The 72,089-nt window shown below is 42.3% G+C and overlaps 1 long non-coding RNA gene across 3 annotated transcripts; it reads right to left on the bottom strand.

Annotated features, from left to right (window-relative positions):
- Nucleotides 1-18,291: 18,291 nt before the first annotated feature.
- LOC308474230 lies at nt 18,292-65,790 on the bottom strand. Of its 3 annotated transcripts, XR_013984589.1 has the most exons (6): nt 65,549-65,790; nt 22,650-22,769; nt 19,990-21,074; nt 19,560-19,685; nt 18,407-18,508; nt 18,292-18,315 (listed from the first exon to the last, which is right to left on the bottom strand). It is a non-coding gene; the product is annotated as an uncharacterized lncRNA (long non-coding RNA). The 3 variants fall into 3 exon arrangements; XR_013984588.1 differs by having other exon boundaries at nt 19,560-21,074; XR_013984590.1 differs by having other exon boundaries at nt 19,560-21,074; nt 65,583-65,790.
- Between the last annotated feature and the right edge of the window lie 6,299 nt (nt 65,791-72,089).

The raw sequence follows: 72,089 nt of genomic DNA, 5'->3' as shown, positions 1-72,089 counted from the left end.
TGCTACTACAGCAAACTGTAGAAGACTTACATGAACTTCCTCATAATTTGGAGTAGATGTTCCATACCATTAATCCTGATATGTTTCTCTAACCATGGGAAATGGAGTTGTGTGCTGGTATCAGCATATAACAAGTTAAATGCAAACGTTCCCTTGCACATAGAATACATGCTTGCAAAGGGACATACAGGAAGGTAAGTTATGGGGCACATCCCTCAGTTAGACAGGTGGGCTTAGCGGCTAAACTTATGTGTGGCATTCTTTTTGAGTTTTAGTAACCATGCGTTCAATCCTCAGTGGGGGCTTAACTTCTGTCCTTTATCTTTCAAAGACAGATAAATTTGACTTTATTGAGTTGCACCATGTGTGTTGGGCTTTCCGGGGGGGGGGGGGGGGCTGAAATGAACAGAGGTTTTGCCTACTCCATATGGACATTAAAGATCCCATGACACTTTTTGTAAGAGTGAAGTTGGTCCTTGGCCAACATTTCTCTCTTCCACTCACTAAGTTACCATTCTGGGAGCCAGACAGGCTTGCATTGCAGTGGGGCTGTATAGCATATTGCCTGTGAAAGTACTTGGAGGTAAAAATAAATAAATAAAGCCTCCCAGTTGTATAGCACAGAGACAAAGAGCCTTACTTGACTACTGGTGTCAACAATTTGACACAATAGCTCAAAGGACTGCCTCTCTTCATATAAAGCAAGCCAGACTCTGCATTCATCACCTGAGGCCCTTCTTTCTGTGCCTCCTCCATGTGATGTCCAGAGGGTAGCAACACAAGTGGGCCTTTTCTGCAGTGGCTCCACGTTTGTGGAATGCTCTCCCCAGGGAGGTGCCTTCACTAAATATATTTAGGTGCCAGACGAAAATGTTCCTCTTCAACCATTCTTCAGCCTTTTAAATGTGTTTGTGGGAGGGGGGTTAATGTTTTGTTGTTAACTATTTATTTGCGATTTTATCTTGTATTTTTATCTTGTGAACCACCCTTAGAACTGAGATTTTGTGATGAAGGGTGGTACTGTATATCAATCCAAATTATTATTATTATTATTATTATTATTATTATTATTATATCAGCAACCAGTGAGGTAGTGCCATTAGCGTTGAGAGGTGGACAAGGACAGATGATACACACACACACACACACACACACACACACACACACACACGTAAAGGGACCCCTGACCATTAAGTCCAGTCGTGGACGACTCTGGGGTTGTGACGCTGTCATCTCTGTCATCTTGCTTTGCTGGCTAAGGGAGCCAGCGTTTGTCCGCAGACAGCTTCCAGGTCATGTGGCCAGCATGACTAAGCCACTTCTGGTGAACCAGAGCAGTGCACGGAAACACCGTTTACCTTCAAGCCGGAGCAGTAACTATTTATCTACTTGCACTTTGATGTGCTTTCGAACTGCTAATTTGGCAGGAGCAGGGACCAAGCAACGGGAGCTCACCCCGTTGTGGGGATTCAAACCACTGACCTTCTGATCGGCAAGCCCTAGGCTCTGTGGTTTAGACCCAATATATCTATCTATCATCTATCTATCTATCTATCTATCTATCTATCTATCTATCATCTATCTATCTATCTCTATATAATTTTTATTAAATTTTCTGTTTTACAATATTGAATACTCATTTAAATGTCCTTAAAATATCAATGACTCCCCTTCTTCTCTTTCCATGGTTCATTTTGCATACCATAAATCCCTGCATATTTTACGTAAACTAAACCATTCAGTATTCAATTATTACATCCATCAAAACTTATTTACACTGTTGAATTTATCTTAATGCTGCCAAGGTTTTAAAGTGTACACAATTCCCCCCCCCCCCCCCATATATTCAATAAACATTTTCCAATCTTCTCTAAACGTAAGTTCTTCTTCTTCTCTTATCCTATATGTTAAGTCTGCAAGCTGCGCATATTCCACCAACAAGGACATAGGGGACTGATGAGTATTGCAAGGTATTTAGAGATGGCACAGGGACTGGTAGATGACCATTGTTCAGATATGGACTGCTGATGGTCCAGCAATGCTCTTTGTAGACCATGACTTCTATGCCTATGCTGGATGACTTGACAGCCAGCAGTCCCATATCTGGGCCATGATGGCCTGTCAGCCATGTCTCTGTGCTGCCATCTTGCCATGTCCTAGTATGAGTGCTGGGCTCCTCTCCCATTTGGTTGCCAGTAGCCTCTCAACTCCACAGTGGTTGCAGCCACTTGAAATGGGCTCAGTTAAACACAAAAAGGAAATATTTGATTATGTAAAATCTGAAGGTGCATTTTGAGCAAGCCCTCCAGTTTAGCTACACATTGCTCTCATTGGGTGAAGACATCAATTTCGGTTTCTCATTTTTTTCAATCTGAAATTTAGCTCTCTACATCAGTTTGCATTTTTTTAAAAATCTGCATGAAAATTCACCAGCATTTTAGTGTCAGTTTCTTCCAACACGCACACACTTTTGTATGCTTAATTGACACATTATTGCAAAGCAGCATTCCATAACAGAATGCATTTTTGCATGACATTTCACTAATATATGCACATATGCACACTTAACCCTAGTATATGCATTTTTGTACACATTACTTGCCAGAAGAACTATGTTGCAATATTCAGAGAAGTGCAAATTTCAAATGCCGGCTTTGTTTTGGTTCACATAAAGCTTTATGCGGCAGCTAGACTGGTGACTGGGAGTGGCCGCCGAGACCACATAACACCGGTCTTGAAAGACCTGCATTGGCTCCCAGTACGTTTCCGAGCACAATTCAAAGTGTTGGTACTCACCTTTAAAGCCCTAAATGGCCTCGGTCCAGTATACCTGAAGGAGCATCTCCACCCCCATTGTTCTGCCCAGACACTGAGATCCAGTGCCGAGGGCCTTCTGGCAGTTCCCTCGTTATGAGAAGCCAAGTTACAGGGAACCAGGCAGAGGGCCTTCTTGGTAGTGGCACCCGCCCTGTGGAACGCCCTCCCATCAAATGTCAACGAGAAAAACAACTACCAGACTTTTAGAAGACATCTGAAGGCAGCCCTGTTTAGGGAAGCTTTTAATGTTTAATAGAATATTTTATTTTAATATTTTGTTGGAAGCCACCCAGAGTGGCTGGGGAAACCCAGCCAGATGGGTGGGATATAAATAATAAATAATAAATTATTGTTATTATTATTATTATTATTATTATTATTATTAAAAAGTGTGAATTCAGTAAGTTTGTGTTTAAATGCAAACTGAATTGAATTTCTCTCCCATCTCAAGGAAGCAGATGGACTGGGCTTCCCATTTCTTGTCTGAATATGGGCAGAGGAAGTGTCTACAGCAAGAACAGTATTTATTCGCTGCAGCTGTAAATCCAGTGTCACTCTTTGAAAAGCAATGTATTCACTGAATTGGTCCTCAGGAAAATTGACTAGACCCACCACCTTAAAAATTTTCAGAACTGGCACCCAACTTTTTTCACTTCAGCCTGCATTTTCATTTGTTACTGTTTGTGTTTGTGCTGGCATTTTCCTTTCTATGTCTGGGATGACAACACTGTCAAAGAGGAGAGGATGCCTGACCTTTTCAGAGTTATGAAGGAGGAGGTCTGACATATCCCACTGATCACGTAGGCAAGGGTTAGAAATATGGCATGTATTGAAATTCCTTCTTCTAATTCAGAAATGAAAGGTGAAGGAGATTTGACCCTCTTTGTAACGGCAACAAAGTTGGCTCTCTTCCCAAAAGGAAGAAATAAAATACTGCAAAGCAGGAGTGATAGGCCTGGAGTGACTCACTTTAGGAAAGGTCATAAACCACATATGAATTCTGACCCCATTATGAACATAGGAAGATGACTTATACCCAGTCAAGTTATTTGTCTGTCTCACCCATTATTATTCTCACTGGCATTTTTAATTGGAAAGATCAGGGACTAAACTTCTGTATGGAAAGTGGGTGCTCTGTCAGTGAGCTATAGTCCCTTCCCTTCCCATGTCTGAAGACCAATCCATCAGGCAACTGATTTCTTAAAATTGCTTTAAAGTTTTCTTTGAAAAATTGGAAAAGTTGAGCCTTCATCTCTACTATGGTACTATGGTAAAGTTCCATTAAGCTGCTAAACCATATTATAAGGTGTGGCCTTATATGAGGAAATATTCCTCCATATAAATAAATAAAATAAAAATAAAATAAAAACCCATCCATGTAGAAAGCTAGATGTAAGGAAGAAAAGTTCTACTACTGATGTGCTCATTTTCTATATGTGAGTGTGCTCCTTCCTTCCTTCCTTCCTTCAAAAAATGGGCTGCTGACTTGAACATACCGGGAAAATATGGCACCCTTTTCCAGGTACCCCCACTGAGGGAGATTTGGAGGGTGGCAACAAGGGAGAGAGAGCCTCCTATGAGGCCAGCTTGAAACTGATGTTGACATCCTTTCTGCACCAGGTTAAGAAGTAACTCTTATCCCAGTCTGTTTCCCCCTCTTCCCCTCTCTCTTCCTCTGTTTTTGTTTTCTTCGTAGCGGCACCCACCCTGTGGAATGCCCTCCCATCGGATGTCAAAGAAATAAATGACTATATGACATTTAGAAGACATCTGAAGGAAGCCCTGTTTAGGGAAGTTTTTAATGACTGATGTTTTAACGTATTTTTAATCTTCTGTTGGAAGCTGCCTAGAGTGTCTGGGGAGGCCCAGCCAGATGGGTGGGGTAGAAATAATAAATTATTATTATTATTATTATTATTATTATTATTATTATTATTAATGGTTTTTTTTAATTGTATATGCAAATTACTTAGAGCAGTGGTTCTCAACCTGTTTTTGGCCATGCCCCGCCTAAGCATCTCTAAAATCCTGACACCCTCCCCGTGACATATATAATTCTTATTATTCAAAAAGTATACTCCTGTTAATGTGGAGGAAGCCTAAAAGGCCATTAACTTGGTTTAACTCATTATCGAATTGCCCCCCTTAAAAATCAAATTGCCCCCCTGTGGTGCGTGTGCCCCATGTTGGGAACCACGGACTTAGATGCATTCTGTATTAGGTGACCAATGGATAGAATAGAGGTCATGGCATGTGGGAAGGAGTTTTTAACCCTTTCACCCTCCTTGGCAGAAAGCAGTATAAGAAGAGCTGCCTCTTCAAGTCTAGCTTTTCTCAGCCAAGGTCTTCCTGAACTCTGGTGTGTCCCGATATCATTGATTGGCTTTTGGTTCTGTCTTGTTCCATGACGTTCCCTCGTGGTTCAGACCTGACTTCCTCTTTGGTTCTTGCGACTGGCTTGTCTCACAGTTCCTGGCTCACTTTGGACGGCTGCCCAATGCCCAGTCCTGTCACAAGTTAAAAATCAATTTGGAGAGGGTGGGAATTCCACCAGGACTGCAGGACTGAAGAAAGGATTAGCTCCCTCCTTCATATACTCTGCAGTCTCAGCTCTGATTGCCTCCCCCATACTAGTCTCCTGTTGATTATTTCTTTTCAAAAAGCAAGACACATGAAATGTGAAGTTTCTCACATCATTAGTTTGGCTGCAAGAGCTAGCCTTATATTATCGCATGGTATATATACTGTAGCAGATACCACAGCATTTTTGGGACATGCTGAATTAATCCCCGTGATCTTTATGGTGGGGGGAAGGTGTGTGCACTGGAAATGTCTCTCAGGTTTCTGACCTGATGATCCTAGACCTCCCAAGGAAGTTTAAACATATGCCTCACTGAGCTATGTGGGTATGAATAATTGCTCATTAACCACATGATACGTAAAGATAGTAAGTGGAACTGCATTATTATCTGTAATATGATTTGAGAGTTCCGCAGTGCTTGGAAGTAGGTTACAGATGTTCACCAAATTCCCCATAACATTAGGCTGGTGTTCTAAGCACCTTCATAGGGGTGCTGGAGGAATGCCATCTTTGTGAATTCTGATTTGAACCAATCCCAATCTGTACCTGCTGGAGGAATGTGGGGATCGGAATTTAGCTATCCACCTAGGCCAGTGGTGTCCAAACTTTTTTCAAAGAGGGCCAGATTTGATGAAGTGAAGGGCTGTGAGGGCCGACCAAAGTTGTTGACCTTTTTTAGGATTGAAGTTGGATTTTACCCCAGGAAATAAACTGCCACAGGGGCCAGATTAAACCAACCGGCAGGCTGGATTAGGCCCCCGAGGCAGACTTTGGACATGACTGACCTAGGCCATATTCACACCATACATTTCAATTTAAGTAGGGATGGCTGTTTCCCAAAAAATCTGGGAACTGTAGTTTGCTAAAGATGCTGAGAGTTGTAAGAAGATTCCTGTTCCCCACTCAGAGCTACAATTTACACAATAAATTCACCTTCTCAGGCTATCACTGATGTTCCTTAATGCAGCCCCTAATCAAAGAGGAAGCTCTTCCCTATGTACCACTGTCGAGGAATATGCATTATGTGCTGATGTGAGAAGGGTAATACCTGTGGTGGCATCCCAGCTATGCGATGCCATCCATTCAGGAGTGTACTTCATCAAAAGAGAACCGATATGGACTGCCAATGTTTTAAGACCATCTAAAATGGCATTTGCTTGGCACCTGCTTCATATAATACAGGCAGGTGGTTAAAAATCTATCCCCCCCCCCTCAGGTTATAATCAACACATTGCTGCTGATTTCCTGAGCTGCTTTGGAACTGCTATTGTTACGCTATGCATTGCTTTGTGCTGGATTCTCTCTTTTACTGAATTTGTATGTAGCCGTTTTACTACATTTTTAATTAAAAGTTTAAAAAAGAAGTGTACTTGATGCCAATGCTTATATCATTTTGACGCCAAATAATGACATATCTGTTTGCCCAGGCATTTTCAGGGTTGTACAGTGCAATGCTATGTCTACGCAGAAATAATCCCTCTTGAATTCAGTGGGACTTACAACTACAGGATTGCAGTCTCTATGTGTTAATGGCTTAGGGTGAGTAGCCTGCCCTGTGGTTTGAACTGCTCTTGCTGTTTAAATTGGTTTTATGCTTTAGGATTGTTTTTATTCCTGTGCGATTTAATGTAATTTGTGCGCTGTACTCAGCCCTGGGATCCACTGTGATGAAGAGCAGGGTATAAATGCTCTTTAAAAATATCGAACAAACAAACAGAGCTATTTTAGCATCTCAGTTATAGCATAACAGCAGGTCAGCTCTCTTGAAAAGAGGGTAATGTTTCCGCTATCGCGGCGAATGTTGATTAATTTACTTTCATTCAAGTGGAACCTAAGAATCCAACTTAAACTTTAGTTTGGGTCATAGGAAATATCATGCTGTTTGACCTTCGCGTTTTGCTCGGTGGAGCAGGCTGGAGAGGAGGAGGAGCCATGTAGCAAATAGCAAAGCCAGATTTTTCAAAGCATAAAAGAAAGGGGAAGAAAAAAAAAGCAAAACCAAGAACAAAGGAAACAGCTGTTACAACTGCAAGAAGCTGCACTTACACTTTGAGAAAGTGAATGAAACCAATTACCTGCAGGAGTCTTCAAGTTGTAAACTGGTGTAATGTTTTCTCGGAACACATGTTCCTTCCAAACCACAGGATGATTCCAATTCAGTGACAGGCTTCCTGAAGAGAGCCTGTTTTTCTCAGAGGTGTTCTTTAGAAGTCCTTAAAGATGTCTCCTGTAGGTTGCTCTTTCCATGCAAGTGAGTCACATTTTGCACTCTTCCCCCCTTCAAATCCATCTGATCGGAAAATACCCATCAGTCCCCACAACCCAATTTTTGGGGCCAATTCTTACATCATAGAGATGACTAGAACCTCAGAAGGCTTGTTTTCTACTGCAAACTATTGAAGCCTCCAATTATTTTACAGTGGTGCCTCGCAAGACGAAATTAATTCGTTCCGCGAGTTTTGTCGCCTTGCGATTTTTTTCGTCTTGCGAAGCACGGTGTCAGGAAAGTTTTAGAAAAGCTTCAAAAATCACCAAAGTCTTTAAAAACCTCAAAAAAGGCTACCACACCGCATTCTATGAGTTGCTCCTCGAAGTCAAGTCGCAACTGTATTAACGGTGTTAAGAGAAAGGAAACAAACTTGCAAGACGTTTCCGTCTTGCGAAGCAAGCCCATAGGGAAAATCGTCTTGCGAAGCAGCTCAAAAAACAAAAAACCCTTTCGTCTAGCGAGTTTTTTTGTCTTGCGAGGCATTCGTATTGCGAGGTACCACTGTACTTTATTGGTTGTATAGATCGCACCAGCCCAAGGGATTAGGGGGCATAATAATTTGCTAATTATTCGACCTAATCCCTCCCTATCAGTGTCTTCCAAAAAATAATAATGATTTGAATAAATAATACAGTCGTACCTTGGATCTCAAACGTCTTGGCTCCAAACAAATCTGCTCCCGAATGATCGAAACCTAGAAGTGAGTGTCCCTTTTTTCAAACCAGAAGCCAAGCATCTGGCGTGGCTTCCGATTGGCTGCAGGAGCTTCCTGCAACCAATCAGAAGCTGCACTTTGGTTTCCTAATGTTTTGGAAGTTGAACGGGCTTCCGGAACAGATTCCACTCAACTTCCAAGGTACAACTGCACTTGAAACTGAACCAAAAATGCTAGTCACATTAGCTCTTCTAGTCAATTAGGATCATTGCATTGAGGAAGCAACACTCATCAAGATACATGAATTCTAGAGAAACAGGTGGATTGGAGCCACACTCAGTCAAACTTAAAAGGCAGGGCTTTTGATCAAGTGTGGTGCAATGCTGAGCATGTCAAGCTAGGACCTGGGTGATCAGGATTTCAATCCTCACTCAACCATGAAGCTCACTGGGGATCTTGGGCAAGTCATGATCACTCGGCCTAACCCACCTCACAGGGTTGCTGTGAGGATAAAATGGGGAGGGGGGAACTCTCAAAGGTTCCTCCTTGGTGGCGGGGGAAAGGTGATATGTAAATCTAATTAAGTTAATAAATAATACAGACCCGTTGAAATAAATGGGCCTTAAGTTAGTCGTGGAGTATGACTCCACTCTTTATTCAATCTGGTGTGTGTTGCGGGGGAACAGCATGAACATTTATGCATTCTTAGAAATGTGGACAGGTTGTAAATTTGGTACTATTTTATATCTATCATCTATCTATCTATCTATCTATCTATCTATCTATCTATCATCTATCTATCTATCATCTATCATCATCTGTCTATCTATGTGAATATTAAGAAACATTTGTTGCAGTTGTTGTTTGGCAGTGGAGGGAAAGAGAGAGGAATGTATATATTTCCTGCAACGCTTTGCCATCCCAGCATCATGAAGACAATGCACAGAACCATTTGTCTTGCTGAATCAGTGGGGATTAAACACACCAAACTGTGTTGATGAATGCATTCGCTAGCTATTATGATTCCTCGATGAGTTGCACAATATAAGAAGCAACATGAGGTTTGCAAGACAGCCAGAGAAGTAATTAATCCAGGCTGCTTTATTGTTTCCATAAAACAATATGAAAGCAATATAAACCGTTGCTTTATATAACGCAATAGCATAAACAAACTCAGAGTAAAATGAGAAGAATGCGAATTGACAAGGTCCAGCGAGCTCATTGCTGGCTGTGAAACTGGATGCTTTTTCTACCGTTCTGATGAAGCTTGTATTTGTTTGTTTATTATTGATGTGTGCGGGACGAGGAGGGGAAAGTCCTGTTCAGAAATCCTTGTTAGAAGATTTGTTAGTAGAACACTGCCCATTGTTGAGACTGACTGGCAGCGACTCTTTGGGATTTCAGATGGGGGTCTCTCCCAACCCAACCTGGAGATGCTGGGGATGAAACTGGGATGCTTCCCCACTGAGCTATAGTCCCCTTCCTGATAGTAGTCCCTTCCAGGGTGAATAATAACTTCAGGAGGGGTATTTTTTTGTTCGGGGGCACAGCACAAGTGGAAAAGGTTAAACTGGTACCCTCCCTGTGTACTGTGGTCCCAATCCCTTCCACCCCTGCTACTTAGAAAACAGCACATGAGAACACTTGAGAAATGTGATGATGCTCTTCAAGTCTTGTCTGGTTTGGACCTGAGTCAGCTGGTGTCTGGCCACACATCTCACATCTTGAAACTATGTCTGATGAGAAAGAAAATATAATGTAGTGCTATATAATTTCTATCACCATCAATACGCTCCATGGATGCTGAATCTGGAAACCTTCCCAGGTTTCTTCTGCAACAGGTGCTGAAACAGCCCCACCCTAGTGGCACTACTAATTTGGATGAGGGAGTTTCCAGGAATCTGGACATCACACAGAAACTTGGTTCTAAAGCAGTCTTGGGTTTCCAGATGTTGTCGGACTACTACTCCCATCATCCTTGAATGCTGCCCCTGCCGGCTATGGATGATGGGAGTTGTAGTCCAACAAAATCTGGGGACCCAAGGTTGGGAAAGGCTCTCCTCCTATAGCAGGGAGTAGGAACATTTCTCAGCCCAAAAGCCACATGCCTGGGTGACTTTCTGGGGGACCGAAGGTCAAACAGGCAGAGCAGCAAGTTTGCATTTTGCCTTTTTACAGGAGACTAGTTTCTAGTCTCTCTCATGCACCTATCCCTCTCTAACCTCCATCCAGGCAAGAAAGAAGCACAGACCCCCTCAAGATTAAATGGGGACATCTCGAATTGACAGAAGCTGTGCCGGCTTCTGATCCCAATCTGGGATGTCCCAATTTTCCAGGAGGCCGCTGCAGGCTGTGTTGCATCTGGAGAGGCATGGTGCCATTAGCAGGAGGCCAAGTATAGCAAAAGTAAGAGAGGGGAGGGAAAGAAGCAGGGAGGGGAGGGGTGAGCAATGGAGATGGAGCTGGTGCCCCAAACTTTTGTCACAAAATGCTGGAGGGTATGGAAGCATGTTTGGAGTTCAAAGGCATATTCCAGCCAGGCAAAAACACTCAAGGAGGGTGCAGAGCAGGACTGACGATGAAGGATGTAACTCAGGAGGGGACTTGGCCTGGATAAAGCCCTGAAGGCCAGAAAGAGAAGCCAAGGCTTGACATTCCCCACCGGTCCTGACAACCCTTTCAGGTTTCTCTCTCGCTAGCTAATCTGCAGGTAGCCTCTTGAGACAGTTCAGGCCAGGAAGTCATTTTCATGTAGCAGGATTATGCAGGTGGTGTGAGTTGAAAAGGACCATTATTATTGTCCGGTCCTTTGTGTAGCTCCCTATTCTTGGTCCGTCCATTCCCGCCCTACCCCCCCCTGCTCCCATGACACCCTGCATATTTGAGATGTCATCACTCAGCCAGATGTTGGAAGCCCCAGCCATCTAAATCCAATTGGCCATTTGGAACTAAATCTGGGTTCTAAGGGTCGCAACTCACGATGCGGAGGTTACCAGAATTAGGGATTATTCGTTCCGAATTGTGCGTTTTTCTATTAATAGGTGTGCCTTGTTAATGTCGCAGGTGTTGGTGGGAAGTGTCCTTTGAAGCATTACCTAATCACCCTCTTTGCAAATCCCTGTAATCCGGCCCTCATAAAACGTACATGGATTATTGATTGAGAGGCCCTCGGGGATCGCTAAAACAAGGTTCAGCTCAAATGCCTGTGTGGAGCAGGAGGTGCGCTGCAGATTCGCTCCCTGGAATGTCTGCCAGGTGTTTGCCGTTTCGACTCCAAAGGAAAGGATAGCGGGAGGGAGGGGTGTGAGGGGGGTCGTTCCCATCCAGGAGGACCAGACTGCCACAGAGGAGGGAGGCAAAAGACTTCAGGAACACGAGCATGAGCTCAAGGCACCGAATGTGGAAAGGTTATAGGGCTGGCTTCTTTCTCTCCATGGGATCGTTTCACGCGCAGCCATAAAATGAAAGAACAGGAAGATAGATAGATAGATATCCCTCTCCCAATTACACCACATGACATGCATTTATGTCTCTGGCACATTTATGAGGAGCGAGGCTTCGCTGTGAGAGCAACTGCGTAGGCATGTTGGGATCAATGGAGGGGCGGCAGAGGTAGGAAGCAGCTGAATTCACTGGATACCATAAAACTCTACGAGATACATGCACGATAGGCAAAGGAAAGGAGGCTTAAGTTTAGCAGGACACTCATGACTGCAGCTGCAAGATATTATGCTAATAACAGGAGGAGACTAAGGCTCCCCAAGTCATAAATGTCTATAATTTGTATAGTCAAGACAGTGCGATGAGTGCCCTCCAGGGTAGAGCACATGGCGGAGAAAATAGCTCCCGAGTGAGTGAATGTGAAACAGTAGATATCCTCTAAATTAGTTGCTTCTATTTTTATTTTTGCAATGGGAACATTTTTGTACAGAAAAATATGATACAGTGGAACCTCGGTTGTCAAACATAATCCATTCTGGAAGACCGTTCGACTTCCAAAACGTTTGACAACTGAGGCGCAATTGCCGGTTGGCAAAATCCATTGAAAAAAATGGAGAAACACACCTCAGAAGCCATTCGACTTCAGACGCGCGTTTGAAAACGGAAGCATTCACTTCTGAGTTGTTGGCATTCGAAAGCTGAAACATTTGACTTCCTAAGCATTCACAACTGAGGTTCTACTGTACATGGCATCATAGCAGCCAACTCCTAGGGGCCACTGCCATTCAAATGATGTGCACGCACTACTTCATGTGATTGATTATGTGTGGTGGGGCTAACCTGCCCCCCATATTTTATTCAAGTTGGCACCCCTGCATAGCATTCTCTTTTGCAGCAGCCGCATTGCTCTTAGTATTCCTTGTATAGTATTCTGTATATGGTTTTTCAAAGGCCAATAAGCAAAATACTAGACATGTATCTTCAGAAGTAAGTCCAATTGAATTCAGTGGGAATTGAATACCTCATGTTCATCATCTTACTACAGCACTCAAATTTTAAGAGCTTTCTGAGTTGTTCTAAGGGAAAACAGAGGCATGACAGGGTTAAGGGTTTTTTCCCCAGGTCAGAGACAGAGCTGCCAGATGGAGAGTTATGAGCTTCAAAACCACTGAGGCAGCCACCAAGGTGTGTAAGCATAGCAGAAGGGACATTCCTCTGTGTCCACTGAGCAGCCATCAAGGGGGAGGAGGGGGCTACACACTTTGCCCAGGGGGAGATGTGCAGCTGCGACTGAAGAAGGCTTGGAGAGAGATAGTCTGCAGTGGCTGGGGAAGAAATGCGACTTTCTGAACTGTAAATTCAGAAATGCCAGCAGATTCGCATGGTAAGCTGATGGGGCTGGAAGTCAGGAATGCAACAGGGGCCAAATTTGGAGTGAGGGAATCTTGGGGGCAGGGGGTGAAACTCACTACCAGCACCGGAGCTGGCTTGAATAACCCACATTTCCCACAAGGCCCCAGAACGATTTTACCTAATAATGCACTGACAGTCTTGAAAAAATGGGACCACTGCTTTTCCCCCAGTAGCCCCTGCCAGAACAATAATGCATCACCACATTATGCTGCTGTAATGGCTTTTAAGGGAAGGGGTGGCACCAGTGTGGCTGCTATGAAAAGCTCCTGCAATTTGGAATGCAAGTGAGCACCATCACCTCTCTTGTGCTGCCTCACTGACTTCTACTGACAAATCCAATTTCTTTCATGATACCTTTGTCATTACACATCCAATCATTTTTTCCTGGCTGCCAACATCTGCTTTGTGTTGCCCCGAATAAGCATCATAATCACCGTCATTATTTATAGTAATGTGCTAAACCGTAAGAATAACCCATAAAGTATTGAAAGGGTTACCAAACACCTTCTGTAGTTTGAACAAATCCTTAGCTTAATATAGGCAGATGTTTAATAATGTACCTGTATCATGATTATTAGAAAGAATTTGTCCAAAGGGCCTCCAGAAAGATGCATTTGCGAGTCAGGCCATAAAGTTGAAGATTTGAACTATAAAGGATCGTTTTCAAGTGTATCATTGACTCTGCATGCAGATTTGTGTCCTTAATCCTTGTGTTTCATAATACTTCAGTTGGCCCAATAAAATGGTGTCACATTAATATCCAGAACACCTCATTATCCTATTTTTTTCTCATGAGAACCCCATAAAACCAAGCAAGCAGTTTCCCCATGACCAAGCACCACAATTGAAGCACTGTAAATATATAGGGGCACTTGGCTTGAAGGGAAATATAAAGGATATGAAAGTGTTTGATCTGCTCACACTTTTCGTTATTGTAATTCTCTAGAGAAGCCAAACAAGTTGCCATAAAGTGTGCAAAAGTTGTTAAGGCTGAGCTGAAAATTCTTAGAGGAAGAAATTTGGCTCAGTGTTTGTGTGTCTGCATGTGAGTTCTGCCCCCAGATCACCATGGGGGGACAATGACTGCTATCTCCCCCACCCAAAGCCCCCTGACAGCAACTCTAAGTGATCATAGAATCATAGAATGCAGGAATCTCAGCTTAAACATCCATGACAGATGGCCATCCAACCTCTTTCTAAAAACCTCCAAGGAAGGAGAGTCCAACCCCTCTTGTGGGAGTCTGTTCCACTGCTGAACAGCTCTTACTGTAAGAAAGTTTTTCAGAATGTTTAGTTGGAATCTCTTTTCTTGCAAATTGACAGAGCCGTCTTTCCCATAGGGCTTAGTGGTGCGTCGCGCCAGGGTGCCAGCCTCTCAGGGATGCCCCAGCAAGTGGGGGAGCTGCGCAGTTTTGCTGGTGGCCTCCCCTTTCCCGGCACACCCCCCCAGCTGTGCCCCACCAACCATAAGGCTGGCAGGCGCGCAGCTTCCCTCCCAAGCCTCTGTGGGGATCGTTCTCCTCCTGGGGAGGCTTGGGAGGGGTGCAACTTCACTCCCAACCCTCTGCGGGGATTGCTCTCCTGCAGCAGCATGGGGGAGAGTTGTGGGCCCCCCGTATAGCTGGCAGTGCGCAGCTACGGCCACCCCAACATTATCCGTGGTAATTGGGGGGTGCTGGGTGGATATTTGCACCCTGGTGCTGCATCTGCTAAAGATGGCCCTGCAACTTGAAACCATTGCCTCAAGTCCTACCCTCCAGAGCAGGAGAAAACAACCATGCTCCCTCCTCCATGTGACAGCCCTTAAGATATTTGAAGATGGCTATCATATCTCCTCTGAGTCTCCTCTAATCCAGGCTAAACATACCCAGCTCCTTCAAGTGCTTCTCATAAGGCTTAGTTTCCAGACCCTGGATCATCTTGGTTGCCCTCCTCTGCACACGTTCCAGCTGGTCAACATCCTTCCTAAATTGTGGTGCCCAGAACTGGACACAGTATTCCATTTGTGGTCTGACTAAGGCAGAATACAGTAGAACTATTACTTCCCTAGATCTGGACACTATACTTCTGTTGATGCAGCCTAGAATAGCATTAGCTTTTTTTGCTGCTGCATCATACTGTTGACTCATGTTAAACTTGTGGTTCACCAAGACACCTTTTCACATGTACTGCTACATGTGTTCCCCATGCTATATTTGTGCACCTGGTTCTTCCTGCCTAAGTGCAGAACCTTACATTTGTCCCTATTGAAAATCATTTTGTTAGCTTGCACCCAACTCTCCAATCTGTTAAGGCCATTATGAATTCTGATTCTGTCTTCTGCAGCATTAGCTACCCTTCCCAGTTTGTTGTCATCTGCAAATTTGATGAGCTTCCCCTCAATTCCTTTATCCAAGTCATTTATAAAGACGTTGAACAACAACAGACCCAGGACAGAACCCCGAGGCACCCCACTTGTCATTTTATTCCAGGATAACAAGGAACCATTAATGAGTGGGTATGGTCAACCAGCTACAAATCCATCTAACAGTTTCCTCATTCAACTGAGACTGAGATGGTGCAGTCTTAAGATGCCAACCACGTCTTCTAAATTAAGGGGGTCCACGGAAGCCACCTCCCACCCCAAACATCTAGAGCTAGAATTGCCAAATACATAAATATTCTGGTGCTGCAGTTGCCCATTCTAAAGTTTATTTTGTCCTTTCCCCAGTATTCATTGGATCTTTACTGGATACAGCTGGATGTTATTAGAGTAGGATGGAGAATACCCAGGTTCAAAATCCCCATTCAGACTGTATTGCTGGTTGTTTTATTTTTATAATGGATTTTAGGTTAAGGCTTTAATTCTGTTTTTAACATTGAGAGCAGCCCTGGAATCTCCACGAAAGGCTGGATGCCAGGGTGGGAGGAAGAAGGAGGATGAGGAGGACAACAACAACAACAGCAGCAGCAGCAGCAGCAGCAATAACAAAACAACATCACTGGGTAACTTTTGGCCAGTCGCCATTGCTCACCGTTACCTAATTTACGTGGTTGTAGTTAGGATAGACTAGGATCAGATACACTTCCCAGAGGAAACTCTTTCTTCTTTTATCTTTTCACTAGGAGGAAAGGAATGATTTTTTATTTCTTTTGCCAAATTTATACGCTTCTGTTCCATTTAGAGAGATTTTACTTGTTTTATAATTGCGATGGTTTCATCTGTTTTTAAAATAGTATTTTCCCTTGCTGTAACCCGCTATGGGATCTTATGGTGAAAGGTGGGGTGAGCAATCTTAAAAATAAATAAATAAATACTATAAACAAATAGGCGGGGAGCAGCCACAGTTCCTCACCTCGTTTCCTGATGCCATCTCAGAAGGCTTCACTTGATGCTTCCAACATCCTAATTAAGGGCATATCGGTGTCCCTCTGGGAGTAAGTCAGTTAACACATACCATACGGCATGTCACTCGCAAACCATTCGCCCCGAGAATGAGAAGAGGCTGGTGAATTCCCTAGGAAAGACTCAAATGTACCTGTTAATGGGCAAAGCATTAAGATGAGTGGGGACCCCTCAGTTAATGATCTTAAGCTTCCAGGAAATGTCAGAACCAAAGACCTGTTTATTTATCTAATGCCCTTTCCGGTATCACATTAAGACTCCCTTCCCATTTGAAAGCGCTCATAAGCAACAGAAAGTAGTTGCAACTAAATGACTTAGCTCTCAACAACAATCTTATAAGCATTTGGGAGGGGGCTCAGAGGGAAGGGAGGAAAGCGGAAAGGAAACGTAGTAAAATTAAAAGGTGCCACCAGCTTTCTGTGAATACTGTGTTCATTGATCTTTAGATCTGGGTTGAATGAAAATGGCCTCCAAAAGTTCTCCACATTATTTATGGGCCGTGAGATGTTTGGGGTTGTGGGGCTCTTAATTTTGGAGGGACTTTGAAACATGTTCTTAAATACCACATGGAGCTTAGTCTGGACTATGGAAAAGGGGCTGATTTGTCGAGATGGGTCAAAAGCATTGTCAAGCTGGAGTTCCCAAGAGTGAAAGGAGCAGGAGATAAAGGAAAATACAGCTATAAATATGAAGAAGAGCTGCGGAAGGGACATGGAAGGGACTTAAGGGCCTCGGACATAAGATTGCCAGGTTAATGCGCTAGATTGATGAGATAGAAAGGACTGACAAAACCCGGGACCAGGAGGAAGAGACGCTGGATGAAGATTGGATTGTTTCTTTTTTGTTACTTTTTTATTAGGATTGTTTTATAAAATTGATGAATGTTAGAAAAATGTTGGAACGAAATTATTTGGCTTTAGCAAAAATGTTTAAGGAATTATGTAAGAATATTATGGTTATGAGAAATTGGTAAAAATAAGATTTAAGTTTTAAGCTTTAAGGTTTTTATAGTAAGATAAGATTAAAATAGAGTAAGGTAAAGTAATGACAGAATATTATGAAGTATGGAAAGGATTTGCTGCGACAATTAATAACCAGGATACAAAAAAAGGGAGGAGGAGGAGGTCAAAGAAAGAAGGTAATGACAGTTAAGGATTTGAGAATATTGGATTTGTTTTTAAATGTTTGTGGTATATTTTTATTTTTTGAGCGTGTTGTGTTATTTTTTGATTTTGATTTTTATTAATCTGTATTGTTTGACTGTGGTTTGTTTTTTCTTTCTCTTTTTCTTCTTTGTTTTCTTCTGTAATTCAAAAATTTTCAATAAATATCATTTAAAAAACAACAACAAAAGTTCTCCACATTATTTGAAGCATTCAAGGTGGGGCGGGTGGAATTTTGTCAGATATTCTGGTGATATGAAACAGGGAGAGACTCTCAGACATTTCCCCCTGGAAAATTCTCCTCTGAGAAATTCAGGCTCATGTATTGTTGGATTAAGCTTTATTTTCAGTTCATATTGGTGGACGAAGGAAGCCATGGCTGATATAGGGGAACCGGAAAGAGTGAAGGGGCACCTCTGTTGCTTCCTTGAACAATATTAACATGAGATTAAACAATATTGAGACTGGTCCCACAGCTGGTGAACTTGGGCAGACCATTTCACTGAATGTTCTCCAGGAGAAATCCTCCCTACAGTTCAGGAGAATATCCAAAAAAATTTCCCCGGGGGAATTGCTTCTTGTCGGATGTGCCTGAAAGGAGGATGGAGAGAGGTATGTTGTGTGTGTAAGATCCTTTGATTTTTATCCTGACTGCAATGTAAAAAGGTGAAAGTCCACTCACTTTTGCAGCTGCCCCTGCCCACTTCCAATATGTGGCCTCCAGAAAGTTGTCCACAAGGGCTCGAAAAGATTTCCCACCCTTGCTATAGAAGAAGGGTGGATTCTAAACATTTAAAATAAAATAAAACAAATAATAAAACCAGTTCAAACTGGTATGCGTAGGATTAGCAAACATCACATAAGACAGGGACCCTGTACTTTTAATAGTTGTTTTGGTGAGGGGGGGGGGGAAACCCCCAACATTAGGCAAAAAAATCCCTCCAATGCACCACTTTAAAAACATCCAGGCTTCTTATCCTCCATCACATCTGATGACCTCATTGAAACAGACACCGAACATTAAAATGGCCTCAGTCAAATGATACATCTCAGTTGAAACACAGACACACAGTTTGGTGAGAGTTCCAGCTTATTTACTTACAATTAATTATCATTATTTAGGTTTACACTCACAGAATAATGGGTTTCAGATATGAAGGAGGGAGGGGGCAAACAGCTTTTGTTTTGTTGAGTGGGGACCGGTTTGTATGTGTGTGCATGAGCTGTGTGTGTGTGTGTGTGTGTGTGTGTGTGTGTGTGTATTTCATCTTTACTATGGATGCGGCAAGGATTTGGTTTCCTCACTTGTTTCTTTAGCCTTAACCAATTTAAACACACTAATCTTTATTGTCCTGAGAGTGCAGCACACAGTAAAAACCGAGGCTCTGATCCAACACCAACAAGAATCGCAATACAAAGCCTTCGATTAGCAACAGTGAAACAGAATTATGCCTCTTTAAATTGCTTAAAAATAATAATACAAGAAGCAATTCTTCCAGAGTAATATTTAGACTATTTATATGCTGCCAAAATCAAGTAACTGATATTCCATAGGTACCCAGAGTAAATTGTAGGTAAAATGTAAACCGTAATGTCAACATCAGTAATATTTCTCTTTTTCTGTTCAAGAGCTACAATGCACTACTGTTCAGGATGTGCTTGTGTGCTTCTCATGGGCATGTGGTTGGCCACTGTGAGAACAGGATACCGGCCCTTGAATATCTGAGAAAATTCTGTTTGCAGGTTGAAACTCTTGTGCCCAGAGTTATGTACACTTAGGCTGAGGTATGCACTCTTTCCTGTGAGTAAATCCCATTGAACACAGTGGAGCTTACTTGTGAGTTGATATCCACAGGCTTGTCTTGTTGAACTGTCACTGAGGAACAAGCTTGAACTGCAGAGGTTATTAATAGTGTTTTAATCCGATTGTTGTCAGCGCACATGGCATTTTACAGAATTCCCTTGGCAAAAAAATAAATAAATGATTAGTTCCATCACCCAAAGCAGCATATAATCCCTGCCCTTGAAACATGTCAAACACCTCAAAATTATTAATTTTCCCTATTTCAGGGAAAAACTTGTTACTGAACCTCACACTGAAACATAAGCTGGCACAGAACCCAATAAAAGAATAAAGAGGTGATCAAAAGTTTATTGACCTGCTAATAGTAAAACTACAGTAATTAACTGCAGATGGCAGAGGATCTATAAAGTTAGCCAACATGCTTTGGGACATTAAGGCTGCAACCCTATACCCATTCTTACCTGGGAGTAAGTCCCCTTGAGGTCAATGAGGCTTACATCTGAGTAGACATTATAAGCTTGCACTGTAAGGGATGTATGTGTTTAATTACAGTTTTACTGTTTCAGTTAATATGCTGTTTTCATTTTATTATATAATATACCACTGAGGTATTGTTTTATTATAATTCAACTATGGTTTTACAGCAGATACCATTTGCCCACTTCTGCAGTCCTGGAGTTGAAACAACCCCCTGCCCCAGTTCTCCCAAGCAAAACCAGAAGACAAATATTCTCCAAACAGAGTGAATATTTGGTCTTCAGCATTGATCTCTGCTGTCTGAAATGGAAATGTAAGAATGTAAGAACACAAGAAGAGGCCAAAGGGTGATCTATCACAGTATCATATTGTTGCAGGGGCCAACCAGATGCCTAGGCAAAGCCCACAAGCAGGACCTGAGCACAAGAGCCCTCCCCTCCCGTGGTCTCCAGCTACTGGTATTTCAGGAGCATTGCTGCCCCTCACCATGGAGAACAGAGTATAGATATCACAGCTAGTAGCCACTGATAGTCTTACCCTCCATGAATTTGTCCAATCCTCTTTCAAAACCATCAAAAATGGTGGCCACCACTGCTTCTTGTGGGAACAGAATTCTGCAGTGCTGTGTTTTGTCAGTCCTGGATTTTACACCCCAAATCTATCTATTTATTTACTTCATCTTTCAACAGAAATCTCTCAGTTTACAAGTCCCAGCAAAAAAGCAATCAATATAAGAAATGCAATAGGAAAGCCACATTCAAAACTAAACAACACTACTGCTAAGAGTCACAATCAATCACCACCATCATGACCACAGGATTCTGGTTATCGGGTTTTGCAATGACCTAGTACACATCTGGCCGATATAGTGCCCTCCAGATGTAGCTGGACTCCAACTCCCACTGGCTCCAGCCAGTATGGCCGTTGGTCCGGGATGATGGGAGTTGTAGTCCAACCAAGTTCAGGAGGGCTCCACATTGCCTACATTTAACTAGCAGCTTGTTCCCCTTTCTGATCTTCCTTTCACACCCACTTGATCTCGTGCTCTTTCTTCTTGTATCTCCTTTGCCTAGGAAAGTAGGAAACAATGAAATGAGAACTTGCCTTGGTTAGCTTCAGTTAAAAACCGATATAAATGATTTGGTGAAAAATGATACTTTGGAGTTATGGAATCCACCCATGTGGCCATTCTTGGTGTGTGTGTGTGTGTGTGTGTGTGTGTGTGTGTTGAAATACCCTTCCTGAACAAATATGTGGGGTAGAAACAGAATCATAGCTGTCAAGTGTCCCTTATTTGAAGGGACAGTCCCTTATTCCAGGGCCATGTCCCGCTGCTGTCCCTTATTGATGGATGTCCCTTAAATGTCCCTTAAATGATGTCCCTTAAATTTCAAAGGAAGCAGCTCCTCTCCCTCCCTCCCTGCCGGCCAGGGAGGAGGGAGGCTCCAACTGTGTTGCTTGGCTGTGTTGCTCACCCAATAAGAATTCTAAGAACGATTGGGGGGTGGAGCTTGCATGCCTTGTGTGTGGCTAGTTAATGCAAGCTGAGGGGATTTTTGAATGCTGGACGCCATTTTGTTGCACGTGCTGCTGCAAACTTTGCAGTGCAAAGCCAGGCCGGGGAGCCATCTTAAGTTGAGACTGCATAGGCCTTGTGGTGCATGTGATTCAGATTCTATTCAGTTGAACCTCTGGTTACAAAGTTGGTTGGACAGTGTTCTCGGAGCTACCAGCATGAGTTTGACCAGACTGCAGGAGGACAGGAAGACTGGAGTGCCTGGAACAGGTCAGGCTGCAGGTCCCTTATTTTGGCTGCTGGTCCCTTATTTTCAAGGCTGCTGGTCCCTTATTTTCAAATCTGTAAGTTGACAGCTATGAACAGAATGTGGGCAGGGCAATCTCATTCATACTCGCAAGAACATTCACACAAATGGTTCAGCACTCCCCCTTTCCTCTCCCCCCCCCAAACTGGCAAAAAAATGTGACAACATTATTATGATGAACAGCAGAATAAAAGCAGAATAAAAGCACGTCAAATTTATCTGGACAAAATGCTTGTGCTCAATTCAACATCAAAATGAATTATTTGTTTTCACATCATAGGGGGATTTTCTTTAAGTACGGATTTGCAATGGGCTGTGTAAAAACTGACCACCTGAATCATTCTTAGTTGTCATTGCTGTGAAAGTGGGAATCCTTGCTAACCCGGGGATAACACTTTGCTCTTTGGGAGCTGGTGTGGTGCTGCTGCTGCTGCATGCTCTCAATAGGCAAGATCCGATACTCTCCCAAGCAAACCCTAGACTGACCTTTGACTCTTCCTCTGAAATATGACCATAAAAATAATGAGTCTGTAAACTGCTTTTGGCAATTACATCATTCCTGGAATGAAAGGACATTGTCATTAGCATGCGGCTTATGGACACCAGCTTGCTGGGCTTGGCTTGCAGCCAAGCTGGGAAAGGGAGCTGGATTTAAAAAACTGACACAGGTTCAATGGGATAATTAGGCAGGTTTTGTTTGAGTTTGTTGATCTAAATGTGCAAGAGATTAGCCTTTCCCCTTTCAGCTCTGGGTAATGATCACAGCTAACAGGTGGCAAGCTAATGGCAGAACATGAAAATAATACTTTGTTTCCTGGTACCTTTCTTTGTTGTTTTTCCATAGGGGATTTCTTCAACATCTTCCAACCAACAGACAGCATTTGGCCGTCCCCTTCATATCCTTACTTCCTTCTTGCTTTTGGATAATTTCTTTTTCCTATCTGGAAAAAAGAAAAACACCATCCATTTCAATTTGCAGTTTTTTAAAAACACACGCTCCAAAATGCACCCCCAAATGACAAATGTTTACGAGATGGTCCAAGGACTGCCTTTAATAGTTTAAACAGGTGTGAGGAAGCTTTGGCCCTCCAGATGTTGCTACAACTACAGTTCTCATCACCCCCTGACCACTGGCCATGCTTGCTGATGGGAGTTGTAGTTCAGCAACATCTGGAGGGCCACAGCTTCCCAGTGCCTGTTTTGAAAGTTCCCTCCACAAACACAGATTGCAGCTGCTCTAAGCAGCAAGAATGGCCAGTTGCTACCTGGACTGGACACAACCAGGTAGGGCTAGGAGAGAGACTTGTCTGAAACCTCATAGAGCTGCTGCCAATCAGTGCAGACAATACTGACCTAGATAGACCAATGGTCTGACTTAGTAGAAAGCAGCTTCCTATGCCACAAATGCCACTGGAGTGATGGGACATGCCAATATATAACACCTTTCCCAGGGATATTGTACAAAAAATACATCGTTTGTTTGTTTAATTTAAAAATTTTCTGTTTTACAATTTAGAATATTCATTTAAACAACCTTAAAATATCAATGAATTCCCATCTTCTCTCCCCATGGTTCATTTTGCATAGCATAAATCCCTGCATATTTTATATAAACTAAACCATTCAGTATTCCATCATTACTTCCATCAAAGATTATTTACACTGTTGAATTTATCTTAATGCTGCCAACATTTTCAGTTGTATGCAATTCCCCCAATATATTCAATAAACATTTTCCAATCTTCTTTAAAAGAATATTCTTCTTAGTTCTCTTATTTTGTAAGTTAAATCGGCAAGCTGTGCATATTCCATCAGTTTAAGTTGCCATTCTGCTTTGGTTGGGACCTTGTTCGTTTGGGGCTAACAAAACACGGGCTGCCATAGCGGCATACATAAATAACTTTTTTTGACACCTGGGAATTTCCATCTGAATTATCCCCAACAAAAAGGACTCTGGTTTTTGGTTTTGGAAAGGTGCTTTTAAACATTTTTTTCAATTCATTATCAATTACTTCCCAATAATCTTTTACCCTTTTACAGGTCCACCACATATGAAAGAACATACAAAAAGATACATAGTTTAAACCAACCTTCACCAGCCTTCCAGAGTGCCTTCCATATGTTTTGGACTACAACTCCCATCAGCCCTAGCCAGTGCAGCACTGGGCTCGTGAAGATTGATTTAAATATTCTGATGGTTTGAAGACTCTGGTATTTAATCCCAAAGCTTTGACAGTTCAGTCATCATTTATGGGCTATACAGTCAAATTCCACTCAGCCAACAGTTGTTTGCCATCCTGCTTGCAGCTTACTTTCAAAGATCTGAGAACCATTATATCACCATCACCCTGGAGCCTTCAGGCCCCTAAGCTAAACATGACCAGCTCTTCAACCTTTCTTGCTATCTCTTATCGTTGCTGCTCTTGTTTGGGATGCTCAGCAGCTTCTCAAATTGCACGGGCCAATGTTGTGCGCAGCGCTCCGGCTTCTGGGCCATCGCCAAGTCCTGTGGAATAATATATTCCTAATACTTAGATACATGTGCTTCTGATGAAGCCCTCATAAAGATCGCTTTCTTTTTAGAGTAATAATTTATGTGTCGCGGTTGCCAAAGGCCTTTGCAATTCTTACCACGCTTAAAGCCACAAAGAAAACCTGTAGGTGGATTAGGAGGAGAGAAGAACCCCTTTCAGGCATTCTTTGAATGTGTGAAGGGGAAGGGAGGGAGATCGATTGCACTGACCTCCACACATTCATCTGAAGGTCGGGACAAAGAGCGTCGTTCTGCCCGGACACTGAGATCCAGCACCGAGGGCCTTCTGGCGGTTCCCTCATTGCAAGAAGTGAGGTTACAGGGAACCAGACAGAGGGCCTTCTTGGTAGTGGCGCCCGCCCTGTGGAATGCCCTCCCTTCAGATGTGAAGGAAATAAGCAGCTATCTTCTCTTTAGAAGACATCTGAAGGCAGCCCTGTTTAGGGAAGTTTTTAATATTTAATGCTGTATTGTTTTTAACACTTGATTGGAAGCCGCCCAGAGTGGCTGGGGAAAACTCAGCCAGATGGGCGGGGTATAAATAATAAAGTATTATTATTATTATTATTATTATTATTATTATTATTATTACATCACCTTTCCCCAACCTGGTGCCTTACCAATTGCTGGAAACTGCAGGAGATGAGCCACTGCCATGATCCAGAAGGTTTTTCTTAGATGCTTTGGACTGCAGTTCCCATCATCCCTGACCATTGGCCATGCTGGCTGGGACTTGGAGTACACACAGGGTTCTCTTAAGAATGTAAGAAGGTGCAGCAATCCTAAACTGAGTGATGAGATTTCACCCACCACTGATAGCCATATCTATATGTGTTCACTCACCACACATAAAAGAAGTCCTGTGACACTTTCAAAAGTGTATGGCCACATCAACCTAGTTGGCTTAGTCTGCCCCATTACTCACCTCAGCACTCAGAGAACAATAACTTACATGCCAATACAGATTTTAATTCATTTGAATTTTTCGCTCTTTTGACAAGGCAAGTATATCCTGGTGTTAAACCACAGGATTTTGGGTTCTTAAAGTAGTTCGTGCCTTCCATCATGTTCTCAGGTACTTTTTGCTCACCATGCAATTGTCAAAAGCAAAAGTAATAACCAGATAGAGAATGAAATAGGGAGACTTCCAGCTAAATATAATGTGATGGACATGGTTTGAATGTATACTGTTGGAGTTATTCCAAGGCTATGTTATGTGAAGAAACAGGAATAGCTGATTCTTAAACAATGTCTACAGTTACCAAAAATCACAACATGGGAAGATAACTGACTCGTGTTGCTTTGTTTCAGTCCCATAGGATTCTCCCACAAAGAGAAATTAATACCATCAATTCTGAATTATGCTTTTAAAACTCCCGCAGTTTAGAATGAGGGGTGAATAAGCTTAGAATGAAGGTTCAAAGGCACCTTCGTGGTGAGAGAAAATAGTGTGAAGAAGGTCTGTTAAGGCGGAAAGAGGGAGAAAACACATGCCACATCTTATGTGCTATTTCCACCTCAGGGTTTTCAACAAGAGCCCAAGAGATGGAGGAGAAATTTGACCTGGTCTGCATTTAAAGGTGAGTCTACCTTTGGCAAACTGCAGGTTTGGAGGTGAGGCAGATCACTGATGCCACTGGGTGCTTGGGGAGGGGGTGGGATATTTCTTTGGTGAGGAAGTGTTAACGTCCCTTCCTGCACACTACTGTTCCGATCCTGCTGTTGAAGGTTGGGGAAAGATATGTGTCTCCATCAATGAAGCATTCAGCACCATGTGTCATTGGCCTCTAGAATCCTGGACAACCCTCCTGCCTCCATTAATGGAGAACGGCAATGACTAAATTGCCGGATGGGAATCTGAACACACAAGTGGTACAGCTGAATATGCTGGAGAGTCCACAACCAGCAGCTGAGGTTGAATGCACTGGTTGAGGAGCTTTGACATAACACATGGAGAGTGAAGGCATGAGACAGATGAGTTCCCAGATGTGTATTTTGCAGATGTTCTTCCCCATGGGTCTTGCTGATGAATGGAGGATCCCAGCTGCTCCCTGACAATGAATACACAGGTACCTTTCAATTTCGAATGTGTATTAATGTACAGCTTCTTCCACTATCTGAGGCTACGGTGAGTGGTTGCTGCTCACATGTAATTAACTGTGCACAATAATAGCTTAGAAGCAACCAAAGCCATTAATCTGCTCAGATCTGTTCGGATAAAGAGGGGATTTATTAATCTAGAATCTTCTCACTTTCTATCCATTACACATAGCCCCTCTTCTTAAAGAAGGCTTTGCCTGCTCGAAAACCTAAAACCATAAATATCTTCCACTGGGAACTCTAACAATGGTTTGAGATTTGGTCCAGGAAATAAATAAGCACCAGGTGTTGCAAGCAGCTTGTTTTAGAGGCCTCTATAAGAGATTCCGAAAAATCCTTATGGTGTCTCTGATAATATATTGCTTAATAATGTCGTCAGCTCCCTATACTTCCCCTTTAGAGGAAAATGATGGATGGTGATTTTATTTTACATAATGAAGTCATCCAATGATCTCTATAGAGGATTTTAAAGCAGCCCTACAAGGACACCAATGTAAAAGAGGCAATAAAGAGGGAAAACGGTAAATACTAGTTGATTGGATCCAATTGTCATACTCAGGAGGCGACCCACTGAAATCAACTAGCTTAATTCCATTTATTTCAATGGGTCTACTTCAGAGCATTTTTTTTTTGGGGGGGGGGTGTTTCTACAACCCTGTGTCTTTTAGAACTGCAAGGCTGCAATATGGAGATTTTTGCACGTGAAATGTGAAGTTTTCCATGGAACTGGCGATAGGGGGGAGGGGGTCTATAAATAATTCTACTAAAAAGATGCAATCTCTTCCTCATAGAGGAAGAGCAGTTTAATTCCAAGAAATGAAAAGACTGAGCACATCTGTACAGTCAAATTAGATGCACTTAGGCTCAATGAATGTGTTATACTGAATGCGTTGGCCGGGGAAGGGGGGCTGCAGGCGTGATCCTGTTCTTTCCCATATACACATCAACTGTTCTACAATATAATATGTGTACAAGACCAGAGTAATCTTGAATCAGAATAAAAATAAGCATGGAAAAGCAAATGACAGCTTTTTGATCCAAGATAGTATCCAAAATCCCAGCTTTTTTCAGGGACACAGAAAATTAAAAACATGATTTGGTGGACATTAAGCTTGATTTTCTCAGTGAAGTCAACAGGGCTTTGAGGCTGCAATGTTGTCCCCACTTACCTGGAGCTACATTCTAGTGAAGTCAATGGCACTGACCTCCGAGGATTGTGCAGCAAATTGCTTGCACCTTAATTATGGAATCCTCCAGCCACTAAAGTTAGTTCTGCAGAGCCAGTTAAATGCATAGGACTGTACCAATTGTTGGGCACAGGTATAATAAATTTCCTGAATGCTTAATCTTTGGGCCAAATGAAATGTGATGTTAATTGCATGAACATGTGCTTTTTTGCAGGGCTTTTTTTTTCCAGCCGGAACTCACTGGAACTCAGTTACAGCACCTCTCAGGTGTCCGCCACTGCCATTATAAGAGAACTCATGGTGAGTTCTGGCACCTCTCTTTTAGAAAAATAGCACTGCTTTTTTGTTTGTTTGCAATGCCAATGGAGGCTTAGCTCCTGAGGCAAATAGTAGTTGTAGAGGAGGGAAAGGGTTATAATCCCACTGTCTCTCACCTGTATTCCCAGTGCTGCTTTCCCTCACCCTTCCTGATAGATACACACTAACACACTCTGCATATGACTTACATTTGTGCAATTAATAACACCTTTATTTTGGCCAATCCACCCATCCCTAGACTTTCTTTCAAATAAATTTAAATAGGATTGAACCATGAGGCTGCAATGCTAAATATGCTTTTCTTGGAGTAAGATCCATTGAATTTAGTAGGATTTACTGCAGGATGAAAACACATAAGAATGCACTTTTGAACACTCAGGTGTTGCGCGTACTTAACAAAAATCTCTTTCTTCTTCATGACAGAGTAACTGAAGGTTGTGTTTAAAAGAGCACTGGAGTTTAAAGCAGGAATTAGACACCCATTAAATGGTTTAGTAATTATTTTATTTTATTTGCTTATTTTCGTCAAAGGAGTCCAGACTGTTTCAATTCAGATTCTTTAGTTCATGGGTCTTTTGGTACCACTGTGTCTCTCTGGTTGACTAATCTGGTGGGGAGTACATTTATTTGAAAAAACAATGCTTGAACATCCAGGCATTGGACCTGATGCCTATAAAATATTTTCGTTAGGTCTGGAGCCTCTCAGGGGTAAACTTACAGGTGCTAAAGACAGAACAGCTGCAACAAGTGATGGATTTAGGGAATGGGGCTGCATTTTAAAAACCAAGATGACCAAATGATACATTTTACAATCAAAGGCTCAGCTTATGTTAAAGATTAGAATGCCTTTATAAATGTTTCTCTTCTTCCCTTGGGGCTTTTAAAAATCAGCAAAAGGGCAGCTAACTCAAGACTAATGACCAAAGGATGTGTCTATTACTTGCAAATTTCAGACTCACCGAAAGTGACAGGATAAACTGATCAACATACACATGTATATGTATATTGACCAAATTCATAATAAATGGTTCATATGAGAGCTTCAAGCTAATGATATGAGATTATTTTTTCTGAAAATTCTGAGATTATATTTTTCTGAACATTTACATTGCTCTCTTCAATGCCTAATCAAGCAACATATATTATATAATATATAACTATATGTTACATTATATTATTATATATATTAAAATATATAATAATATATTATTATTATTATTATTATTATTATTATTATTATGTTATGTTATATTATTGTTATATTCTTCTTCTTCTTATATTGTTATGTGCCACCCCAATCTCCAAAGCAGTGCAAGATCCCAGAAGTCCAGGCACTTACCTGGGGTTCATGTTTCCTTTGCAAATGGAAACACAGTGGAAACTGTGGTGTCTTTATCAAATATATGGTCTATTTACACATATATACAATCTGAGCCTATGATGCTGGGGCTTCCAGCTTTACACTCCAAGAGGGACCCACTTCTCCCATGGCCACAGTCCTAGGTTCATCCTGTCAGCCCACATGGTGCTCCGCTCCCCCATCCTCAGCTTGCCATGTTTAACAGGCTGACACTTTTCAGCTGGGTCTCATTTTTTGGAGAAAATCTGCAGCCAAAATGACAATTATGTTTACTGTATAAAGGGGTTAAGCCTCACAGAGAGCTGAATTCCTAGAGAGGACACCTCTGTGATGTCATTTCCTGGGGAACTTAGACAAAGGATTTTAAGCCCTACTATTTCCTCCTGACCTCTTTTTCGTTTGCCTGTTGATGGGGATGGGCATGTTGTTTGCTCTCTCCAGAAAGCAAGCAGTATCTTAAGTACTTAAGTATGTAGTAAGTAACTTATAAGTATCACTGCACTGCCTGCTTCATATTCTTCACTGTTTCTATGCTAAATCCTGACAAGACTTAACATGTGAGTAAACATTTAATGATTGTAATAAAGGAAACTTTGTTTGAATTTTGTGTATGTTTGATCATTTCTGCTGTAAATTTTTGTAAGTGTAAATAATGTTTATTAGTACTACGATGGTTTGTAATTGCCTTAGATGGTTTCCCAATGAAGAATGTTTAGAAAGCATAGAAACATTTATTAATAACCATGTATCCCTATTCACTTGAAACCAACAGTTGCTGGTCTCTTGGCTGAGCTAATAGAGATTAGCTGAGCTAATAATAGATTGCAGACCAATCTCTCCCTCTGCCATCTATTCCCTGCTATAAACATCAGAAGGACACCCATCACTCTCTGCTTGTGCTCCCTTCTTGGTCTACTGTCTGTAAGGAAAATGATGAGTGATGTATATGGTTGGGTTAACTCAGCATGTCTGTTCTTATGTTTGTAAGAATTATCCCCATGCAGTTTAATGGCAGAACTTCAAGAGAGAAACAGCTATTTATTTATTTATTTATTTTGGAGGAGTGGGGAAGAACCACATTAGTAACATCAGTCAAGCTAAGAAAATGGTCAGCACAAATCTGGATATTGGACTGTTAGCATTATTTTTTTTTTCATTTTGAGAAAAATCACATGGCTTGCCTAATTTATTTCTGATTTTTCTTCTTTCATAAATAACTGTTGTCAAGAAAGCAAAGCCCAACTGTATATTTATCATGTTGGGTTTTAAAAAAACCCCACCAAAAATGCACATAGTAATGTCCTTATATCATATTCTTCCAAAATTCTTTTATGTACTTTATAAACACTATTAATCATGCAGAGCACATGTTGGTGGTGTTAGCTGAAGCACGCAACTTGGGTTTGGAAAGTTTGGAGTCATAATGCTTTTGATTGTAAAGTCAACATCTCTCCATTTACCCTATCAAAACAAATGGCTAACTGGCCTCCTTTTTTATTTATTTAAATGCACCACACACACAGAGAAAGAGTAGTTTTTCCAGGAGACCCCATGTGTTGGCTGAATCTGATATCAGCAAAAGGAAATATGGAGCAACATGCATAACATCAGAAAAAGCTGAATGGGAAGGCTCAGGAAAAGTATTTCCTTAGACTACTTCAGGATTATTTGATAGATGTATTTCATTGACTCTTGCCACCCGCCTTAAGAGCGCAGATACATTAAACAAATGCTAAACAAATAATAATACATATATAAGGAAATGTCAGAAGAATGAAGACGACGAATGGACCCATGCCAAACTACAGAACAGAAAGAAGAAGAAGAGGAGTTTGGATTTGATATCCCGCCTTTCACTCCCTTTAAGGAGTCTCAAAGCGGCTAACATTCTCCTTTCCCTTCCTCCCCCACCACAAACACTCTGTGAGGTGAGTGGGGGCTGAGAGACTTCAAAGCAGTGTGACTGGCCCAAGGTCACCCAGCAGCTGCATGTGGAGGAGTGGAGACGCGAACCCGGTTCACCAGATTACGAGTCCACCGCTCTCAACCACTACACCACACTGGCTCTCAGCATTTCTTTTGTACAGGATATTCTGAGAATCCACAAGCAGTCTTAAGAGCCCCTCTCACCACATCCATTCTCTTTCTGCCTTTCTCTTCTGGAATTACTATTATTGATTTATATACCACTTGCATTCTAAAACGACTTCTAATCAGTTATAAAATATCCATACACAATAAAACAATTACATCAAAACATAAAATATATGCCAGAATAAGCCCACTATAAAGCATAATTCAGAGGGATGCATAACCAAACAGGTGTGCCTTCAAGAGCTGGCAGAATGCCGATACTGATAGAACCTCCCATGTTTCAGCATGGAGGGCATTCCACAACACTGGTATTGCCAGTGACAAAGCCCACCTCTGTGATGCCACAAGTCAGTAGTAGTAGTAATAATAATAATAATAATAATAATAATAATAATAATAATTTATTACTTATACCCTGCCCACCCTGGGCAGCTCCCAACAGAATATGAAAAACACCTAGAATGTTGTTTTTGTTTCAAACATTGCAAATTGTGGACAAAATGGACTGTTTCAAGAGGTGGCAGAGAGATATTTCTAGATTTGTCTGGCAGGGCAAGAAGCCCAGAATAAAATTCAAAATATTAACAGATGCAAAGGAAAGAGGTGGATTTGCCCTGCCAGACCTCAAACTTTATTATGAATCAGCAGCTTTTTGCTGGCTGAAAGAATGGCTGCTTCTTGAAAACACTGACATTTTGGATCTAGAAGGCTTTAACAATGTATTTGGATGGCATGCATATTTGTGGTATGATAAGGTCAAAGCACATAAAGCATTTAAAAACCATATTGTCAGGAAAGCATTGTTTAATGTCTGGATAAGATATAAGGATTTATTGGAAAATAAAACACCAAGGTGGCTGTCACCGATGGAAGCGAAAGCTCTGAAAAAGCTCAATATGGAGGTCAAATGGCCGAAATATTGGGAAATTTTGGAACAAGATGGAGATAGATTGAAACTGCAGAGTTTTGAAAAACTAAAAAACAAAGTGCGAGACTGGCTTCATTATTATCAGATAATGGAGGCATACAATTTGGACAAGAAAATCGGCTTCCAGGTGGAAAAATCAAAATTAGAAACAGAATTGTTAGAACCCAAAACTAAGATTTTGTCAAAGATGTCTAACTTGCTGTTGAAATGGAATACTCAGGATGAAACGGTGAAATCTGCTATGATTAAATGGGCACAAGATGTTGGACATGACATAATGTTTGCTGACTGGGAACAGTTGTGGACCACAGGTATGAAATTCACGGCATGTAATGCCTTAAGAGAGAATATTATGAAAATGATATACAGGTGGTACATAACCCCAGTCAAGCTTGCAAAAAATCTACCATTTGCCCGATAACAAATGTTGGAAATGTAAAGAAACTGAAGGTACATTCTTTCACCTTTGGTGGACGTGCCCAAGGATTAAGGTTTTCTGGGAGATGATTTATAATGAATTTAAAAAGGTATTTAAATATACCTTCTTGAAGAAACCAGAGGCCTTCCTCCTGGGCATAGTCGTCCAATCGGTGTTAAAGAAGGACAGAACTTTCTTTATGTATGCTACAACAGCAGCAAGAATACTTATTGCAAAGCATTGGAAGACACAAGATCTACCCACACTGGAGTAATGGCAGATGAAAATGATGGACTACATGGAATTGGCGGAAATGACTGGCAGAATCCGAGACCAGGGAGAAGAGTCGGTGGAAGAAGATTGGAAGAAATTTAAAGACTACTTACAGAAATATTGTAAAATTAATGAATGTTAGAATGATGTCAGATTGAAGTTAAGTGGTTTCTAGCTGTAATGGTATAAAAGAATATGGAAAAATTGATTTTTAATACGTAAAAATTTAATGTTATAATATATCAAGATTAAAGATCAGGATTAAAAAGGAGGGAAAGGAATTGCTGGACTAACAAATTGAATTGGAATACAAAAGAGGGTGGTATGAGGAGGTCCGGGAAACAAGTAAATGTAAGAGAAGTGATGAAAAGATGGAATTGTTTTTAACTGTTTTTTCTTTTTTTGTATTTTGTATTTTGTATTTTTCCTTTTTATTGTTAATTTTCTTATTAATGTAATCTTTTTCTTTTCTTTGAAATTTTAATAAATATCATTAAAAAAAAAACACAGAATATGAAAAACACGATAAAACATCAAACATAAAAACTTCCCTAAACAGGGCTGCCTTCAGATGTTTTCTAAAGTCAGATAGTTGTTTATTTCCTTGACATCTGATGGAAGGGCGCTCCACAGGGCGGGCTAAAAAGTGTGTCACCAACATGAAAAGTTTGGAAAGCTCTGCTCTAAACAGCGTTTCTCTTTCTGTATGCTCCCTTTCAGACTGCAGACAAGGGAATAAGTATCTGAATATTCTTCTTATAAATAGCCACACCCCTCCCTGGCCCTGCTTTGCAGCCTCCCTGAGTGTTTTTGCTTGGCTTGTGCTCTGTAACTTGGACAAAGCCTCTTGCTTGAATGTGGAATGTGGGTGGTGCCATTTTGTCACCTCAGGTAGCAAAATGTCATACCCTCCAACATTTCTCTGATGAAAATAAGGACGTCCTATTCCATCATCATATTAACAATAATTTTATTATTTATACCCCACCCATCTGGCTGGGTTGCCCCAGCCACTCTGGGTGGCTTCCTACATATATAAAAACATAATAAAACATTAAGCATTAAAATACTTCCCTTCAGATGTCTTCTAAAGATTTTATAGTTACTTATCTCCTTGGCTTGGGGGGGTCACACAACTCTATACCCTCCAACATTTCTCCGATGAAAATAGCCATATCCTCCCAACATTTCTCTGATGAAAATAGGGACATCCTAAGGAAAAGTAGGACATTCAGGAATCAAATCAGAAACTGGAACAGCTTCTGTAAATCTAGGACTGTCCTGGAAAATAGGGACACTTGGAGGGTCTGAAATGTATTGGGTCTACCTGACTATCTGCTACAACACACTCCTTCTTTCTTCAAGGCAAACTTCCACACCTAAGCACTTCTTGTCAGAATGCTTTTATGATTCTAAAGTGCCACTGCATAGGAAGAAGAATCACAAGAATATCGTTTCTGCACATACAGCAGAGATATGTTTGCCCTCACTTCCGGGGTGGCGCCATCGGCAATGGCAGACTCCCTCTGAATTGGAGGGACTAGCTCCGCGGGAAACGGGTCTTCTCCGCTATGGCGAAGCGGGGACCCTTTCAAAAATCACAGGCGGATGAAGCCTGTGACCATGGGACTCGGCGGGCACCTTTAGCGCCCCCCCAACTCGCTAAGGAACCCACTAACGGGCTCCGAAGTGAAGAGGGGGAAGTGGCGCGGTGCTGTGAGTCAACTGCTATTTCCGTGGAGCGAAGCCGCATAGCCGTTGCCGGAGAGCGCTGCCTTTTTCCTGGGACAATTTGGACTCTAAAATAAGCACCCGTGAGTACTTAGACTTTGAACAACTGGACATTAGATGGGGACTTGCGAGCAGAAAGGAATTGGATCTTAAAAATCTATTTCAATTTGGTATGGAACGGGAAGGTCTAAACAGGAAGTCAGCCTTCCGTTCTTCTGTAGACAGAATAAAGCAAAGACAACGTAAACTAGAGCTCAGAAAATCGCTTTTAAAGGATTGGATTTCATCATTTAAAATTGTGGAACCCCCCTTCGACAGCAGGAGAAGAAGGGGGACCTTTTTTGGACTGTTTAAAGTGAGTTTAAAGTAAAGCAACTTTCCTACGTCCTGATCCTGGAGCGGGGTGTCAGGACTGACGTATGAAGTTCATTGACCAGAGACAAACGTTTTTGACAGATAGCTAAAAGAAGAGAAACATAGTGATTCCACTGTTTCCCTTCGCATTTCAAAGGAACAAATATTGACAAAATATCTCAAAAAGGGAAACTTTGTTGCAAGATCAAATAGAAGTTTTCCTCCTAGAGGGAGACTGTGAAACTGTAACCAACTCCAGGGAGCCGGCAGCTGTTTACAGATTACAATCGTGGGAATAGGCATTTGACCTTGCAGGACAATGTATTCAGAAGCTTTGTTGTGTGCTTTCTACAAAACAAATGCCCTACTGGAACAGTTACATGAGAAGGTGAATTTGATGACGACTTCGACTAGAAATTTTGAACAGGCAGTGGGAAATTTTGAACAGACAGTGGGTAAATATGTGGAGCCCACCCAGGAATTAAATCAGGAGTGTGTGTTCTGACAGAACAGGCCCAACAGGAATATGAGTTTTCGGATTTGACAAATGAACTTGGAAAAAGCCAGATTTGGAAAGAAAAAGTTTGGTTTGGCTTGGAAATGGGGGGCTGGATTGACCCCCCTATGCTGGGATGTTTGGACTTTTCAAATCTGGCAATGGGCCGTGAGATGTTTGGGATTGTGGGGGCTCTTAATTTTGGAGGGTCTTTGAAACATGCTTTTAAATACCATATGGAATTCAGTGCTGAATATGGAAAAGGGGCTGATCAGTCGAGAAGGGTTAAAAATATTGCCAAGCTGGAGTTACCACGAGCAGGAGACAAGGGAAAACACAGTTACAAATATGAAGAAGAGCTGCGAAAGGGACATGGAAGAGACTTGAGGGCCTCGGATATAAGGTTGCCAGGTTAATGGGCCAGATCGATGGGATAATAAGGACTGACAAAACCCGGAACCAGGAGGAAGGGACGTTGGATGAAGATTGGATCTGTTTGTATTTCTTTTTTCTACCATTAGAATTGTTTTATAAAATTGATGAATGTCAGAAAAATGTTGGAATGAAATTACTCGGCTTTAGTAAAGATGTTTAAAGAATTATGAAAGAATATTATGGTTATGAGAAGTTGGTAAGGATAAGATTTAAGTTTTAAGCTTTAAGGTTTATTTTCTTTTAGAAAGATAAGATTAAAACTGTTTAGGGTAATGTAATGACAGAATATTATGAAATATGGAAAGGATTTGCTGGGATAATTAATAACTAGGATACAAAGAAAGGGAGGAGGAGGAGGTCAAAGAAAGAAGGTAATGACAGTTGAGGATTCGAGAATAATGAATTTGTTTTTAAATGTTCTTAAATTGTATTTTTTTTTGTTTTTTTTGTTTTTTCCTGTCTTTTTTTCTTATTTTTGAATTTGTATTTTTATTTTGTATTTTCTTCTGCTTTTATTTTATGTTGTAACACTTTGAAAATTTCAATAAATATTTTATATATATATAAAAAGATATGTTTGCCCTCACTCCCCTCTTAACAAAGATGACTCAGGAATTTTAGTTGCTCCCCAAAGGAAGTCATTTGAGGCCTAACAGTCAACAGGGAAGGCGGGAAGCTTGGCCTCATAAGACTGTTCCTCTCCCAGCTATTCCTCCTTGCAATTTTGCAGCTCCCTCCCTCCCTGTATGCTGTGTGGGCTTTGGTGTGTCTTGTTGAAGGGGCTGAGTCGGAATTTTTGAGGGAGAAATCCTTGAGTTGCCTTAGGGTTGTCCTGTTTTTCTCCTACTGCTGGGACTAATTCAGTGGGCAGTCTGGGAGTTGTGTGGTCTGGTAGTCATGGTGGACATTGAGCATGGGCAGGTAAGGCAGTGTGTGAGAAAACAGTTGGGAAACTGAGGCATGATTGGGTTAAGAGCAGCTTTCAGGGATCTGCCAGTGCTTTATACCTGGTGGGACTTGTGGATGCTCTTTAGGCCTGGCATTTTAGGCAAATGCTGCACAGTGCGACCTGAGTGCATGTGTTGATTTCATAACCGACACTTCTAGCAAGCAGGAGGTTATCCCCCCCACCCCACCCTAAGCTGGGAAGCCACAGGTTGAGACTGCATCACATGCCTAGAAGGCTGGAGAGATGCTTCTCTACTAGGATTAGCTAAATCCTTTCCTGTCTCTACTTCTTTGAATTGGTTAATTGGGTTAATGTAGATTGGCAACTCTTCCCACTTGTTATATTCTAATAAATATAACCAGTGCTTTTTTCTGGGGGGATGCAGGGGTACGCATACCCCTAAATATTTTGTGAGTCTAAGTTTGGCCTCATTGAGGGGCAGTATTTCAATACAGTGGTACCTCAGGTTAAGAACTTAATTTGTTCTGGAGGTCCGTTCTTAACCTGAAACTGTTCTTAACCTGAAGCACCACTTTAGCTAATGGGGCCTCCCGCTGCCACTGTGCCGCCGCCGCACAATTTCTGTTCTCATCCTGAAGCAAAGTTCTTAACCCGAGGTACTATTTCTGGGTTAGCGGAGTCTGTAACCTGAAGCGTCTGTAACCTGAAGCATCTGTAACCCGAGGTACCCCTGTACAGTGGAACCTCGTGTTATGGATGGGATCAGTTCTGGAGGCCCATCCGTAACACGGAACTGACGCAAGCCCAAGTGCCGGGTCTGCGCTCCTGTGGGGTGTGATTTAGCGCTTCTGTGCATGTGTGAGCGGCAAAACCTGGAAGTAACCCGTTCCGTTATTTCCCGGTTGCCACAGGACGCAACACAAAAACACGTAACCTGAAGCGGATGCAACATGAGGTACGACTGTACAAACAGGAAAATGAGAGTACCCCTAAACATTTTCTTTTAAGGAAAAAAGCACTGAATATAACCTTATACCAATGCTATCTCGCACGAGTCTTCTTTTCAGGTGCAATATTGACATCTGTCTCAACAACCCATTCGCTTACAAACCGGCATCGTAGAAGCCAATGAACTGTCTGTATTCAGCTGTATCTTCAGCTGAATTAATATGAGGAAAATAAAAAGTGGAATGTAGCACAGCTTGCTCTATTCCTAAGATCAGTGACAGCAGGCCATATGGGAACCTTTCATGAGTTTGCCTTCTATCTTACCCTCCCAAGATTATTGTTTTCCTTTTCAGATGCACAAAGAGCTTTGCAGGGATGAGATATGCTAAATGCACAACAAGGATTTGTTATGCAAACGTGCAACGCGAAAGCAGGCGGAAGCAGAAGGTACGCGTGTAACAAGGCGGGATCGTCATCTAGAGGAATACAATCAAAGTAAATCTAGGATCCGTAAACAGCATATAATTAGCCAGTGTTTTTCTATTTGCTTCCTTTAATATGCAATTGGGGGAAATGCAATAAAATGTCAAGGACTCAATTAAACAGATGGTTCTACGCTGCTTATTTGTCTCCACTGTATTGTTTGCGTCAATTAAAGACAAAGCGCCTTGATGGAAAGTGACTCACAGATTCCTGTAAAGCGGTTTTCTTAAGAGAGCATGTGGGGAGGGGAGGGGAGGTGGGAGCTGAAGGAAGAGGCCTCATATCATGAGCTTTTATTAGTATTATTATGTCTCATTAATTAATATGGGCATTGCTCTAGTGACGTCTTGGGCTCATTTCACAGGAAAAAATTAGCCTCCATCGCCAAGTTAAAGAGACAATTACAGGAAGGCCAAATTATGCCTACATTTCATTCCCTTGAAGGCCATGGGCCAAGTTCATGTCAAATCCATAATAACTGGACTATCCCCCACTAAAAACAGCTCCTGTGGACCTACGTCACAAGTCATTTGTAATGTACGCAGAGGATGTATTGATCTTCCTTGAGCTTCCTTTCTCATAAACTCATAACAGCAGAAGACGGGAGTTGTAAGCAAGCTACTTCTGTTTATGCACAGGCAATGCATCAACCCCCTTGGAAAAAAATATAATAAGTCACAATTAACAAACAAAAAAGACTGTATGGCCTTTAAAATTTATTTTCCCTGTTCCAAGTGGTAGTTAATTCACAAAATATCAAAGGAGCTGCTTTGTCACTGCAGAAGGCCAGCAAGTGTACTCATGGTTTGTTTTTATCTGCCGTTCACATTGTCACGTTTGCCTGGCTTGTTCTCAGTTAAGGAGTTTATGTTTATTACCTCTCACCCCCCCCTTTCTAAATAAAAAAGCATACTTGACTGTTTCAGGCAAGTCAACTGTTTTGCTTATAAGGTTTCCAGATCTGCACTGGATCTGACAACACTGTATGTGCAAAGAACAAATCTCTTTTCAGGCCTGATCAGAAACAGAAGCTGCCATGCCTATGTTTCTTGTTTCCTTACAGTACAATCTTATGGCATGCTTACTCAGAAGGAAGCCTAATGAGACTTACTTCTGGGTAAGTGTGTACTGGCATTTCTGTAACATTTCTGGCTGCATTCTTAAAGACTGACAACACACTCCAAAACTTCGGATAACCCCAGCCAGCATTTTCACGTAGATGTTAAACAGCGTAATGGATAAAATTGAACCCTGAGGCTCAATCGGGCTGAAGAGCACTTTCCAAGCATCAACCTCTGGAAACAACCATCCAAGTAGGACTGGAACCACCACAAAACAGTGTCACCCACTCATAATATGGACATCTGCTACCATGGTTGACGCCACTGAAAGCCACTGAGAGACTGAAAGAATTAACAGAGACAAATTTCCCCTGTCTCTCCTGTCCGAGGTCATCATACTGGGTGACCAAAGCAGTTTCTGGGCCAAAACCCCAACTGAAATGGATCTAGAAAATGGTCTGAAGAACGACCACATCTGGCTTGAAACAGGGAGAAGATGACTGTCTCTGCTTCCTTTCATAAATGGTGGCTGAGATCATGCAGTCATCCAAACAACTTTTGGAATATTTGCATAGGCATGCCATATTGCTACTTGGACCCATGGCAGAGCACACACAAAACTTGCCATCAGAAGGAAGGAAGAAGAAAAATAGGCAGCCACACAATTGGTAGTGAGGCAGGTCGTCCCTTATTCAAGGCTGAACTTAGCCCAGTACAGTTTCCACAGTTTGTTTCCACCCATTTCACTTTTCCTGATCAGCTGTAAATTAGGAAGCGTAAGAATAATCTCCAGGCCTGACTCAAGGTGAACCCAGAGGCCTTTAAAAACCAAACTGCTTATAGCTCCTAGCAGCTGGCAAACAACCTCCCTTATTCACTTTCCCTTCCCAATTCAGGAATAAATATTGTCCCTGTAGAGCTGGCTTGCTGTTCTCACCCTGTCAAGATTACACTGTTCTGCTCAGGCAACAAATTGAACCTCTTTTTTTTTATTTGTATTATTTTCCCTCCAGTATCCCATTTGCCTCTTTCCACTGCCAAGAGTTCGTACTTCCTATTATAACACTGAGAACAACTTAGCTACATGGATCTGATTCAAGTTCAGTCCCCCAGAGGTGCAGCAAGCTGAAAATGAACTCCATCCTCATGTAAATTTTCGATGAAGCTGCACATTGGTTTTGTTATTGCTGGCCACCCAGATCACATTTGTTGGATCGCAGCGATAGAACTGGTCCATTATGTTCGCTATCGTTTACAGCTACTCTGTGCACTAACTGTCCTCAGTTTTTTTGCCTTTGGGGAAATGGAGGCAGGATATTTGCCATAAAATTTCCACCGTTTGAAATTTCCCACTTGCCGTGCTCTCTCAGAGACCTAAAGGCATGGCCCAGCTCAAATTAAGCACTTTCAAATCCCACTAGCTTTAAGATGCATAGGAACCTAGGAAGATGCCTTTTACAGAGTCAGACCTTTTGCTCACCTAGCTCACCTAGCAGCAGCTTTCCAGGGGATCAGACAGAGGGCATTCTCAGCCCTATCTGGGGGATGCCAAGGATTGAATCTAGAACCTTCTGCATGCAAATTCTTGAAGATGAATATGGAGCAGTAAAAGACACGGAGTTGGATCCAGTCTGGATTCCTAACCCCACCTACCAGGAAGTAAGCCCCATTAAATTCAGCAGGGCTGCCTTCCAAGTTGGTGTGCATAGAATAGCACACTTTAGTTGGTTGCATTTATGTTCATGCTGAAATCAATGGGATTAAGTTAAGTTGCAAGTAACTTGCCCCATTGATGGGACCCAGTGACAGCTAGCTGAATCCAACCCATTATTTGCCTACTGCTGGCATGGCTTTAGGTGGAGGTGTACGTAACTGGTCTCTTGAATTTTTTCCACCCTGTCTGGAGACAGAGAAATGGCTAAGAGATTATTTCACCAGATTTCTCTAGTGGGAGGAGAAATTCTCCACTTGTTTCTTGAGGGGTAATTGGCAATGATAAGGGCAGCAACTCTTCATTTCCCCCCTATAGGTTTTCATTGACTGTGTTGGCAGCCCAGCCACACTGTTCTGCATCCTCCCCAATGCCACAGATCCAGCCTTATTCCAAGGCACTGTGGGGAAATGTGCACAATAATAATGATTTAAAATTAAAAAATATTTTTAAAATGGCAGCTTATATTCAGAGTAAATTCTGCAAAGGGGCACCCTCCTCAACCCCGGGACATTCTCAGAATTTTTCTCAAGGCAGAAAAAAGTCTTCTCTGCAATTTCAGCTCAATTCTAGTTCTAGCTCTTACTCTGTTGACTTGCCCTCAACAAATGACGCAAGACACATGTTTTGCATTATGCTTACTATTTACAGTGAAAACGTATGAGAATCTGAGAAACTGACAGATACTCCAATCCCTCTTATTTATCTGTTTAATGTGTTTATGTCCTACCTTTCTCTCCATGGAGCTTGAACAGGCTTTCCCCTTCTCATTTAATCCCTACAAAAACCCTGTGAGGTAGGTTAGGCTGAGTGAGGCAGTGCGACTGGCTCAAGGTCCATTGAACTATATGGCTGAGTGGGGATTCAAGCCCTGGTCACGCAGGTCCTAACCTGATGCTCTAACCACTTTACCACACTGGCTCTACCTATTAGTAGGTGCAGTGACTGAGTTTAGTGGGCCTTTGTCATTTGCCTGCGTTCTGATGAAATCAGCGCCGCTTTTAGAATGCGATTTGCAATCCACTGGCCGACAGGGTGCCCGGTGGAGAAAGTGTTTATAAGCAGGGCAGCTGCCGAGCTTCGCGAGTTGACAGCCGAATCCTCTGTCCCAGGTTTCCTCTCGAGCCCCTTTGCATTCTTTACGGTCCCCTTGCTGAGAGGCTGCGCGATGGAGGAGGTGTTTACAGGCAGAGGTGACGCAGAACCTGCACATGCTCGCAGCCCTGTCCCACAGTTGTAAAAGTCATCAAGTAATCCCATGCTTCCTTGCAGCAGGAGATGTCAGGTGATATGATGAAGATGCTGACTGGTATGCACTTCTCCAAAAGACCAGGAAGAACATCTGTCACCAACATTTCGACTTCAGCTGCCGCCGCACCTGGTTGCTCTCTCTGCAAGTTCCTGTTGTATTCGCCTGCCATATGCTCAGACATCCGGCCGTTGCTTTATAATTTCTCTGCTGCTTACTGTGGTCAAGTAATTTGCCCAAGGAAAGCAGAAAAAGCACTTAAGTGAGTTATCAAATGCCGCACGGTGTATTCTGCGCAGCAGTTCTCATGGGTTCGTATTAACGCTTTGCATAATTTCACATTAGGATGTCCGGCCAACGGCCCATCTAGTCCAGCATTTGCTTCTCACAGTGGAAACCTGTGTGAAACCTGCAGGACCCAAGCACAAGGATAATAGAATTGTGGAGTTGGAAGGGTCCACAAGGATCATATAGTCCAAACCCCCAAAGAGCGCTCTCTCTCCCCTTCTGTGGCTTCCAGTATTCAGAAGCATCAGTGCCTCCAACTATTCCCCAACTACTTGGTGACAGAAATGGAGAAGCAACACACATTCCTTAGATGTCTCCGTATCATGTCATTCATGAGGATTGAATGAAATCTCCTACTGACTAATAGTTGAAAGCAGCACCAACCCCCCATTCCTGTTAACGAAGGAATGGATGCACCAGCCCTTTAAAGCCCACTATTCTGTTTCCTAAGTCCTAATGGAGGACATATTCATCAAGCATTTACGAAACACTTCCCAGGAAGAAACTGCTAAATGGTGATAGGAGACAATGATTTGTTTTTTCAAAGGCATTGTTAAGCACCATTCCCGTTTAATAATAACCTATAAATATTGTAGATGAAAGTGTCGTATTTTTGAAACCATTATTGTTTCCCATTGTCTGAACTCTGGAATGACTGCATGTGAATCATCACTGGCTTATTTGTTCATTCATTACCCAGAGGAAAACAACAGGCCCATATCTCCATATCTTGGGCACAATAAGCTGACACATAATCAAAATAAAGGATGCTAAAGCCATTCAAAGGGTTCTCGTTCCATAGAAACTGCTCTTTTCTCAAAATGCTGTTGATTTTTTATTTTTATTTTTTTTTAAATGCAGAATGGCCAATCGTGGGACACTAAATATAGCAAATGAATGACAAATGTAGCAGAGAATTCAGAAAGGACACAAGGGAAAAATGAACTGATTTGCTTGTTCTTTGGGAAGTAGCGAATCCTATGACAAAGGATGAATAATGAGGATAATGAGAATAACGTGGGAAATAAGTGACCAAGAAATATGCTAGTTAGAAGCAATATGAAAAACCATTAAATGAGAAGCCAACACACAGTGGACAAGCAGATTGTTGAACAAAGACATTGTCTGGACCTTCTGAGAGTAAAAAGTTGATATCTGCCGCCTGGTGCAGCAGCCACTGAGCATATTTCTACACTTCTAACAAAAATTGTGCTTTTTTTTAACATTTAGTGAAACTATGTTTTTTGTGAGGCAGGTGATCTTTCCACTAGCTCTTAAGCTGCTTTTATCATACACTTTTTAAATGGATAGACAGTGGGTAGCCAGTGGCAGATGGAATGCAGGAATGGGGAATCTGTTGCCTTCTAAATGTTGTTGGACTACAACTCCCATCAAGCCAGACCATTGGCTATGCCAGCTGGGGATGTTGGGAGCTGAAGTCCAGCAACATCTGGAGGACCACCAGTTGATGCAGAGCTTTGAACTATGGGTATTCAAAGCAGAAACTCTTGTTACTGCCAGTACAGCTTATATATCTACAAGGCATATGTTTATCTCCAATCCCTCTCCACAAATAATCATGCACTGGATCACAATACATTTGGCGAGGCCGAATTGAAAGTGGGGGAAATGAGCACTTTTCTGGAAATGATTTGGCAGTGATAAAAATGCAACACATTCCCTTTGTTGATTTTTTGGGGGCGGGGAGGTTACTCCGAAAGGGGCAGATATGTCATGCACATTTGGAATGAGGATGACCAGTGATCCAGTAATGTGATCTGTTCATGAAACTTTGCCTGCTCTCTTATTAGTTTTCATTTGCCCTCAGTGGTGGCATTAGGCATCCAAAGGTGATTCACTATTTTGTATTGTGATGTCATAACATGTGTTATGGAATCGCTGATTGGCCGGATGCACTGAAAGATGAAGAAAGAAGCAATAACTTTAAAAACTGTGCCTAAGCAGGGGAAATGAACAGCAAAGAACAGGCATGGGGCAGGGAATGAACATTAAATGAGAGTTTGGACATGTTTCAGCTCCCATGGAAGTTATCTTTTCAAAACAATAATAGAAATGGGTGAACATTTGTCACAGCAAACATTAGTGTATATAAGAGGTGCTCAAGGGATGACACTTGTTTTGGATTTTCTTTTCCTTTGGCCTGTGTTCTTTGTTTATGAAAAGGACCTGGCTGCTAAAGTTATTTCATGGCATGTGGCATCTGTCTGAGTAGCTTTCTACAGAAACCTACAAAAACAAGGACTTGTATCTGGTTCTGTCATGGTTAGCGCCTGAGATTTATTATGTTAATAATATCCTAGATTTCCCATAAAGGTAACAGAAGAAGTACTCATTTTTATAGCTTTGGATAAGTCACTTGCATGGCTCATGATTTAGGCAAGTAATAAAACTCTTTATGAAATTTATTTGGAAAAAAGAGTAGCTTTTGCACGTGCTCAGTAGCTGTTTTCCAAGTTCAATGCCTTGTCCTTTTTCATCTTGTTCCCTTCAAACTCTTTGGAATTTGCCAATCAGATTTCCATCTATTTAATCTTCAAGGAATTTTATGGAGAAGAAGAACAACGCAGACATATATAAGAAACTTGAAATAGTAATCCTATGCATTCAACATCTCACCCCATTCCCTGGTTTGAGGTTTTAAAGAGTTTTAAATGGATCATGTCAGACGTGTTTCGCACCTCAGAGCAAATGAGCTTTCGTACATTGCTGAAAGTAGGAATTATAAATACTGGAGGTGCTAAGAAGGCCTTATGATGCACTGGTTGACTGACCAAACCACTAATGGTCCCTCATCTTGCTGGAAAATAGTGACCACAGGGTTCTGTCCTGGACCTGTTGTTGTTCAACGTCTTTATAAATGACTTGTATGAAGAGGATGCTCATCAAATGTTCAGATGACATCAAACTGGGAGGGGAAGTTAATGCCACAGAAGACAGCATCAGGATTCAAGATGACCTTAAGGGATGGGAGAACAGGGCCAAAATGAACAAAATGAATTTCAGGAGGGACAAATGTAAGAACCAGCTGCACAAATATAAGATGGGGAACAGTTGGCTTGCCAGTGGTCCATGTAAAAAGGATCTAGGGGACTTAATAGACCACAAGCTCAACATAAGTCAACAATGTAATGCAGCAGCAAAAAAACTAATACTGTTCTAGGCTGCATGGACAGAAGTACAGCATACCAATCAAGTATTCTGTATTCTGCCTTGGTCAGACCACACCTGAAGTACTGTGTCCTGTTCTGGGCACATTTTAAGAAGGACATTGACAAGCTGGAATGTGTGCAGAGGAGACCTGCTATGATTAATGGAGCCATCTTAGTCATAGTGATTGTTTTCAATAGGTCTGCTCTGAATAAAGGCTAGTTTAATATTACTCAGCATTTTGATGGAATTGTCTGATTGTCTTGTGGCTTATGCCATGATACATTTCCTACTCTTTAAGGTGCCACAAGACTATTGCTGATATCTATCTAATTTCTCCATTGGCCTTAACTAGAAATACAATGGAAAAACATATCTCCTGGATTCATATAGTCATTGTAATCATTGAGAGAGTGTTAGTATCCCCCAAGCAAAGTAACCAAAAAGTGCCTATTTCCCTTTTCACATATAATCTATACATGTGCCTCATATTGGCAGGATCAACCCTACTGATATTGCGCTGGGCATTCAGAAGGGTTTTACGATGGTGCAATCACATATGTTTGCTCTGTTATGGGCTCTGCCACACCCTGTGATCAAGGAATAAAGGTACTTGTGAAAAGAGGGACACCTACTGGCCATGTTTCAGAACATACTTATTGCTATCTATCAGAGGCCACCAGATTCTCAAAATACAAGGTGACCTTGTCAAGGGAAGTGAACACACTTGTTGGTGGAGGCCTGTTATTTTTAAAGAGCCTTTTCAATAATTATCTGTGCTTGGCCATGAAACAGCAAAAGACTAGACCATGGCACGCAGTCAGGGGCCTTCAGAGAGATGGTGTCCCAGGTTCACTGGTCTAACCTCCTCTTGGCACCAGCTAAAGATCTTATTTTCTCAGGCTATTAAACCTGAAGGATAATATTTTAATGATGTTTTATTGGTATGCCTGGTGTACAGTTTCATAACACTGTCTACCTCCTTGGAAAAATTTGTAACAGTTCTATAGAAGGGTTGCCTACAAATTTGCCTTCCAACTTCCAAACAGACTACTTGCATGGGATATCCAAGAGACCCACACATATTTTTGAAAACTTGTTGGTTGCCTAGCATTCCTCCTGCAGGAATGTTAAAGCAGCTCCCACCATCCTATCATCCTTGACCATTGGCCATGCTGGCTGGGGCCGATGGGAACTGTAGTCCAACAACACCTGCTGCAACACAGGTTGCCCATCCCTCTTTCAAAGCATACTTTTTCAAAGCATTCCCACAGAGAGGAAAGTTTGCCTTTCACTGCATTTGCTTCTCTGCTCTCCATGCCCAAGGGCAGAGGGGCTAATAAGGAGTCTGTTTTGGGGGGGTTGCAGACCAAGGGAGGTTTTTGAACTATTGGATACCAAGCCTTCCTCTTCCCCAATTTGCCCCTGGGGGGTAGGGGGTGTGAGTACACAAACCCTGAAGCTGACATACTTACAGTGGTACCTTGGGTTACAAACACCTCAGGTTACAAACACTTCGGGTTACAGATTCTCCTAACCCGGAAGTAGTATCTCAGGTTAAGAACTTTACCTCAGGATGAGAACAGAAATCGTGTGGTGGCGGCACGGCAGCAGCGGGAGGCCCCATTAGCTAAAGTGGTACCTCAGGTTAAGAACGGTTTCAGGTTAAGAACGGAGGTCCAGAACGAATTAAGTTCGTAACCAGAGGTACCACTGTATTTCCCCTCCAGGGGAAATAACACACCTCCAGGGTTAGACTGGTGTGAGAAAACACTTGCTGCCTATCTCCTCAGAAAATGGAGGCCTTCTGGAGCTTCTGTTGTAGTTATATACAAGGTTTACACCTCATAGTGCTTCCCTGACGAGAGCAAGCCTTCGTTGCTAAAGCATAACAGACAGGCATTGGTAGCTGCCTTGCCCTCCCTCCACAAAACTATTTTAAGCAGAACAGACAAGAAATCTAGGAGGATGGAGCGAATTGCCGTGTGTCACACCCACCCCACCACCATCTTAGAAACAGCACTAGAAACAGAATCCACCCAGGGGAGCAGAATGGTTATATTTAAAACACAGCCACTTTCAAACCGTATTGTATCTCTCTCTACGTGCCAGAAATGGTAATGAGCTAATGACTTGCAGCCCCTTTTTGCCACCGACTAGTCGAGCTGATGCAGTTGGATGTGAATCCATTTGGACCCATGGAATGGGCTTTGCTCCAGCCAGTTTTCAGGTTAGCTAGCAGAAACCTAGAGATATAAATGTCAAACTCTCTTGCAGGGCAGGTATGTCATCATATGGGTTTGTCCTCTTTGGTTTCTGTTAAATTAAATCAGAAAAAGGCACTAAAAAGGAAGCAGAGAAGCTTATTGGGGTTTTCATGGAGGAGAGGGCTATTGATGGCTGCTTGCCACAACGGCTACGTTCTGCCTCCATATTTGGAAGCAGTAATGCTTCTGAATACTATTTGCCAGGAACCACTGCAGGGAGAGAGTGCTCTTGTGCTCAGGTCTGGCTTCCGGCTTCCCCACAGGCATTTGAGACCAGGATGCTTGATTAGGTGGGCCATTGGCCTGATCCAGCAGGCTCTTCTTATGTCAGGCACAACAGAGCTTTCTTTACTATATCAGTTAAAGATTTGTTGAATAACCCCAAATGTATCGGTGATGACTCTCTTAAATTGCCCAGATGTGACAAGCAGGCATTTGAGATAACACGGATGCTTTGTGAATTTTACAAAAGAGCTTGAGAGTGATATCCAATTTGGGTGTCCCACTGGTGCATGAAGCTTTCACTCACACAAACGGGACTCTCCCTTCCTCTCTTCTCCCCTGCGTCCCCCATCACTTCTCCTCCAGAGGGTCAGAGATCTTCTGGAGCAGATGATGTAAATAAAAATAAATGAGAGAAGCTGACAGAATTAGCCTTTCTGCACTGACTTTATCAACACAGAAAACCCCGTAAAGTTGACATTGGCAGTTCCATGTCAAAGCTGGACCTTGGTTTTTCTAATTTCAGTGGTGACCTGTGCAAGGTCAAAATTTGGCATCTCCCCATGTGTTGCTTTCCGTTTTGCTCAATTTACTATGTAATAGTTGCAACACCCAGTGTTGCTCCCATAGGTACTGCCTATCACCTTCCACCTTTGTCTCTGTGTTGCCCTTGCAGAACTCAGCAAGGGGGAGAATGGGGATGAAACTTGAATTGATTGGCTCTGCTTGTCATTGTTTCTGGCTGCACCTGCCATTGACTCTGGCTCCCCCTACTGTTGGTCTCCCTGCCTTTCACCCTACCATTCCTAAAGGGCACCAGCTCTAGGTTGTAGTAGCCATTATATAAAAGCATGTCCCATTGAACATAATGGAAATGCTTTCCAAATGAAAGGTTCAACACAGAGCTACGGTTCAACACAGAGCTAAACATATTTGAGCTCCCTGACCGCCTTGGGCTTCAGCGTGCTCAACTCTGTGTCAGATTTAAGTGCAAGGGTCTCTTCTTCTTTTTGGGGGAAGATTTTGGAATACATTTGGCCCTGTATTGCCATCGCTTTTCTAACCCACCCAGCCAATTTCTCCAATTTCATCTTGGGGTGTTTCCTTTCATCTAAAGCAAAAGTCATCTAACCAAAAAGTATAAGGTTGCTCTTTGTGCATGGAAAAACCAACAGCTCCATGCGGTGAGCCCAGGGTAGCTGTCAATTATGATATAGCAAAAGCCTTGGCACTTAAGAAACATAGAAAAAAACAACCGAGGCCATATTTAGCCTTGGCAAAGCGGGTGCCATTCCCAGTGGGAGTTATAGCTGCTGACTTTAGAACTGGATTTGGCTCATGCAACTGACAGGGTGGTCGGGTAATTAAATTCAATGGCGGTTCAGTTTGTTTCTTGAACGCTTAGCAATGTGTCATTTGCTTCTTCCTCAAAGAAGAAATGTGTTGCGTAAACAAACTGGTGCATTTTTTATTACCAAGCCTTTTTTATGAGTCTGTGCATGTCTTGAAGCAATCACTGATGCATCTGAAGCTGTTGGAGGGGACAGGCAACTGCAGTTATTTGCTGCTTCCTCCTTATTAAACTGTACCTGTACACACACACACACACACACACACACACAGCCACTGTGGTCTCCCATTCAATGAATTCCATTGTAAATGCCCCAGTATAGCATAAACCTCCTTAAAACACATAAAATTATTGGCTTCCAAGACTAGTTTTAGTGAATGAGAACTCTGTCTTTTTAGTCTTTGCTTAAAACACAGGTATTTGGCTTGGAATCCAAACTCCCAACTCAATTTTAAAAGGTTAGGACCAAGGAAAGTTGACACAGGCCGTGTCATGTTAATTAAAGAAAGATTTTGCTCCTTTACAGCCAACGGGGGTATTGTAATGTTGACATACAGATGCTAAATAATTACAAGCCCATAAATAATATGGCATATTAGAATGTTTGGTTTGTGATGCCAGAGAACGGGGCAGCAGCTGGTGGGGGTGGGGAACCAGGGTAAGAGGCATGCCTCCAGGTCACCTCCACAATAGCAGGAGATAGTCTGGCAATTGCTGTCCACCACCTATCCAAATAGTTGAGGCTGGGTTGATTTGTACCCACAAACACTTGAAAGGAGGATGTCTGGAGTGATCCAGTTTTGACACGTTGGTATTTTATTTAGCCATAAATGGGGATCAACCTAAGAGTGCTTACACTCCCTTGAGACTAGACCAAGGAAAATTAGACAGATGTGCATGGAAAAGTGGCTTATTGATGAACTTGGGTTGAGCAAATACCACACAGCCATATTTCCATGAATATTTGATCAAATGGAAAGAAAGAAAGAAAGAAAGAAAGAAAGAAAGAAAGAAAGAAAGGAAAGAAAAGAAAAGAAAAGAAAAGAAAAGAAAAGAAAAGAAAAGAAATTTCTTTGGAATTGTTTGCGGCCTTTTCAGATCACTGGCCATGAACATTCCAGCGGTAGAGTTTGCCACAACAAGCAAATCATGCACTTGGATGTTCCCACCAGATATGCCCTATAGGGTACGTAATTAAAAACACAACAAGGGCCCTGCTGGATCTGGCCAAAGGCCCATCTAGTCCAAGGATCTGTTCTCAAAGTGGCCGACCAGATAACTATGAGCAGTGCTTTTTTCTGTGGGGGACGCAGGGATATGCAGACCCCCAAACATTTTGTGAATCTAAGTTTGGCCTCATTGAGGGGCAGTATTTCAATATGAGTAGGAAAATGAAAATTCCACCAATTTTTTTTTAGAAAAAAAGCACTGCCTATGGGAACCTTGTCCTTCTCTGGTTTTGTCCTCTTCCCCGAAACTGACATTCAGTAGCATCTTCTCTGAACCTGGATGTTCTAGTTGGGGAGCGCGCACACATGGACACGTCATTAACAGACCCATCCTCTGTTAATTTGTCTAACCCCAACTCCACCCCTGCCTGCCTTTTGAGCAAGTCATGGAAACATAGCTTTATGCCTCCTCAGCGGAAATGTCTGATTTAAACAATGTTTGCTTTTATTTTTTTAAAAAAAACTACAGCATGATATTTTGCTGTAGTTTCATTTACTACTTTCTTACTAATATTTTAAGCTTTCACTGTTGTTTTATATTTATATTTATAATATATTTCATATTTCTCATTCTGCTTTAAACTGTAGGTTATGAGTCGATGAAAAAACGAGAGAGATATTATTCAATTAATATCCCACCCTTCCTCCCAAAGGAGCCCAGGGTGGCAAACACATCATTAAAAATATCATTAAAATTGTTTTTTTTAAAAGAAAAGTTTAAAACATTCTAAAAAGCACCTTAATTCACATTCTGTAAACTAATGATGTCATATGGGACTCCTGGTTGCACAAGGAGGGATTGTTTTCGTGATTTCCACTGACTCGCTTCCTGTGCCATATTCCAAACCATTCCCAAGCATCTTCCTGACCCTCGGAATTGGCAGAATTGGAGAGGGGCTCAGAAGGCTCAGTAGGAAGAAGATGGCAAGAAAGCCCTGCTTCAGCAGAACCCAGGCCATAATGTTTGAATGAACATAAAACATTAAAAAGCCTGCTGGGTCAGGACAAAGACCCATCTAGTCCAGCATCCTGTTATAGTGGCCAACCAGATGCCTGTGGGAAGCCCACAAGTAAGATCTGAGCACATAAGCACCTACTTAAGATTTCCAGCAACCTCCAGTGCCAATTATTACTACTACTACTGCTTGTTGTTGTTGTTTAGTCGTTTAGTCGTGTCCGACTCTTTGTGACCCCATGGACCAGAGCATGCCAGGCACTCCTGTCTTCCACTGCCTCCCGCAGTTTGGTCAAACTCATGCTGGTAGCTTCAAGAACACTGTCCACCCATCTCGTCCTCTGTCGTCCCTTTCTCCTTGTGCCCTCTATCTTTCCTAACACCAGGGTCTTTTCCAGGGAGTCTTCTCTTCTCATGAGGTGGCCAAAGTATTGGAGTCTCAGCTTCAGGATTTGTCCTTCCAGTGAGCACTCAGGGCTGATTTCCTTAAGAATGGAAAGGTTTGGTCTTCTTGCAGTCCATGGGACTCTCAAGAGTCTCCTCCAGCACCATAATTCAAAAGCATCAATTCTTCGGCCATCAGCCTTCTTAATGGTCCAGCTCTCACTTCCATACATCACTACCATAGCTTTAACTATACGGACCTTTGTTGGCAAGGTGATGTCTCTGCTACTGATTCATAAACCGCCTTCTAAATGATATACTGTATATAATTTTTATTTGGTTTTACATATTTAAGTTTACAAACATCCCACAACACATCCAAAGTCACAAGATTCCCCTGAATCCCTGAACTTCCCCCCTCCCCTCCATGGGTTCTGTTATTAAACCTTTTCTACTGCATCTTTTTTAAATAATCAAGTTTTTTATAACTCCATTGTAGCCATAGTTCTCCTTACATTACAAGTGTTATTGCAGTCCTGCTATTGTTTTCAACTGTTTACAGTGGTTTTTAAGATAAATGGTAAAATTTTTCCATTCCTTTTGGTTTTCCTGGTTCTGAGCTTTCCGGTCAGTTTTGCCATTTCGACATAGTCCAACAACTTCATTTGCCATTCTTCTCTGGCAGAGACTTTATCTTCTTTCCATCTCTGAGCTAACAGCATCTGTGCAGCTGTTGTCGCATACATAAAAAGTCTTTTCTGTTCCCTTGGAATTTCAGCACCTACAATTCCTAATAGAAAAGCCTCTGCGTTTTTTAAATAAGAATTATTCTAAACATTTTTTTCAATTCATTGTATATCATTTCCCAGAATGCTTTTATTACCTTACACGTCCACCACACATAAATCACCTTCTAAACCACTGTTTCAAGGTGATTTACACATAGTTTAATAAATAATATGTAGGGGTGTTACTGTGTTCAATTTGGTTGTGTACTTTTTAATGGTATGCTTATTGTTTATGACTACGTTTGTTATGTTTGTAGTTATGTAATTCTTAAAAAGTTATAAGTTGCCTTGAGCATGGTTTTAACTCTGAAATGCAGCATACCAATAAAATGATTGCTTGCTTGCTTTTAGCTGAGAATCCTGCATTGCAGGGGATTGAACTAGATGACCTTTGAGATCCCTTCCAATTCTACAATTCTATGATTGACTGAGTGAACTGCACTTAACTCTGCCTGGTATTTCAGCCCACATGTCTATTGGCCTTTGAATCACTTGCTTGTGAAGCAATGTAACACAAACATTCTGTCTAAATTACTTTAATTTGCAGGAAAATATTCTGTTGAGAGAAGAGTTACATTCACCTTAACATATTTACTGGTGGCCTTGTACCTGGTGTTGGTCAGGAGGGGGGAAAAGTCAGTACAGTTTTGAAAGCGTCAGTCTGCCATCTTTTTTTTTTTGAAAAGTTTTTATTGTTAAAATAATTCAGCATTAATACACACATATTGTGAACATACAAACATACATTTCATACAATCCTTTAAAATGTTCAAACATACCTACACTCAATCCCACAGATAATTCCTTTTCCCATCACCATCCACCACCCCTCACCCCACCTTTGTGTTAGACTTCCAATCTATTCAATTGCAATTTCTTTCCACTTCTATTACTTTCTTTCACACGCCTTTAACCTAATTTCATGCTTCTTTTTCTATTACACATTGTTATCCATCTTATTTAATATTCCAGTATTTAAAATGGAACTTGTTTATTCTAATAGGAGTTCTGATTTTTCAATATAGTTTTGCAAGTATCCTTTAAACACCTTCCAGTCCCTGTCTATCTTCTCTTTTGAGAGCCTTCCAATTTCTCCCATTGTTTTGGATATATTGTAGTATTCCAATAATTTGACAAGCCACTCTATTTTTGTCGGTATCTGCCATCTTGATTCAACATGGCACCCAATTGTACCGAAGCACAGAAAACAACCTGCCCCTTAATCTCAGGAGCCACCATGCAAAATTTGGTTAAAACGTCTGAAGAGGTATCCAAATGCATAGAGAAGACGACAGAGAAGCAACTTCGCTCTTCCCCAGAAGAATATGAATATCGTGGCATTCTGCATCTGAGTCACCAGTGTCTCTATTTCTTCACCAGTCTCTTACGCAAAAATCACTCTCGGCTTGAGAAGCAGCTGACTTTTCCCAGCCTGCTGTGTGTGGCCTGGCTCCCATACTTAGTCTCCAGAACCGTTTAATTACTGCGCCTCCGAGGGTCAATGCTTGGCTAATGAATCCTCAGCACCAAGGTATCCCTTGCCCTAATGAGCGGTAATAAAAAGCATTGAGTTGACAAATGCAACCTAAAACTCTGCATCATTTCACTGCATCTGCTTAATAAGGGCCCCGTCTGAGATCAAGTTACCGCTTGCTCAGCCAAAGCGTTGGGTTTGCATGTGAGGTGGGAGTATCGAGAGCCATAATATGGAAATTCCTCGCTCATATTCCTTGCGATATTGTGCGATTACTTAATTCGTTTAGCTGAGCGAGGCCGATCACTCTGCCAACTGTTTTCAGAAAATATACCACGACGCTAAGCAACCGGCCCCCTCACAAGGGCGACGCAAACAGTATCGCTTTTCCTGTAACTGAGCTATTAACAGTTGCTTTGGGGATTTCAAAGAGAGCCCCAGATAATGTTACCCAGAGAGATGGCTTTGATACACACTTTGTCCCCAAGAAATGAACACGATAGCCGAGTTCTGAATACCAGCATTTGTTCAAACGTGGTCGGAAGAGTGATGGAAGCAAGCATGGTTTTTCCTTCAAGTACCAGCAAGACACGCTATATAATTTCCAGAGATGCTTCAGGTTGACCGCAGCTCTATTAAATAGCTGGGTCTGATTCTCCATTTGGTTTTTTTATTGGGGTATGGAAACCGGGCTATAAAATATGCACGCAGGGTTGGCTCCAGAAGTTGGCAAGGCTGGGCATTTGCCTGGACCCCGAGATCTGCAGGGGGCCCACTGCCTTAACTATACTATCATTCCCACTTTGCACAGAGTACACGGGAAGATAAGATGCAGGCTAAGAGAGTTCACAGTTTGGATGTCCTATTTCTAAGCACAGTGGCTATGCTTCTGAATAGCAGCAGGCTCTTCTGATGTGCCGATGTACCAAAAGCATAATTTCGAAAGAAGCTAAGGACCAGAAGAGAGGGAAAACAAACACAATTAGGCAGAGACTGAATGGAAGAAATTAGTCGTAACACATCATAGGCATGTTTTAAAGGGGGAGAACTGAATTAATCTTGGCTAGCAAAGAGTTGCACAGACAGGAAACAATAAGAGGAAGAAGTGAGAAGATGGGAAACCAAGGAAGAAATATGAGGCTTTACAAGCAGCAGAGAATGAGAAGAATGCAAAGACCGCAGGAGAAATTGGAGAAGGAAGATAAGCAGGAGGTAGAGAAGGCATATATCTTAAGGAAGGTAAGGAACAGGATCTAAAACTGGATGTGCAAAGCAACAGATAACCATTGAACAGCAGAGGTGCTGACAGGTTTTAGGGAGCTCTAGACCAGGGGTTTTCCAGCCCCTGCTTCACCCCCAACCTGGCTACTCTATTTTTGTTTTATTTTGCTTTATTTAACAAAAAATTATATACCGCTTCAATGAAAAATCATCCAAGTGGATCGCCTAAAATAAAATATACATTAACATTATTGATAAAAGTCAGTTAAAAATGTGTTCACCTAAAAATAATATCAAAGTACACAGAAAACCAACAGTTTAAAATATGCATTATGAAATGAAATTGCACATTAAAATAGATGTCAGCTTTACATATCTGAATGGACTTGTTTATGGACAATTCAAAGTGTTGGTGCTGACCTTTAAAGCCCTAAACAGCCTTGTGCCAGTATACCTGAAGGAGCGTCTCCACCCCATTGTTCAGCCCAGACACTGAGGTCCAGTGCTGAGGGCCTTCTGGCAGTTCCCTCACTGTGAGAAGTGAGGTTACAGGGAGCCAGGCAGAGGGCCATCTTGGTAGTGGCGCCCACCCTGTGGAACGCCCTCCTGTCAGATGTCAAGGAAATAAACAACTATCTGACCTGTAAAGGTAAAGGTAAAGGGACCCCTGACCAGTATGTCCAGTTGTGGCTGACTCTGGGGTTGCGGCGCTCATCTCACTTTATTGGCTGAGGGAGCCGGCGTACAGCTTCCGGGTCATGTGGCCAGCATGACTAAGCCGCTTCTGGCGAACCAGAGCAGCGCACGGAAGCGCCGTTTACCTTCCCGCCGGAGCAGTACCTATTTATCTACTTGCACTTTGACATGCTTTCGAACTGCTAGGTTGGCAGGAGCAGGGGCCGAGCAACGGGAGCTTATCCCGTTGCGGGAATTCGAACCGCCGCCGACCTTCTGATCGGCAAGCCCTAGGCTCTGTGGTTTAACCCACAGCGCCACCCGCGTCCCAACATCTTGCATATATATATACAAGAATGCACAGCAGAAACAAGAGCCTTAAAGCTCAAATACAGTCTACATTTTGTACAGTACCTGGCTAAATAAATGATAGCAGAATGAGAAGACCGAACAGACATACATTATTGCCAACAGCTATGAATCTCATGCAATCAAAAATATTGCCCTACTTTCTGTCTCTCCTTTGGCTACATACAACTGGAACAGTATTAGCCAATATTTCAAGTGAGTTACTTGCAGTCAAAATGGATTTATTGAAAATAAATCATGCCAGACCATTCTAGTTTCCTGATTAGATAAAGTGTCTGGCTTTGTAGACAAGGAAAATGGTCTTGATATATAGGCTTGAACAAAAGTATTGACCTACTGGCTTATGTCTGGCTCATAGATAGACTCCTTCCATGACTTGCTGACCACTGCCTCATGTGGTAAAGAGCGTAACTGCAATCTCTTGGGGAAGAACCTTCTTGGTTCCACCTGCCAGGTTGGTCATTGGCCCCTTCTAAGTTGGAAGGGACATAAGAGGACTTCTTGTCTCCTTGGTGCTTGAGCAACAAGGTCTACCTATCTGGTATGTCTTGTGTTGGGGAAAGTTGTATCTCACTGGTAGAACATCTGCTTTGCAAACAGACAGTCCTAGGTTCAGTTCTCAGCATCCCAAGGGACCCTTGTCCGAAACCCTGGAAAGCTGCAACCAGTCAGCAGTGTTGCCATGTGTTAGGTTGCCATATTTCAAAAAGTGAAAATCTGGACACAAAAGTTGGTGAGCTTTTTTGGAGGGTGGGATTTTTGAGCTTTTTTTGGCAAAATCTAAAAAAAGAAGAATTTTTTTGAGCTATTTTTTAAAGGAAATTCAACCCCCCCCAAATAATCAACACTTTTGACATGGGTTGCCCAGACATTTTTAATGATTTTTGAAAATTCCATCTGGATGCTATGTCCAGGAAATTCTGGATGTATGGCAGCCCTACCATGTGCCCTCTTTTTCCAGGACATGTCCTCTTTTTCAGAGGTAACGTTTCTGTCCAGGTGGATTTTTTAAATTTGCCAAAATGTCTCTGGCTATACTTTCTGGATGAGACATAGACATAAATGGTGGCTGAAGACTTGCTTTCCTCTTTTCTTCTCCTGCCCCCTCAGCAATATACCACAGCTTCTATAGCCTATATATAGTAGGGGTATTTAAAATGAGATTCCTCATAGCGTCCTCTTTTTTGCTCTTCAAAATATGGTAACCCTAGATAGATGATACAGATCTTGGTGGGCCAACGATCTGACTTGGTATAAAGGCAGCTACCTATGTTCCTATGCAGGTTCCCCCCCCCCCCCCAGCCAGAACTTGGCAGAACTCAGTTCTGGCACCTCTCAGGTTGGTGCCATGAGGGAGGTGTTCATGGTGAGTTCCAGCACCTCTTTTTCTAGAAAAATAGCATTGTCCCAATGTGTATCTGATCTTGCTCTTTGATCTTGAATTCTCTGTTTTGGCCTACCGTTTTGCACCCTGATTCTGATTGCTCTTTAGTCTGGACTCCTTCCTTGTTCTGCCCCTGTCTTCTGGTTCATTCTCTGATCCTGACTGCTCTTTGGCCTGATTCCTGGTACCCGGTTCCTGACTTGCTCCAGACGGCTGCCCAGCCCTGATAATTGTTTTAGAGCAGTGAGCTGCAGTAGGTGGACCTCAGGGGTCCTCCTAACTCTAGAATTCTGTGATGATGGAAATAGCTCTGAGCGTCAGTGACTATTTTCCAGAAACAGGAAGACGTTTCTCTCATGTGTAGAGCAAAGCTGGCAATCCTATTAAGACATAGCAGTAGAAAATAACTGAAACCAACCTATGCAGCCCCCATATTCCTCACTGAGATATTTTATTACATGGATGAAAAATTAGTATATGGTGTTTCATTACCAATAACCCTGAACTTCTGGTGAGACCTTATTTTTCAGAATGACACATTTGTCTTTCTAGTAATACTTATTAACCTATGCTTCAAGGATTTTTCTTAGTCTAGTTTGTTTTCCAGTGCAGTAAAATTGTGAACTGCCACTTTCCAAATGCCTCTTAGAACTTTTCAGAAAGCTGGATGCAGAAGTCAAGCTAAGGCTGTGCACAGGCTGTAAGATTCCCCTTGTATCTCTTTCTGTGTCACTCTGTACTCTCCTCTGCTCTGACCTGTAATTCAGGTAATCAGCTGCTGTGTATAAAACAAAGCTTTGTGTTCCCCATTCGCTGTTTTCATCTTTGCCATTAGTCACGTTCCCTCTTAATCTTTGGTCACACCAAAACTGCAAAATCTTTAGTCACCCCAAAAATGGACACCAGGCCTGATCTTGACTTCCCACACCCTTGGCAGACCATTTTGAAGGGTAGACAGAACCCACCCACCTGCCAAGCACCTGACACTGCAGGTGCATGTGGTGAGGACCAGCTGTGAATACCAAATAGGGACCCTATTAGGCAGCGGGACAGAGGTTCCCAACGCCTAATTTGGAAGGTACAAAATGAGAAAGTGATATCTGCAGAACTCATAGTATTTATATTGATGGCAGCTAATGGGGTAATAACTAAAAACTAGGAAACTGTAGAACTTTTGACTTTTTATTGCTACAGTGAGCTGTGGCATATATCCATTGTAGAGAAATTGACTTACCAACTTAAATTACCTATAGGCAAAGATGAAATATTTGATTTTTATTTCGTGCAGCATGTTTTTATCTCATATACATATCAGGGACATATGCAGCCATCTTTATGAAAGCCATTCCTCACGTTATGGAAAAAAGATTAAAGTATAGAATAATGATTAAAGTGTGGTTTAATGATGACATATAAAGAAAATCCCCATAAGCATATATGCTTATGTGCCTGTAAAGAGGGGAAATATGTTAAAGACACCACCTTCTGTTAGTCATTATATGATATAATGCTATTTATTAGTTTTCGTCTTGTATGTTTTTGTATTGGGTGGAGAATTTTTTCATTTTTATTTTTTCTTTAAAACTCTGTAAGACTAATGTAAGGATTTCCCTTTTCTAAACTGGCTGCTAGAAGCACCTTGAAATGGATCCATATGCAATCTCAATCTCATCCTCCACACCAGCCCTGGAGGCCCATGTCCCCTGCATCCACAGCAGTGTGCAAATTCCCCAGTCACCCGCAGATAATCACTACCTAAAAAGCTGCATTATGGCTCCACCTCCTGGCCTCCAAATGCACACAGAACATTTCGGAAAATCCACAGAGCCTAGGAAACTGGGGTGGAAAGGCATGTGTATGGCAACAGTATATAGGGGAATCCAACCACCTTGAGATATTGTTGAAAATGGCAGGAGACGGACATGGCAACAACAGGAAGCAGGACACAAATCTATCTGCTCCTTGGGCCAGCCATGCATCAGGCACAGCACAGCTTCCAATGGAGTCTTGTAGACCATGATGCAAAATCATATGACCATCAGAAGATCTCTGGGGGCCTCTGGATGTTGTTGGACCCCAGTTCCCATCAGGCCCAGCCAGCATGGTCAATGGTCAGGGATGATGGGAGTTGTAGTGCAGCAACATCTTAGATACTCCTGCACTAGTGGTAATATTGTAAATAATATACCCTTTGTTCACGCAAGTCTATCCAAACTGACATGTGTTCTAATCTGTTTCTGACTTAATTATTGGTTTTAATTTGATTTGAACTTTTGAAATACTTCTTCTTAACATTGTTTTTTCTTTTATTGACCGTTTTAACTTGCTGTGTGAACAGCTCAGAGGTTCCATTTACAGTACAGTGGTCTATAAATTCTGTTAAATAATAATTTAAAAAAATACATAAATCAACCTGGAGTTACAGATATCTATATAATTACATGTGTATAGAAAGCCACGTGGATGGATTCCTGTCTTTCTATCCTGCATGGATTTTAGTTTGATGAATAAGTGTCACACACCTCCTGCTGACCTTTATATTTCATTAACTTTGGGCCACACTACGTACAAACTTTTTTGTTTCTTTCTACATATGTTGCATGTGTATCAATATAATCACGAGGAGGATGTTTCCCAGATCTGTTGGTGTGGGCCAACTTATGGTTAGTCTTTAAGGTACCACAGGTCTCTTTGTCTTTCAAATTAACACAGCTTCCCCTCTGGAAAGTACTGCGTATTGCACTGTTACAGACTGCCCAGCAGGTGGTAATATTAGTCAAACCTTTTACAGACATCGCCTCCCAGAACAGTGATACATTGCTTCTGCTTTTTATTAAGCACTTCCATTGAAAACCAACGTTGGGAAGTATTTGCTCACATTTGACCAATTACAGCCCAGGTTTTTGAATCATTAATCTGTCCGTGGGGTTTTGGTGATGCTTGTTCTGCAGATGGAAGCGAGACCCATTGTCCTTATGAGGTCTTTCCAGTATATAACAGAGCCAGGAAAGATGCCAAAAGTAACTTCTGAATGAGAAAAGTTCTGAAAATTCAAACCTTTCCTTTGTCTTTTTCAAAGATGGATGCACACCAAAGTTGATGTGGGTTTTTTTTTTTTGGGGGGGGGGGGGATATTAATACCATCTGCCAAAAGCTGAATGTCTTAAGTGTCACTGAAATGACTGAAATTTAAAGATACCCTTCACAGTTAAACTCATAAAGGCCTGTTTAGAGATGCCAATTTCCAACCTGTATATTTTGTTCGTTTCCTTTAAAACAGCATTCCGCCTGCTGCTTCAGCCATCTCCTCTGAACCAAGCAACAGGTGGGTGTGGCGGGTGGTGGCAGAGGAGAAGGGTGCAATGGCCAGCAAGCGTAGAAGGGGCTGGAGCAAAACGTATTGGGCCACCCCTGATCGATGTAAACATGTGGGAAGTAGTAGGAGAATTCAACTAACTACAAAGAATACAGTGAACTATGCATAATAGGAGCCAAAGCCACCAAATGAATATAGGCTAGGGCCACTATGTACCGTATTTTTCGCCCTATAGGACGCACTTTTTCCCCTCCAAAAATGAAGGGGAAATCTGGGTGCGTCCTATGGGGCGAATGCAGGCTTTCGCTGAAGCTTGGAGAGCGAGAGGGGTCGGTGCGCACTGACCCCTCTTGCTCTCCAGGCTTCAGGAAGACACCCGCAGCCTAGGCAACCCTGCGGGAGGTCCCGCAGGGCTGTCTAGGCTGCGGATAGCAGCCTGCTTCCCGCAGCACCGGGCGCGCTGAAAGCAGAGCGCCCGGCGCTTAGGGAACACATCTGCAGCCTAGGCAACCCTGCGGGAGTTCCTGCAGGGCTGTCTAGGCTGCGGATAGCAGCCTGCTGCCCGGCGCGAAGGGCGCCCTGAAGCAGAGCGCTCCTCGCGCCGGGCAGACATCCGCAGTGTGGGGAGCCCTGCAGGAGTTCCCCGCAGGGCTCCCCCCGGTGCAGATAGCAGCCTGCCGCCCGGCGTGCGGGGCACCCTGAAGCAGAGCGCCCTGCGCGCCGGGCAGACATCGGCCAGCCCCACAAGCTCGGGGGACAGCAGGGAGGCGCAGTGCCGCCATCCCGCTGTTTCTCAACCTGGTTCGGTTTCCCCGACCTGGTTTTTGGGGGGAAATAAAGGGGAAAAAATTTTCCTTTATTTCCCCCCCAAAAAACTAGGTGCGTCCTATGGGACGGAGCATCCTATGGGACGAAAAATACGGTAAATAGCAATACAGTTCTCGAAATAATATAGGACGAGGTTGTGGAGATTTTACCTTGTTTCATTGTTCTTAAAACACCAATAGGAGAATATGCATGGGTGGTTGCTAATAACTCCCTATTGTCCCAATTATTCCTACTTGACCTTTCTTCCATTCGGGAAAAGTATCATTCCTGTAAATCCTGCTCAGATTCTGTAGCATGCCACTGGGCATATAAGTCCAAAAATCAGGAGTTTTTCATTGCTAGAGGAGAGGTGAAAAGCAACTTCAGATGCTCTTCTCTGATTTCCCTACTCCAATCAAGTTGATGATCACTGTTTAGCTTCTCAGATCGCCCTAGATTCCAAAACAAAGGCACACTTAAAAAAAAAAGTGAGAGACCTTTCCCTAGTATTCTCCTGGCTACCTTGCTTCTCCCATTCTCCTGCCGCCGCCTTGTACTCTCACTCTCTCTTGCCTAGACAACGTTTGCACATTTGACATAAAAAGACTGGCTTGTTTAGACAACTGACTTCGGTGTCTGAAGATGGGGAGTTGAATTATTTACTAGATGACTCAGTGCTTGATGACTAAATTGGTACTTGGTTCTGCACCTTAGGGATGGAAAAATAACAAGAAATCTAATAGATACAGTGCCTTGCCATGCTCGGCTTGGGGACTGCATTATTGCAAGGCACATATAGTTCACTAATAAAGGAATGTGGAAAGCAGACGCATGTGGCTGATAGGATTACTGGAAGGCATTTTTGAAACAAATGCATAGGGTGGAAATTGGCCTATGCTGTAGATAGAACATTGCATGGCATAGTGGTTTATTAACTTCCTGGTTAATAAAGTTCCTGGTTCCTGAAACACTGCTATACCAGGGGAAGCGAGGAGGAGGAGGAGGAGGAGAGAAACTTCCCACCCTCTATGCAGAGGCACCCTCTGCAACAGCAGGCAGGTTAGTATTAGTTAGGGAGGAATTCTCCTCTGGCTCAGATTACAATCTGTACCAGGGAAGAACTATTAGGGAACAGGCATCTGGTTCAGCAAACAGGTACGCATGTCAACGCCACACTCTAATCTGGGCATGTCCAGGTTTTGACAACACCATCAGCATTAGCATGTACAGTGGTACCTCCGGTTACAAACGTAATTCATTCCAGAGGTCCGTTTTTAAGCCAAAACCGCTCGTAACATGAGGCACGCTTTTGCTAATGGCGCCTCCTGCTGCTGCCGCACTGCTGGCACGTGATTTCTGCTCGCATCCTGGGGCAAAGTTCGTAACAAGGGGCATCTACTTCCAGGTTAGCGGAGCTTGTAACCCGTAGCGTTCGCAAGGAGGACGGTACATAACACAAGGTTCCACTGTATTATCAACTTTATTGTCGCCTTTGCCTTCTGCTATTGTGTTTGGAGGGCAAAGTACTTTAGAGAAAAAGGAAATATCAATAAAAGATTTTTCAGAACTTATACTATCAATAGCATCTACTGGAGCCGCACAGCACCGATTATGAGCTAACACCTTAACAAACTAAAGTTCCCAGGATTCTTGGTGGGAAGTCATGACTCTATAAGACAGTAGGATAACATTTTAAAGGCATTGTGCAGATGGAGCCTGGGCTTGACCCTGTAGCTGCATCTGTGTGCATGCGCAAAAGAAGTGGATAATGCCAATGAGAGATCTGTTGCCTTTGCCTATTACCTTTGCTAATGCTGTGACCTTTGGTCAGGTTCCATTCCTGGTCTAAGAGAAGCAACTGGTGTTTATTTTTTCTAGACTGTGGGAGAGGCATCCATCATTTTTCTGCACTCTGCCATCCCAGGGCTGCTGTGTTAGCCAAAGCAAACTTGTTTCTGAGGCTCTGAGCCACCACACATATATTCCCCATGTGTGAAGCAATCCTCGAGGCAGCGTGTCAGACAAGAGTACTCTAGCTCAGTGCAGTCAAGAAGGAGGCAAAATGTCTCATAAGCTTTTACACAGTTCACCAGTTTGGCAAGCCTTATTCATGCCTGGCTACCCATCCACTCCTCGACCAGAGCTGCACAAGTTGGCCAAGCCTTCAGGGAATGGAGATGCCATTTTAAAAGGTCGTTCAAAGGGCACAATGGCCATTTGAGTTCCTGTTGACTATACTTCCTCCTGAGGTCAGAGCAGACAGATGGAAATATTGCTGGAACTATATTATTATTTTTAAAGCAGGGTGGGTGTTTACAAATACCTAAACATTTGACCACTTGCTCCTTAGCTGTTCTCCCATTCTTAAGTTTTCTTCCTCTGTTTCTGATTTTCTTAATATATCAGGGACCTGATACAACCAGTATGGTACATTGATACTTAATGCAGAAATAAAAGAATGTCACGCAATACTGAAAACCTTGAATCTATGGCCAGTTTATTCTTTGCACCATCATGATAGCTCCCAAACAAGAGAGCTCTACAAGGACTAAACTGTTCCACCATTAGACCTCTCATCTTCCAGATGATAGTAATAATAATGACAATTTATTTCATTTAGTAATTCCTTCCCATGAGGCATCTCAAAGTGATTTACAATATCACAGCATTTATAAAACAGCTACACACACACACACACACACACACACACACACACTTAAAACCATTGTGTATATTTTAACAAGCTAAACACCCATTATTAATATGAAAAACATTTTAAAGCAATAACAGCACATGCAAAACATTAAAAAAAAAAAGAATGATCACAACAACTCACTAGTCTTGTGTGGAAATTATTAAGAATCATTCCAATTAAGCACAGCTGCCAAGAACAAATAAAATGTTTGCAAACCCATTCCTACATTTGGAAACTATGCTTTTTACTGTTTCCAAATTTCCATTTTTAGTGTTTTCTCCTATTTTGGAATTGAATTTGTATCTCTGAAATCTCTCTCTTCTGCTCTGCAAGTTTGCAGTAGCTATCAGCTGAAAGTAATAAAAGTTTGCTGTACTGCTCTCTGCTTCCCCTTCTGTGTTATCACTAGGTTTTGGTCCACTGTATTATGCAGACTGTGCGGCGCAGAGATTGAATAGGTTAAGATCACTGTATGCAGCCCCTTTCCACAGCTAATGTAGCAGCCCATGGCAACCCCACCTAATAAGTCCCAGCTGACCTTGGCTGAACCGTCTGACAGAAACAGTGTTCACCTCTGTCCGTAGATATCCATCCATCAGATACTTCTTCCATCTCTTGCAAAGGCACAGCAACAGCTAGAAAGTGACTTTGTGGAAAGAGATAAGCACTTCCCTTTCATTTGCTACAGAGGGTGCATGCATAATTCTCTGAACATTAAAAACAACAGCACACCAGAGTTACACCAGCCATGCCTTTTGTAGGAAAGTCAAATACTTTGGCTAGTGGTTTGACTTCTGAGCCCTTTCTATCCTATTGATTTAGGTAATATGGAATATTTGAAGCTAACTCAGCAGGGATTTTCCAAGCTCCCATCTTGCTGTACTGAAACTTTGTTTTAAACTGTCACACACAAACACACACACACACAACCCCATGCCACCTCCTACCCACACCTCTGCCATTGTTTAAAATCACTTTTCCTCACCCCTTTTTCAAACCTCTGATGCTGTTTAAAATTGCCATTTTAAAACCTGCCTTCTTTTTTATGTTCCTCTTCCTCACCCTGACTTCTTGCAAATGCAGGATTTGTGATGCGACGCTACAAATCCTCCAATGGGGGGGGGGGGACTATGTGCGATGACGGCCTTACATTTTTATGGCTATAGGAAGAAACACCTCAGGCAAAGCCTTTTTAAACAAAAAAGGTAAACACCAGGTGCCTAGACACCATTATGCTAGGTGCCTGCGGAATTTTAGATGTCAGTTGATTCCAAAGGGCTCACACTGCAACACGAAAAGCATAATTGATTACCAAATATGTTCAGGAGGAAGTGTAACTGGAGCCCTTGCACCTTCAGCAGTTTTCTGCAGGGTTTATGCACCTTCAGCAGGGTTTATGCACCCTGACACATTCCAGTACTTGCTTTCTGAAGTAGTTCAATAATGTCATTCTTATATTATACTTAATATTTATAGCTCTTTTTTCTATTAAAACAATGCTTAAGAGCAGATTGCAATACAAAACAAGGAAGATACAATGTGAAACAACAAATACTAAATATAAAATACTAAAAATGATTCCACATTTTGGCATCATAGCTGTTGTCTTTTTGTGTGTGTTCCTTAACATCTCATTATGCTGATGGAATGGTTTTTCCTTCTAAGGTTATCAGCATCCAAGATGTCAAGGTCTCACATGACTGTCACTGGGAATCAGCAAAGAGCTCCAAGCAGCTTACACAAAACTGGCACGGGGTTGCGTCTTGCACTCCTCCTCCTCCTCCTCCTCCTTCTTCTTCTTCTCCTCCCACCTTTTCCCACACAAAGTGACTTATACAAATTAAAACAACACACATGAAATACAGAAATCTAACATGTTAAGGATAAAACTTAATTGAACTATAATAGAATTAAAACAATATGACAACAAATTATTAAAATACAGATAGTAAAAATAGCACAGCACTGTTAAAAGCCCTTTCCTTAAAATACCCCGGACAGTTCCCCAAACCTTCAGTCGACTTACCGGTAAGTTAGCCATGCCTATTGATTTCAATGCACCTAACTCAGGGTGTGATTTAGTTGGATACAAACCTGGGATAATATAAAGAAGGCCTCTTAGAACTACAGATAGTAAAAATCAAAAGTACAAAGTCACTGTAACTAAGAGTTTACTTTTCCACCCTCCTCCTGTGCAATCATTTTCTTTTTGTGAGGGAGGAGACTGTCTTTATAATGTGGTTTGGTGGCCTTTTTCAAATATGAAAAATAGAATAAATAAATAGGTTTTGGTACCTTTTTTTGAAGAGCACAAGCAAGATTTTCCTCCGTAACAATGGTAATTCCCTTCTATTACATTAGTGTGGAATTATTATTATTATTTTGATACACATATGGAATCAGAGCAAGGAGAGTCCTAAGGGAAGACTCACTCCTATTCAATCATTATCACTGTTTTCTTTACAAATCCTAAAGGCGAAAAAGGTGCGTTGTCCCTGAAATGCCACAAAGCCCATGCCATGTTACTTCCTTCCCAGCTAGAAGTGATGTTTAAAAGAAGCAGAAAACCATATATATCACATAGAGAAATCTGCAATCTGGCCAAAGTGGTAGCAGAGAGGAGAGAAAAAGATCTATAGTTGATCGCATTTGCCAGCACAGAGGAGAGATAGTGCCTCTTATTTGTGTCATCAGTAAGCTTTCATGTGCAGTGGACCAATGAATGGAGAGCAGTGCCACAAACCCATCCGCCTCAGACACACCACTGATGTTTATCAAAGTCTTAGCCTTTTCCAAACACGGGTAATGAGACAGAGCAAAATAGTTCAGGCTGAAATGTTCTCTAGGACTAGCATTTGTTTAAACACACCCTTCCTCTCACACACATCACCAAATAAAAGAGGACCAAAAGTGATACCGATTTGCATAACATTTGTATGTGCAATTTCCATGTCTAAAATGCACACTTAGAAATAATTGCTAACTATTATTTCTATCATACAATATCTCTCGCTATACTGTGGAAGGTTGCTGGTCTTTGTAGCTGTTCAGTCAACTGAGCTACTTGTGATGGGCAATTTCAAGGTCCCTGAGATTCACACTTTCCATAGCTCTCTACTTTTAAGTAGAATCGTAGAATTGTAGAGTTGGAAAGGATACCAATGGTCATTTAGTCCAACCCCCCCTGCTAAAGCATCCATGACAGATGCAGTCATCAAATAGAGGACTGTCCTCTGTAAAGGAGGATGCATGGTCCCTCAAAGTGTGTGTGGATATGTGCAACCACATACGTATGGGTGGATAACGAAAACTTGCAACTGCTCGGTGAGAGGCTGGATTTAATGAAGCACAGCTTGCTCATTAACAGGCTGATGAACTTCTCATCAAAGGCAGACCTGGCCTATAATTTTGCTGCCTGAGGTTGAGCAACAAATGGCCCCTCTGCATGTCAATATACAGAGGTCTATATCCATCACTGCTGATCCATTCACACAACAGCTTCCTCTCCTTTCCCTGCAGCCCAATTGCATCATCAAAATTGGCTCCACAGAGCGGAGGGACACAGTGGAGCAGATTGGGGGCCTGTGGAGGAGAGAAGAGGAAAAGGAAGTCCCACTGCATGAGTGGAGCTCCTCTTGTGCAGTGTAGGATACAACCCATCATTCCCAAAGCCTTAGGCAGGTGCCTCATCTACCTGGTGGTAGGGCCAGTCTTGTAATGGGCTCCCCTCCACCCCACTTCTGAATATATTTACAACTGCAGTTAGCTCACTCATGAAGACTGCAATAGCAAGTGGTGAACTTGTTTAGGGGAAGTTTTTAATGCCTGATGTTTTATTGTGCTTTTAATATTCTGTTGGGAGCCACCCAGAGTGGTTGGGGAAACCCAGGCAGATGGGTGGGGTATAATAATAAATTATTATTATTATTATTACTGCTGCTACTACTACATGGATCTACAAGCCACCCAGGGTCAAACACCACAGCTGGAACTTCTTTGTGACGTCACATAGAAGCCTTGTTAACAGAGTCTGTCCATACATTCAGCTTTCTGTTATCAACTGAGTTACCAACTTATGAAAACTCATGTGTGTGAACCACATTAAGTGAACCACCACTGAGAAAGCTGACTCCCACATCACTGCGCCATTCCTGGTTGCAGGACAATGGGAACTGTAGTTTTGTTAAGGGTTGTTGAAAGTTGTTAGGAGGCCCCTATTCCCCTCCCAGAGCTACAATTTCCAGAGATCCCCGCAAAGAGGGATTGATTGTTAAACCACTCTGGGAATAGGGTTCTCCTAACAACTCTCAGCACCCTGAAGAAACTGCAGCTCCCAGAATTCTTTGCTGGAATCATGACTGCTTAAGATAGTATCATAGCACTGTTACGTGCCACCCCAATCTCTGAGCGGTGTGAGATTCTATGAGTTGCAGGCATGCTTACCAGGGTCTGTATTTCCCTTTGGAAAAACGAGGCACAGCGGAGTCTGTGGTGTCTTCAGACATATGGTGTTTTTACACATACATACAACCTGAGCCTAGGATGGAAGGGTGCACAACATTGTACCCCAAGAGGGCCCTTTGCTTCTCCAGTAGGCGCAACAGGCTTGGGTCTTCAAACAGAGAAATCAGCCACGTTGTCAGTGTCCCTTTGCCCCAGCCAAACCATGTGGTGCTCTGACCTCACTTCCTCCCACTTGCCAAACCAACCCGCCCCCCCCCAACTTACTTCATCCACCCTGAAATCCTAACCTCATTTGGTCCCTGCCCACCAACACACAACTGGAGGAAAGGCTCCTCGCTCTTCGTCTGGTACCTCTCCGCCTTCTTGATGGCTTCCTTGATAGATTAACAACAGGCCACCATTGGCCTTTGTTCTTCCAATGACTCCCATCCAGCTAGCTCTGCCAAACTGGCCTGGCTCATTAACATAAACTAAACCCAGGGGTTTCCATGTTTGGCTCAGTGTAATCAAACCTTGATTAATTCTAAATTTTACTCATTCTGGGATTTATGGGTGACTTGCAGCCACAGACTCTGGCCCCCAAATTAATCAAACCTTGATGAATTCTAACTTTTACTCATTCTTGGATTTATGGGTGACCTGCACCCACAGACTCTATCCCCCAAAACTAATAATAATAATAATAATAATAATAATAATAATAATTTATTATTTATACCCCGCCCATCTGGCTGGGCCTCCCCAGCCACTCTGGGCGGCTTCCATAGAAACCAAAAATACAGTAAAATATCACACGTTAAAAACTTCCCTGAACAGGGCTGCCTTCAGATGTCTTCTGAATGTCAGGTAGTTGTTTATCGCTTTGACATCTGATGGGAGGGCGTTCCACAGGGCGGGCGCCACTACCGAGAAGGCCCTCTGCCTGGTTCCCTGTAGCTTTGCTTCTCGCAATGAGGGAACTGCCAGAAGGCCCTTGGAGCTGGACCTCAGTGTCCGGGCAGAACGATGGGGGTGGAGACGCTCCTTCAGGTATACTGGACCGAGGCCGTTTAGGGCTTTAAAGGTCAGCACCAACACTTTGAATTGTGCTCGGAAACGTATAACAGTACTTTAAATATTTGGAGCGAATTGAGGCTAAGTACCTCTTTTCTTTCATACACATATATTCAGATAGAGTCTCTTAGGAGGCATAGGAGGCCCTGAGTGGCTCTTCTCATGCACTTAATCCCATATGACCAAAAATCAAGGATCTCATGAAGGAAACAATACTCAGCTGTGTTGCAATATATTTTAAAATACGGTCTGCTGGTGGTTATACAATCCCGAGCCTTTCTGCTTCTTGCAGCTTGCTGATGATGAATGCCCTACATTCTGAAGCTTCTCAGAGCCCTCGTCCAAAAAACGACTAATGCAATCATCTGTACAAAATGCACCTTTTCATCATCTGGCCGGGAGCCCCAGTAATTTTTGTCCTGATTCACAATGACAACTCAGAACAAGTGACCCATTTACAGGGGTTTTCTGAGGTTTACTGCCAGCAAGCAGATTGCTCTGGAAAGCATATGTGAACGTGGCGTGATGACATTTTGCTTCGCAACACAGAGCGGGGCTGAACCATCTGAAAGCAGGGCTGTTGAACTCCCTCGTTTCCCTCCACCGCATAAAGCAAAGATGGACTCCTTTGAAAGTCTATATTTACTCACAGTTACAAGAGCGGTGAGTGGAAGAATAGTTCCGTGATCCAAGCAAACTTCTCGTTAATATAAAAGGGCCTGTTTTCTTAGATTTCAAATAGTTGCTAGTCTTCAATAGCTTTATGGGAAATGGTTACATTTTTAAAGAAATGTAGCAGGAGCAACGTTCCATTTGCTTCTTAATGGCTTTGCCTGCCATAATTGATTTCGGGAAAACTCGACTGTACCACCCCACCACCCCATTCCTCCTGGGTGAATTATTTTCAGCTTTATCTTATCTTGCTGGGGGTAGGAAAATAACTGTAGGAAACAGGCAGTGACAGAGGTAGGTGGAAGATGGCAGGAATCTTTCTTCTTCAGTATTATATTTTAAGACATTTAGCCAATACAGAGGATTGAAGATAAGAGGAAAGAGTTAGGAAACTGAATCGTACTGCAATAATCTTTCCTTCATCACTATTTGACCATGGCTGAGGAAACTGGTGGGCCTTCAGATATTGTGGGATTCCAACTCCCACCAGCCCCAGCCAGCATGGCCAATGGTCAGGGATGATGGGAGCTACAGTCCATCAACATCTGGAGGGCCACAGGTTCCCTATTTCTGGCTTTAACTACCTTCCTAGTACTGTCAGAAAGGCCTCAAAGAGGCTCTTTTGGTGGCGGAGCCTCAGAGAGGCTCAAGAGAGGTGGTCTTTTATATTCCTGCCGCCACAGCTACCATCTTTAGGGGCCTGTGATGAGAGCTCTGATGGATCAGGTCCACGGTCCATCTATTCCAGCCACTGAAAGGACTCTGACACATGACAGAAACTTGAATGAAATTCTTATCCATGAAATATTAAGATGGCTGGTGGCTGGGGTCTTATCAGTACTGTACTTTGTTGTGTACCCAGATGTGATGTACAAGCAAAGGATGCAATC

Source organism: Podarcis pityusensis, assembly GCF_964106645.2.
Source record: "Podarcis pityusensis genome assembly, chromosome: 3".
Taxonomy (NCBI): domain Eukaryota; kingdom Metazoa; phylum Chordata; class Lepidosauria; order Squamata; family Lacertidae; genus Podarcis; species Podarcis pityusensis.
The sequence above is the reverse complement of the archived record's forward strand: the minus strand, read 5'-3'. Positions and strand labels throughout refer to the sequence as shown.